This window comes from Lepisosteus oculatus, chromosome 5 (genome assembly GCF_040954835.1).
Source record: "Lepisosteus oculatus isolate fLepOcu1 chromosome 5, fLepOcu1.hap2, whole genome shotgun sequence".
NCBI classification, from domain to species: domain Eukaryota; kingdom Metazoa; phylum Chordata; class Actinopteri; order Semionotiformes; family Lepisosteidae; genus Lepisosteus; species Lepisosteus oculatus.
This window is the reverse complement of record NC_090700.1, coordinates 49,035,299-49,087,077: the sequence shown is the minus strand read 5'-3', so window position 1 is coordinate 49,087,077 and position 51,779 is coordinate 49,035,299. Positions and strand designations below refer to the sequence as shown.

Below are 51,779 nucleotides of genomic sequence, written 5' to 3'. Positions count from 1 at the left end.
AGAAAGATAGGTGAGTTAATTGAGTCCCTTCTGACACCAGTTTCTGTTTATGCACTCCAGCTTTATAAACCATGATGTGGACCAAATGGAAAAGGTACAATTATATGAGCTTCAGGCGCTTAATTTAATGCAGTTAAATGCAGCGGCTATTTATTATTGGATATAGCGCTGCCAGTTTTAGAGGTGTAGACAGAAGCACCACAGTTGAGCACTGTATTAACATGACATTTTTGTAATTGCAGGATCACACATTGCAAGAAGCAAAACTTTGATTTCTATCTGGCTCTTTGAAAAAAAATATTTACTGTGACAAAAAATGATTTCAGATGATTCGATCAATCACACAAACAGTGCATTGTAGTTTTATTTACACATGCAGGTAGTATTCCCAACCATATCATAATATACAAGTACATTACATTATACACTCCACGAATCTTTAGCTGGATACATATTATCAGGCATTGTTCCGCAACAACTGGCATCTAGAACTGTATCTGCATGGCAGAGCTTTTTAATACTCTTTTTAATTTAGAAAATAAATGCTTTCTACCATTGCACATTTAAGAAACAATCATTTAACCCCTTTCCCAGGCTGCAATTCATAGCTTATAGCTTATATTAAGGATATAGATTTGGAAACCTTTTTAATCTTTAGGTTAGTCCTTGCTACTTGTAGGAGCCGCATGTTCCCTAGTTTATTTTTGATGGCCATGTAGAAACTTTCATGCAATTTTATTTATTCAGTACTGGTCTTCTTGACCTTCTTCTGGTTGGAAAAAAAAAAGTTCAGTTTGTATGCATTTGGTCTCCTGTAGTCCCTTCCACAGGGATCCGGGGATACTAGTTAAATGTGTTGAAAAAGATCACATGTCATGCAAGTAACAGACATCCTACTTGAAGAGCTGCCATCCACACCTGACTGCCTGCACAGGTACACATGTGGCTTTGACAGGGAGCAGGCAGCTGAAGCTCAGGATAAGGAGAAGAGCTCCAAGCGAGCTTCCCCCCGCTCTCTGGTGCTGATGTCAAAGCGTGCTTGCCCCCCGGTAGGAACAGGGAGGCCTGTCAGTCTCTATTCCCCCAAGCGTGTCGCTCACAGAGCTCCGATTCTGCGCCGCACAAGAGCTACCTTCTTTTTCTCATGCTGTTCTCCAGCCGGCCCAGCTCCTCATAGGACTGGTAGAAGATTTCAAACTCCCTGCCTCTCCAGCCCCTCCAGACAGCCAGGCACCACTCCATGTTTTCATTTCGAAAGCCGCACACAACAGTGTCCTTTGCAACCACAGCCGCTTCCATCAGCACCCTGGGGAAAGACAGGGGGCATTTTACTCACTTTCACTTTTTTTCTAAACAAGAAATTAACATGTAGCGCCTCTTCCTAGAAACACGGAGGCAGCATGGAGAAGCATTTCCTTCAGAGGGCACTGGCTTTACAATCACACTGTTTATTAGTTCGACTGTACAAACCAGTAGGAAAACATACCGGTTCAGCCTGCTTAGCATTTTAATGTTTTGAGCCTGTTATTTTGTAAATGGATCACACAGTACACAGCAGCAGAGCTGCTGCCCTAATAGCATTTATGTGTAACAAATGTTATTAACAGTATTTGCTTTTTGTTTTCAATTAAAGACAAGGTAGTTGCACACATTCTGTCTTTTACTAAACACCTTCTGAGGTCAGATTGTTGAAATTACAACTGGAACATACTCAAGTTTCCTTTTGGACTGTACTATGCTAGGACATGATGCAATTCCAGAACACATGTCTCAAGAGGCACTTTACCAGGTTACTCAATAAGATCACATAAAAGAATGGAACTCCTCAGTTTTAAGCTGAAATGTAAATCTGGATTTTCATTAACTTTCTGTGGCTGTCCCATTATTAGTGTTTTGCATGTCAAGTGAAAGATAAGGGTGTTTGAAGACCTCTGATTAATGACCATAACATAAGTACTGGTGTCAAATTGCTCTTACAAATTCAGAAGACACAGACTCCTGTAGACTTTAGGGATGTATGTTCTTTTTAGAAATGATTTATGCAATAACCACCAAATTCAATTTTAATACATCAAAAACTTTCTTGACCTGCGACACAGGTGGATAATACCATGTGGGCTTATTAATGGAAATGTACTGTTTACTGCATAATGGTGTGAAACGCCTGCTCTTAAACCTGAACTTTGAACAAAAGTCCTTTTTATAGTGAAACAGCTGGTAGAACTTTTAAAGAAATAATTACAGAGTCACCCAAACCATTAACTACATGATGAATGATCTCTGTGTGCCTTACTGAAGCTGAATCAGCAGCTTAATGTCTATTTTTTCCATATTTGAGAGCTTAACTGCAAGTAAGGAGGAGCTGAATTGATCCAAACATCACGCCATTGTAAATGATGATTTGTGATGGACAGTATACAGGACACATCGAAGGCAGAATGACTATGAATTTTAACAGGAGCATGAAGTCTTCGAAACTTCAAAACCTTTCAAAACCTAATTTAAACCAAAAACCAACAAAATGGAGTATGAACACCAAGTAACAATTTCCTGAGTAAAAATAAATTGTGACTGTTTCTTGTGAAGTTGTGTTGGCAATTGGGATGTCATAATGCGTAACAATTGGAGCAGCTCCAAACTCACCCGTGCTCAGGCAGAGTTGGGGCCCTCAGTACTGCGATCACCCTGCCTCTCTGGACCTCTGCCTGCTTCTCCAGCTTGATGACCATCACTTCCCCACCACGCCTGCAAGACAGCAGTCTCTCAGTCCCACATAGGCCATAAGCTGTGCCCTCCCGACTACGTCTGCACAGGCATGTTTCAGCATAGCTACTTACTTTGAAAATGTAATAGCTATTTCAAATAATGAAATCAAAAAGCTTAAAATGATTTTAAACTGTTTTAAAAGTCTGATAAGACCCAGACCTATGGTCCAAGATCCACAAGATAAAATTGTTTACCATTTTAATTTTCCTTTGACATAATTATTAATAATACACATATGAGAATGTCATTTACCATGTAGTATGCTTTTCACACAGATCTGAAAACTGATTGTCTTACGATTAAGTTTAGTTAGTCCTAAACTAACTCTGCTACACTATGTAATTCCAGATACATAAAAATAACCATGAATCTGCCAGCAGCTATATCAACCTGCAGCTCACAACTGGCCACACACTGAAGCTAAGCAGGTGTAACCTGGTCAGTACCTGGATTGGTCTTTACCAATCATGGCCTCCTAATAATCCCCCTCTCTGAACTGGCTTCATCACTCTGTTCTCCTCCCCACTGATAGCTGGTGTGTGCTGAGCTTACTGGAGCACTATGAGTGCTGTCACATCCCCCATTACCTGTAAAGTGCTTTGAGTAAAGTGACTTGAAAAGTGCTATATACTGTAAGTGTAAGCAATCAAATCTGAAAATAGGTTTGGAAATCCCTCCCAGCCTTCGCTTTTGTGGGCACTGAGAGTGGTGGCTAACCCCTCCCCGCAAACCGAGGGATTGCAATGACCAGAATGGAGCATGTTGATGAGCGCGCATAAATATCTCACCTGGGGATCCACAAGGTGTTTCTCACTGCAAGGACTCTCACAGCCTGCAGATGCTCCGGGGTTTCGCTCTCCAAGAGAGCCTCAAAGGTCTCGGGGGAGGTGGGGTCAACGGGCAGCTCCTGCGCTCTGTCGGAGTCCTCGCAGTCCGTGGAGAAAGGCATGCTGCAGGAGCTGGCCAGAGAGCTCAGCACCCCCGAGCTGGACCGGTCCATCTGACACAGCTGCTCGGAGGACGCGGAGGACATGGAGCAGTAGTCCGTCAGGGAGTCCTGGTGCATGATGATCTGAGTCCCCGTCTCCTCGCTGTACATTATTGTCACCTCTCCGGGGCTGCTGTGCTCAGAGCTCTTCTCCGGGGTGGGGGGCGATGGAGAGACCGCCCCAGCAGGCTGCTGGACTACGAACATGTCCCGGAGGGGGTTGCGGTCTCCACAGAAGTACCGCGCGCAGAGCTGGTAGCTCGCGGCGTGGTACATGAGCAAAGTGTTCGTATGGTCATCCAAACACCAGGCGGCCTCTTCTCCCCAGCAGCCTGAATTAGATGCCATTGACACTATTGTAGAGGGGTAGGTATAGGGATCCAGGCGGTTAACTGCCTGGAGGGTCAAACAGTCGATGATGAGGATGCCAGGGCCATTGGTATACCAGACCTCAGTGCCACTATTAGCCAGTAACATGGCCTTCACAGGGTAGGGCCTCTGCCTCGGATCTTCGTCTGCAATGCTGAAGACGGATCTGTTGAGAGTGTGGGAACACAGGTAGGACTCGCCATCATGGGGTACGTCGTTAATCAGCGTGTACACAGCAATAAGCCCATCCGCCATGCCCACAAAGACCAACGGGAGAGACTAGAGCAAGAAAGACAGAAACAAGATCATGCTTTATAGGTGCTTCAGCTCTCAGGCAAGGATTGGACATGAAACAGGGGCGGCAAGAATGTGGGACATGTCTTGTCAAGGACTATGAAACGCATATCTTCAAGGATCACAACCCAGCTGATCTTCCAGGTTTCTTATTAATTCTTTCAAAATCACTTGAAAATGATCAATTGATGAACTTTCAAAATAATAAATTTAAAAACAATAAATTCAATTTGACAAAGAGACGAAGTTGTAGGGTTGGGTCCCGCGTCTGGAAAACGTACCTCAATATACAGCGGTATACATGCATGTACTGTGATATGTACCGTGGTATACTGCAAACTATTTTGCATGTTTATATATGGAGACTCTCTCATAGTTTCATGATTAGTAAAGCATATTGAAATGTATACAAAATAATTAAAATGATGTTGTTTTATTGGTACCAAAGAACTAGAAATAACACTGAACAGTGTAACAGAACAATTTAACAAGATGCAGATTTTTGTCAATAATTAAATGATTAAATGTTTTTTCACAAGCTATTGGAGGTTAATTTTTGGTTTGGCTTGGTTAGATGATGTAAAATTCAAAATATAACAGGTGCCTGTAAGCTGTAACATTTTTTCTTTACAATGAGTAAGGTCGATATTCACAACCTTATGAAACCTGTTTAGCATGTTCGATTGCCCTTGGCTATTTCATCTAAAACTTCAAAGAATCCTCAATGCTTGTTTAAAACATTGTTGAGACGAGACAATCTATATTGACTTAAACAGCTTAAGAAAATCTTACTTGCAAAAAAGATAAAAATCAAAGCATGTCTAATGGTAGTAATGGAATTAAAACATGATCAAGACTAGATTTCCTTCTCGACTAGAGTTACAGTAGAATCAGAAAAAGTAGAAAAAACAGCACATGTTCACTGGGTGATTGGGAATGCCCTTATCAATGAAAGTCAAGGTTGTTCTGAACCAATCAGCCCAATTTCCACATGATTTCCGAAAAACGTACTAGCCTTTTAAAGTTAACGATATTTTAATCGCAGTCATTTTGTTCTATGAATCAAATTAGATTTTATGAATGTAAACAGTAGAAAAGCTTTGTACAAAAGCATCTAAACAACCACACAAATACAAACAAATCAGATAAAATACTGTACATCAGTAACATGCCCTGGCTATGCGTTAACTTGTATTACAAATTCGTCACCATTTGACATCAGGGGACTTTGGTTTGTTAGATGGTTTGTTTTCCTCTTTAAATAGGGCTTTAGGAGCAGCAGTTTTCCTGCTTCACGGGGATAAAAACCAGCCTCACCAGTTAGGTGAGAACGGTGCTCGGTGGACCGGCAAGACAGAAAAAGGAGAACATTGTCTCAACTTCTGATTTTGATGACAATAGTTCTATCTAGGAGAAGTGAACAAAATGTTGTGTTTAAAATCACTTCTTACCAATGATGCATACAAAGCAGATCTTGTCAACAAGCTTAACGGTAGGTTATTTCACAAATTATGCAATTAACACAAATTATTGCATTAATTACAAACCAATAAATGTCTCTTGTATTTCATACAACTGTGGTGGGTAGTAAATGATCTATGCTAGAAAACCCTATGAACTGAGCTTCTTTCAGCAACAGGCATATAGAGCTCAGACTGGAACTGCTAAGACAGCCGATATCACATATATAACTATAGGAGTTCAGTTTCGTTTTTAAAAAAAGCTTTTGAGTTTTAAGTTAAGACTTGAAATTAGACCTAAAAAAGTCCTAATTTTATAAAAAGTTTTGAGTTTTCACAGTCAGGGTGCATAATAGATTGGAGTCCTATTGCCCATAGTTCAAATTCTTACTGAGAGGATCAACAAAATACTGGTATCAGAAGGCTATGGTGAACAGCGATAAGTGTAACATACTGTATAAGGAGATAAGAAATACAATGAGAATTGATCCAAAGAAACACATCTTGATGGCACTTCTTTTAACAGCCATACTCACACAACTGGACTTTTACAGGTGATGTGGAAAACCTAAGAACGCAGCCTCTGTCTTACAACTGCTTACTTGGATAAGAAATTAACTAGCTCAGCTATACACTACAAGGAGACATCCAGTTTCCTGTCAGATTTGATTTTCAAGTAAAATTGAAATTCCATCACTGTAAAGATGGAAATTCACACTATGATGTCCAATCTGGCCACGTGGAAGAACTGTTTACTGAACAGAAGTGGTCCCATTATGGAGGAGCTCAAGCCTAATTAAGGTATAAGTTAACACAAACTAAAGCCAATACAGGTAATGCCAAGTAGGCCCCCCAGCTGAGCAAGACAACTATAATGGTTCACATTACTGAAAGCAGTAGAGACATCCAGTAGAAAAAACAATAAAAAAGAGCCCCTGAGTCTGAAGCTATTAAGACATCAATAAAAATCTTGACAAGGGCTGTTTTGGTGCCATAAAGCAATTTAAAATGAGAGCGTAGAGATTCGTAAAGTTTGCTTAAGAGGAGATGGTTCTTTAATTGCCACAGGCAAGTTTGGCATAGGCCATTAATTAATGATCGAGTTATTAGTAGCCTGGTTCATATTTCTTAAGACAGGTCTGACACCAGTAATTTTAAGTTCTAAGGGCCCAACTCTGTAGCTCAGAGATGCATTGATGATTTTTGTTGCCAACGGACAGGGAGTCAGGAAACAGTCTCCATCTCGACCTTATCTCTTTATTCCTAACAGACAAGCGGGGAATCAAATTTTATAACCCAGCTCTGGGAGGGCTGTGAGAAACCTAGGCAAAGTTAAACAAGTAACAATATGCATCCATAGAACAGAGCTGATCTGTATAGCAAGGGGAACAGTGTGTATTGGATACAGATAATGTTTTTCTGGGACTATAGAGCTGACATTGGTTGCCAGTATGTTATTATAGAGTTCAACCATATAATCTGGATTCTCTACTGTTCCTGGAAAGGACAGGAAATGTGCAATACTGCTCCTGCAACTCACTGACACATTTTAACTCTTCTTTAACTCAGTTCTGCAAGAGGCAAGGCCATTAGGCTTATTACTTTACTTTTGTCTTGTCCAGGCAAACATAAGCGTTATGCACAGTACTCACAATTGTCTTAGCCCTCTTAAGTCAGAGTTGTCCAGTCCTGGTCCTGGATGGCTGGTGCACCTGGATTTTTCTAGGTGTCTTTAAAGAACCAGTACTTATAGAGCTAAAAGAAGCTGTCAACGTGGTCCAATTAGCCACTAGAGAACTGATTTAGGATCTTAATGGCCAAGTTGGAATGAAAACAGATAAGACACACTGACATTCCAGGTCCTGGGCTCGAAAGCCTTGATATAATCATGTTAAGGTTTTAAATAGCACTCTTAATAAAATATGTATCTAGTTTGTACACTTTATTCCATGGCCAGAACACAGTATTGTTTTATGGAAAACAGATCTTTAGATTTTTTTTCATTCTAAAATTCACAAATTTAAGAACAACACAAGAGGATTACAAAAGATGAATTATTTATTTTTATCTGAACTATACCTTTGTGTTCAGTTTTCACTCAATAGTGAGGTATTGTGGTTAATTGGGCCGTGTCCAGAAGAGTTAAGAAGCACCAGGTTTACCACAAAACAGCTAAAGACGGCCATGGTTAAGAAGTCCTAAAACATCAAAGTTTTGTCCTAAAACATAATTAGTAGCAAATTAAAAACCTGATTGTAGAGTATTTTGTGTCAACACCAAGAGGCAGCCTGTTTCTATCGTGAACTGTAGCCAACACCTGGAAAAGCCAGTCTGCTTTATAATTAACAAAACCTGAGGCAAAGGGAAAGGGAGGAGTCACCCCTCAGGGTTATTAAAGGGACTGTATGGGACAAAAACATTACATTCCCACTGTGGTTAAAATACCTTCACATGTTAAATGAAATGTGCTCAACTGTAAAGGTGTAGCATGTAACACAGTGACATAAGCCAAGGAATGACATAAGTACAAAATACAAATTAGATTCTTAATGCTGGGTTGCACAATTTTCTTTTTGTTTTGGAGATAAACAGTTGGAGATATTGGAGAATTGGAGATAAACAGTTGTTTGACTCCTGTACTTCCCAGTCAGAATGAGGACCCATCAACGAGCTCCTGTCTCACACCCTCCACAGCCCCCTACAGAACAGCTACTGCAGACTGGAGGAACGGAGCCTCGCGCACTGACGGCTCTGCAAGTTCTCAGGTCACCAACGAGTCACAGCAGTTAGGAGCACTCTGCCAGGACTGCCGCCACTGCTTGGGAAACTTTCCAGATCATTGCAAACCCCGTTGCTATGGCTTACCTCTTTCCGCGCTGGCACTATAAACAAACAGGTGACCACGGCAGGACAGAAGAAATGTTGCTGGGGGTTATTCAGTGGACACATATCCTTCAAACTGTAAATATAAATATTCTGGTCCTTGGGGGGAAGAAAAAGGACAGATTAAAATCAGAACCTGAGAAAACACAACTGTGCGCAGGAGACAATGACATTCTCTCAAAGCAATAAAGACAACTTTCACGTGTCACAAAGATAGACCGAATTCAGCAGATTGGTTCCAATCAGTCACTTTTTGGTCTACAACGATTTGTTTTAAGCCGTGGAGAATTTTGAAGTGTTAAATTCAGGCAAGCATATTGATGGCATGCTTCGTTAAGATGACCTTTTCCATTCCCATTTAAAAACAGGTTAAAAAAATTGCAATGTGCCCCTCAGTACACACTTTTCTCAAGGACAACAACGAGACTTCCAGTGTACCTCGGTTGCAGTCCAGAGAGTGTTTTCTACTTTCATTTGACAGCTGATCTTCATTCCAGGGCAGGCCATTCTCCTTACTTCGACCTGACCTTTGTCGACATTCACCACAGTGTAATTCCTGCAAGACAAATCCCGACGAATGAGCTACGTTTCAAACCTGCAGAGTGCCCCCTTCACACCGTTTACTCGGGCCTACCGCTCTGTATAAAGTACTTAGACAGCTTTCTGAGACCATTTACCCAAGCGGGGAGTTTACGCTGAAGATATTTTCACATCAGCTCAGCCTGGCTCATTTCGATTTCTCACCTGTCCACAGGGACAGTCTCGATGAGCCAGCTTTGCAGTGCAGAACCGCAATGCGTGCAGGTGGGTTACCGAGAGATGTGGGTGCCGCTCACCACTGAAAGCGCACATCTGTTACTCATATCAATGAGGAGGCCTGAGAGTGTCTCCGTGAGTGGCCTTGTTTGTGTTGGGGAAGGCTTATGGGCAAGCAAAAATCAGCAACAACTGATTCAGGAGATAAAGCTCAGATTGTGCAGTGCTGGCATTACCCTGGAACCCCATATTTCCGTGGTATTCAATCACAAACAGCAATTAACACCAGCAAAGCAGCTCCTCCTCCTCCAGAAACTGTGTTAGAAGGCTTATCCTGTATTTCCATAGCCCTTTTTAAGCATCATTAATTTATCACAATTTTTAAAATCCCTTCACTTCTACCTTTTTGGAAAAAGGTACTGTCCATGCTACATAGATGTACAGAGGTTTTATACAGCTTTTTTAATAAAAGAGAGATATCAACCAGGTAATAAGTGGCTCTCACAAAAGCATGCGGGATCAAACACCCTTTCTTGTACTTTACCATTATATTATTTACAATTATAGCAGCTGTTATTTTATTGCGGCAAATTTGCATTGATGTTTTCCTTTCTGAGGGAAGTAAAGGAATTATGTACACACAAAGACTTTTATGCTCCCTCGTGTATAAACAAAAGTTATCTATTAGAAATTAAAGACAAGTGAACAACCTCGAAACATAAGCATGGACAAAAACATCTAGGTATTTCCTTGTTGGTTGGTGTGGGGGAAACGTAGTAATTAGAAAGAATAACAATCTCTAGTAGCCCATATGGGCAGCCACATTATCTCTCAGACACTGCTACTGTTTCTTAAGCACTCCCCATGTCAAAGTATGAAGAGCTTAAGAAACCGCAAGAGCTTCTGATAGATCTTGTTGATTTTTTTCAACAGTCCAAACCTTTCGTCTTGGTCGATGTCCCAGAACACAGCGGGGTGCCCCTGCTCGCTGGAGAGGAAGAGCTGGCTGTGCTTCCCACAGGGCAGAAGGTACTTAAAGCAGGGGAAGCTGGGCTCCTGCATCAGCCTGAGCAGAGCCATTGCCGTGGGACGCTGCACACAAGACAGGAACAGAGCACACATTCAAACACCAGTGGACCAGGACGGTATGTTTGCAGTTCTGTCACAATGAGGCCTTCCAGAGTTGCACAACACTGCTGAAGTATGAATTTATTCATGGGAGCTCAGCTCCTGGATACAGCGCAACCTGATTACCGAAAGCATTCTGGTCTGCATCACTAATTTTAGTTATTCCTTCAGTTATTTCAGGCTGTACAATAGTTTGAATTATGCTTTGTCCTCAGACTGGTTTTAGAGAAAATCCAAATGCTATGTAATGTAAAGATTTACCGATACCCGGCCGATGACTGCTGAACTACTTTACAAACAGGACAAACAGGTTCGTTTCCATGGAGAGTGTTGTATTTCTGACACCCAACTACCAATGACAAGATAAACCCATGCAGAGACCCACCTTCTCCGGCTTGGTGTCCCAGCATTCTAACATGAGTGTCTGCAGACAGTGGAACTGCACCTCCTCTGGGGTCCCCAGCACAGGCCGGACACCCTTGGACAGCTTCTTGGCAATCTGAAGCTGGTGCTGTCCCAGCACAGGCCTGAGCCCAGACAGCAGCTCATACAGCACCATGCCATAAGAGAACATGTCCACCTGGTCAGAACAAGCATTAATCTGTCAGGATCTAGATTTTCATAGCCATTACCCACAACAGGAATACAGTTACATCAAATGTAGTGTTAAGGTATAAAGATTATCTGGTCAAGCATGGAATATAGAAATGCACTGTGGCTATGAAAGGCTTATGGAAGACTATAACTATAGTAACGGGCAGGCTGTTTATGTTATTAAAGCCGTCTGCAAAGTCTTCCAAAGCCCTAATGTTCTTCCAAATAATGGCTGATAACCCACACTGCAATTAAACCACCACAGCTACTGGGAGTTTGTGATAACACTTTATTTCCAAATCAACTACAGTACAGTACAACTACCATCATGATGACACCACTGTACAGAACCAGCCATTCCCAATTCTAAACTTAAAAATTCAAATTAAAGAACCTGTTTAATTTATGATGATTTGGTATTTTGTTGTGTTTTTGGTATTGGTATAGCATTTCAGCTTGCTATTTTACGGCAAAACACACAAATAAAAGACACACCACAAATAAACCAAATGTAGGTGGACATAATTGGCAGAAAGGTAGGTTTAAATGAGTCAATTATATAGTTTAAATGTTCTAAATACACAGGGTATCCATAATTTTAACAAACCTGCCTTGTGTGAGACATTCCTACATACTCCTGAAGGGATTTCATTTCTGATCTCTTACAAAGGAAAAAGATCCAATCATGGAACTGAAACTGAGAATGTCAATAGGCATACCACTGCTTTTTATCAACATCTTGACACAAGGGCTTCATTGGTCCATTAATTCTCCTTTGAGCATTTCTCTGCAGAGCCACTAGGATTAGGGAGATATAAATCTTGACGAAAATTAGATGCTGAGCATCACACTCTCTGGAGAAGAGAGATCCACTTTAACACCAGATAATTTCACTAAAGTTATATATTCTGGAGATAAAAACCACAGATACAACACGCCACACACTTTCCTTTTTGCAGATTAAATATAAGAAAATCCAGATTGTCTCTTACAAGGCTGTTTAATAATTAAAATTATCTGAAGGCTTTTAATTTTGTTTACCGATAAGTAAAGTCACAAATACCAAGCTGAACGTTGCTTCCTGAGAATGGGCCACAATCCTTTAACAATGGGTTACAATCCTTTAAGAGATCAGGCTCACCTATGTTAAAAGCACATTTCTGCTGCAGAAGAATTAATAGAACTGTTTCGTGTGATTGTTCAGTCTAATATTTCGACACCTGTCTGCCATTTACACAACACCCTAAGGAAGTGAAACAAGTACCTTCTCATCATAGACGATGCCAGGCCTGATTTCTGGGGCCTGGTAGCCTGGCGTCCCTTCTACCCCCAGTGCCCCCTCGTGAAATGACTGCCGGGAGATGCCATAGTCCGAGAGCTTGATGTTCACTGGGTCTGAGACTTCCAAGGACCAGACTAGGATGTTGTCGGATTTCAAGTCACAAAAGATGATGTTCTTCCTGTGCAGATAGGCCAGCCCTGCAGCAATCTGATAGGCTACTCTATAAGTCAGCATGTGACCCAATGGCAAAAACTGAACTCCTGCTAAAAAGAACAGAAAAGATTTTGTAAATGAGGCAATCCAGATTATCATTGTACAGCATCATGATTAGTTTCTGACTGGCATTTTTTGTGCCTAATTCATCTTAGATTAGGTGTAAAGTGCATAGTAAATTTAAATGAGACATTTAATTTAGCTTTCAAAAAAAGCCATAAACATATACTGTACAGTATGTAAGCTAGGAGTTACCAAGTTTTTTTAAGTAAAGGGCTGAAGTTCCATCTCTACCATGAACTCACTGTGTGCCACCCTCTGGACGTTCCTCATTTTCTCCCGACGTGCTTTGCAGATAAGACACAAAACAGAGGTCCTACCTGACAGCTGAAGCTGCCGAGTCATAATTCACCCCTTAGTCTAGCTTCGTTAAGCTTCGAAATGACTGACCACCTAACGCCACAGAGCCGTCTAGATTTAATTAATATATGTTTAGACCTTGTAATTACTGTTTAAAACTTGTATGGCTAAAAAATGAAGTGTCACTCTGGCTGCACGGTCTCCTTGGGAACAGGGAAGAAGCAGACAGCAGCGCGTCCGGGTGGGAACTGGGCACTCACCCTTCGAGTGCTCCTCCAGCACTGTGTTGAGGCTGCCCATGGGGGCCAGCTGTAGTGCGAAGCAGAGGGGGTGGATGCTGATGCCAATCAGAGAGACGATGCAGGGGTGCTGCAGGGAGTGGAGCATGCTGGCTTCCTGCCGGAACTCGGAAAAGTTCCGCAGGGCATCCATGGACTGCAGGTGTTTAACCATGGTGTCTGGAATCGGAAAAGGATTCGCGCTTATGGAGGGCGTGAAGATCCATATCCTTTTTTAACTTCTGGAACTGCAACTGCGGGCAAATCTAAAACACTAAAACACAGGAGGGCCGTCCAATAGCAAAATACTGGATCCTCAACCTCAACCAATTCCAGTGTATGCTTTTTAAGTCACCCATTGTTTTATTCAAACAACAAATACAAGTTTTAGCTAGAAAAATCAGCATTGGCATTAACCTTGATACAAAATCCTCATGCAACATTGTCTGCTTGAGTCCAGGAAAACGTAAAAGGAGGCCTGAATGAATATTCCGTGATCCAGCTCTAACAGTTAAGAAGTTATAATATTTCTTACTAAAAACATACACTTAAAAACTGTAAAATAAAACCGTAAATAACACTTATGTGGCTCAGATTTATAATTCAAGCAAACTTAATGAAAAAAAAACTCATTAAAAATATGGTGCTTTCCCCATACTGTGCAGAGGTCATACAGAGCTGCAATAAACGCAGTTAAAGCAGCATTAAGTTACTGTTGAGCTGTATCAAAAGAATGCCATTGTTTTCCAGTAAATCATAAGGCTTTTTACATCTTGCAGTTCTAACCCAAATCAGGCCAAAAAATAAGCGTTGACAAAAAATACAAAATAATAAAAATAAGACACTGGTTTCTTTCAGGTGCAAAAGGCTCATTTTGTGTGTGCTGTCACTTTGATCCCTACCCCCAGAAGACACAGTGCGAGATGGCTCCAGCTTTTGCCAAATAACTGCAATCCTTCTAGATGTCACTAGTTACAGATGGCCAAGAGACCGAAACACTGCAGGACCAACAGCTGCTTTTCTTCCAATTGAGCTTGTTTTTCATTTCATGCCAAATTGCAAGACTAATGCAAAAGTTATTAACTAACCCCCAGCAAATAAGTAAGACCTTACGTCTCATGCAATCGGCATCCTCTAATCTAAAGTGTTAAGCATTTTTATAGAATTCAGCCTGTAAGCACGCGGCACAATACGAGTGCTTGTGCTGTTCATTTTCCCAAAAGTGAATCTAATACAGGGTTAATTTTGATTGTCTTCATGTTCCGCAGGACTGCCAGATGATTTTTGGAACATGCTACTGGTGCACATAAAAATGCAATAAGGAAAGCAGAAATGTATCTGAGAAATGTAACCATATTTTGTTCCGGAACAAACAGACTTACTTACATCACTTTCACGACAAATTTGCAATAAGATAACAATTATTGAGTGTGGTCAGAAAAGACAAACTCACCAGCTGGCGAGAAAATATTAAAGCAACCCAAAGATTAACATCATACTGTATACTACTTATACTACTTCTGTGACTTTTCAAGGAAAGCACCATGCTCTTCAACTGAAGAGAGACAAAGACCATCTTCCAATAGAAGCTGCACGACAACACACAGTGTGGATAGTGTGCAAATGTCAGGTACAGCAGTACACCTTGGGAATTTCAGGCAGGTGAGATGAGGCCCCACTCCGTATGTGGTCTAAGATGTCAGAGGGGGAGTGAAAAAGCCTCAAGCAGACACTGCTCTCTTTTCTACACCTTCCACTTAAACAAGGTCTGCTGCATCCTACTATTAATCTGCTAGATAAAAGGACAGGTGTCTCTCTGGGGTTATATTAGAGATGGTACTTTAAAACAATCGCTTTTGTCTGCAACTATAAATGTTACTTTGGCCAGTGTTTTTTTTTTTTTGGAGTTTTGTAGATACAAAGATGACTTTATAGTTTGCTTACTGTTTACAGCCACAAGGGAAAGAGTATACAGGCAAAAGAATGTTGCCATGGTTAATGTGTAGGATGTGCTAATCTAAAAAAAATACAGTAACGGTTAAAAACAATACACTAGCAATTATTTACCACACTTTGATATCCTGTTTTCTGTCATTATTTACAACCATGTTCCACAAAGCTTTCCATATTAATATGACTTCAGAACCACCTACTGTACTACAGACTACAGGGAAAAGAACTTGCATCACACTTTCATAACTAAGGTCATTGCAAAAAGATGCTTGGAAAATTTTATGAGCAACATTAAACATGTGGAGAAAACTGCAATAACATATTTATGTCCACAAAACTGCAGACCTCTCCATGCTGAAAATGCTGACTAAAGATTTTGATTGCGGTGCACTTTTTTGTAGCCTTTAGATACAGTTCATATCTGCAGCTCACTGTCATTGACATGCTGCAGATAACACTTAGCAGAAAATAGGAAAATTAATGACTGGATGCCCTAGGGGGGAAAAGGAAATCAAAAGATAAGGTTAACATAAAATGCTATTACCAAAAACCAAAGCAATTTACTTGAAAATTAAATCCAGCTCAAAATGCCGTGAAATCCATTCATCCATATTTTTCCAGCTTTATCTAATTTAGAGCTGCATGGGAGCCGGAGCCGGAGCCTGCAACAGCAAGAAATGGGCACGAGCCAGGGTACACCATGGATGGGACACACGGACACACGGAGCAGGGCCAATTTTTCCAGAAGCCAGTTAACCTATCAGTATGTTTTTGGACCGTGGAAGGAAACTGGAGCACCTGGAGGAAACCCAATCAAACACGGGGAGAACATACAAACTCCACACAGATAACAGAGAACACCTGAGGTCCGCAATTGAACCCAGGGCCCCAGCACTGCAAGGCAGCAATGCTGACCACTGCGTCACTGTGCTGCACATGCGGTGAAATGATATTCGCCACATTTAATGATTAAAGAAGGATGGTTTCATAGAGTATCGTGAAACATCAACATCTACTGTATGAACAACAGAATGGAAGAACTAGAGGGTGGAGAATTGCAATCCATCATGATCCAGGCAGCAGTTCTGGTAAATGTGAGTGAGATGATAAACACCTGATAGTTTAGCTGACCATGACCAATGTTAATGTTTGGTTCCATATGTTCCACCCTGCCTTTGACCTCTACAAAACATTCTGTCCCAGTGATGGCCTGGGTGGACCAGAGAAGCTTCATTGATGTCAAGAGCTTTATACCCAAATTCGTTAGGAGAGAACCACAACAGGAGTCTTGTTCTCTCACCTGTGCTGGAGGTCAGTGACTGCTGCCGGCACTTCTTGAACTGGAAGCGCTTCACCGCGACTGGCAGGCCCTTGTATTTGGCTTTGTAGATGATGGTGCCACTACCGCCCTGGCCCAGGACATTGTGTTCCTCCTCGCTGTACTCCAGGTGGCTGTTCTCCAGAAACAGCCTGCAGCGAAAGACCAGCCCAGGTCACAGTCGGACCAACCAGACAGCGCTCATTCTGAAGACCCTTCGTGACCTCCATTCCCCTGCCATTACCGACTCGGGCGTGAAGCTAAATACTCTGAAGGTCTGTGCAGTGCTTCCTCTCCTCGAACAGCAAACAACAACTCAAATATTATAAAATTACACAAGCTTGGCATACTGTACATGATGCAAAACACAGATGCTAGTACTATGTAAATTGCGAATTTCACCATTGTTAGTCTGAGGCCAATTATATTGTTTGTCCAATTAGGCAATTGGGGAGCTTAGAATTGCAATGATTTCCTTCTTAACATTGAAAACATTACCACACAACCATTTATCGAAGAAAAAATAAAATAAAATCAAAGGAATTAAGTAATAATCAATACAGTACATTTATCATGTGTTCATTTTATTAGTTTAATAATTAATTGGATTTTTGTTTCAGTTTTCAACCACTTGGAATCTTCCCCAGACTGTTTACTGATGTTTATTTTGCCTTGAAACACTATATTTTTTTCCCCCAACAACTGAACAAAGCACAATGTGTTTTTGCTTGATTGCGCAGAAAAAAATATTGCAAACCACACAATTGAAAAATGTTCCTTCTAGGCACCATCTGTTATTAAAATAAAACATGCTTTTCTTCTAGGCAACAAGCTGAAAATACATTAAAACTTGTGCTCATTTATTAAACAAAGCAACAAAATACTATAAAAATATATTAGTGTTCCTTACTGTGCTGTTGATGTAAAACATTGACTTATATGAAGAACTGAGTTAATTATGTTCTCAACTCTTTCTTCATTTCTAAGAATTATAGTTTGTTTGTAAGAATGCATAAATGTCTTTGTTTAATCCGTCACAGTAAATTCCTGACCTTTCCCTTTTGAAAGTTTTGCAGGACGATAGTAATAACACTTGTCAAACTGCCATAATACAGTAGGCTTCACTTAATGTCAGCACAGATGGCCTTTGTTTTGTTCAAGAATTGTATATTAAAGAATCACTTCTCAATCTAAATGCACATTAAAATGTTTATATCAGATGCCATTTTTGAAAAACTGTCGTCAACAATGACCAAACATAATATCTCTGTAATGGTAGGTTTAAAAGGGCTCCTTATTCTCAAAGCTCCTTGTTCATTCCACTTTTCCCTAATAGTCCTCTGTGTTGAGAAACTGGTGAGGCTCTAGAAATGAACTCTATATATTTGGTACATGCAGCATTTTAGTTTTTAGACAAGAAGCCAAGAAAAATGACATACCTGTATACTATGAATCTTTCCCTACATTCCAGTCTTTTAAAACACTTGCATCCACACACAAGTATCTTTACAAAATGAAGACAAAGTAGATATCGGGTAGAAACGATGATCATCTAAAAGGTATGTTCTGCCATGAATCTGTCAGACCACTTCACCACTTCAGGCTTTAGGGGAAGCTAACCCTAAGCCTGTGTATGATGACCAGTAACAGCGCACAAAATAGAGTGATGAACCTAAATCACACAATTTGCAATTTATATACAGTACTTTATAATTCCCAACAATTTATAATGTAATCATTTATTATCCCCATCTATGAATTGGCTTCATTGCTCTATTCTTCTCCCCACTGATAGCTGGTGTGTGATGAGCGTACTGGAGCATCATCCAGGCGGGGCTGCACACCGGTGGTGGTGGAGGGGAGTCCCCATTACCTGTAAAGCGCTTTGAGTGGAGTGTCCAGGAAAGCACTATGTACTGTAAGTGTAAGCAATTATTATTAATTATTGTATACTGTACATGTACAAAATGTGTCACATTAATTCAGTAAATGAGAAACAATGAAAAAATACGTTTTGGTTAAATGCACAAATTCATAGTGTCCTATATGTGTCTCCCCGTCTGTGACTGGTTTTGTTTTTGCCCTGAAGGAACGGCTGTCGTACCGCGCAGGGAAGTCGGTCATGAAGAGCTCGGGGACGAGCTCCTGCAGGGGCACGGGCTGGGCGGGGTGGTTCGGACACGCGATGTGCTCCTGCTCCACTGCCGCGATCACACAGTCCTCCATGTTGAAGTAATGCGTGCTCTTGGCCTTCACAGGAGGCTCTTCCTCTTCCCTGGTCACTGTGGCACAAGAGGGGCAGGGCGCGTACTGCTCTATGAGCATGCTGCCATCATTCTCACTGGCCGTCAAGGCTAGCAAGGAAAAAAAACAACCGTCAGTAAGAACATATACAGAAAACACAATTCAGTTGAATTCCACAATTCACGTACAGTGACGTGACATGGAGAACTACAACCCACAGAAAACTGCTCAAGTCTGTAGTTCAAACAACTATCCCGCTTATAACCATTTACACCCAACTGGTACATTTTGAAGAGATTAAAAGGTAAGGATGCAATAACAGTTTTGTTTATTAATCACAAAGTGGAAGTGGCATTGGTCTCAAAGGGCAGAATCACAGATCCCTCTTAAAGACAAGTTATCAAATCTTCTTAAAGAAGTGAAAGGCCCCTATTGCCTTTATACTATATGCAGAAATACAGTATAAATTCTCACTACTGCTCCATATTTGCTTCATAATAAAGTATTTCCAATTACTTCATTATAAACTAGGTCTGGGATCAGGTGTAGATAAATAAAGTGCGTTAGTTTACTACCAAGACAGGGGAGCTGAACCTAAAAACACCAGTCGAGGGGTTGTATCGAACCAACTCATGCTCACTATTTACCAATGAGGTTGTACACCAAGCTATTGGGGCTCCTTGAAACTTGCATGCTAAATAATTTGAACCCAATTAACCCAATTCAGAGCTGCACTGCCGCAGCATTTCTTATAAAAAGATGCTTTCACTGTCCCAGTGATTACAGTGATTGACAGGAAGCCAGTGAAAGAAGAACTTATGAACAGGCTCACCAGGAAACCACTGATCTATCAGAGAATTGACATGGTCAGTGATGAAAGCCATGGCAGAGAAGTCTCTCATTTCTGACTGGCAGATTATTTTAATTCCTCCACTTTTCTTCTTCTTCCAGTTAAGATCCGATGACTCAACACTGTGAGAACAATTAAATAAAGATGTAAACTGCAATTACACAAGGGGATTAAGTCAGTTTCCATCTTTCTAAATACAGCTTTCCAGCTTCCTCCAGTTCACGTGATACTCAGTCCCGTCGCTCTCAACTTTTAATGTTCCATGCCAGAAGACTGAGGTATATAACGGATCACTCTCACATTATAGGAAGCACCTGTAATTAAGACACTGAATCATTCAGAAAGAACAGTGGAATGAAAAAGCCCCCTTCTGTTTTTCTGTTGACTTCATAGAGCTGCCCCATGGGCTAGTTATACATGTCCACCTCTTTAAATTAATTACAGGTTTTATCTAGACAATGAAACACTAATAAACTGCATAATGGAGTAGTTGATGTATCTTGTTACTATTTATTTTGGTGATTTAGAGTTTAATCAAACTACATAGGATGGGACATTAAATGCAGTGCAGTGGCACAGTGTCTGTGCATGGGGGCACTGCACATATACTGTACCTCGAAGAACCTCACTTTGTGGCTGAAATGTCTGAAATATATATTATTATTATGTCATAATCTGCAACATCCTCACTCTACTATTAATTCTCTTCAAATAAAACTGTGAATGATGGACATACATAGTACTGTATACGCTGAGTATTTATGTCATGTTCATAAGAGACCAGGATCCTAAACTGGCGGTCTTAGAAAAATGACTGTTGTTATTATTTACGTTTACCTGAGCTTAAGAAAAAAACTAGATCATCGATCACAGACTGAAAATTAATGAGCAATACACAACTATTTTGTGTACTCTGTTTTACATGTACTGTAATGATTACAGCATTGTACATTCCTAAAAAATAACACACATTGCCCATTTATAAGTTAAGACTAGTTCCAAGTTGTTAAATACACCTCAGGTAGCCTCCGTCAAATGTAACCAGCAGTCCTTCCTTCCAGTAGATAGTTTGGCTTCTTCTGACTCGAAACGTGCTACATCGGTTCCTCTGCTGATTCCCTGCAAAGCTGTAAATGCTCGTCCTCCTGTTCCGCAGGGTCTTTGTGTTCTTCCGGTTTTCAAACGACTGAAATGAAAGATGAGAATCACCTTCCACATCAAGATGTGAACCCATGTGAATGGATCTCAGACATTCCTGTTGGGAGACCTGCTTCTGAGCAACACCAGAGGAGCTCTTTGCTGCAGGACACCAGCAGAAATGCTGCATTTCGATTTCAATAGCTGCGATTCCCTGAGCGAATGCACTAGAGTACTCTTTATTTTCTAACTCATCAGGAGAATAAAAACTATTTTTCCATTCAGAGTAGGTTACAATTATGCTGATGCTACATTTTTTGTCCTACATCATATTTTTATTGTGGTTCATATTAATAAAAAATGTATCAAGAATGCGTGGATGCAGACTGGTTAAGAAACAGCTGCTGTTCTCATTAGCATTAATATGATTTACTACCCAGGATTCTCATTAAGGGGGAATTTTAGTAACCATGTCTCTTGCAGACCTTCAGAGTATGAACAGTCCATGATTGATTTTTGTCCAACATGGACTTCTCCTGCTTGTTGCATTGTCTAGAGAGCCTGTGTACCTGGACGTCCATCTCATTAAGGCTAATTAACATCCGGGCTATGAAGCGTTCCCAAAATCCAGCCGGGACAAAGCTCATTTTGAAGAGCCTCTGGATGGTGTTGGTCGTCTGCTGGCGAAGACCGTGGATATCCAACCCGGGCTTGGGAGGCAGAAGATGAGGTAGCAGGTAACTACAAGACACCGTGAAACAGTGTAAGCAGAGTCTCTGGCAGCCCAACTTCAGATCAGTTGATGTCCTACCAGTGCACCTCTGTGGGATGCAACTGTACATCTGCCTGGGCAGGTGTTGCTGGTACTGAGGTGTGCCAGAGCTAGTATACTTAAGATTGTCCAATTTCTGTCCTTTAATTTACGCAGAAAAAGAGATTCAGATCTTAGATCATTGTAATTGATTCGGCATATCAAACTCATAATGGAATGGATGACTACAACTACTGAGCAACCGATTCACCCATCATTCATAGACAAATCCCAAGATAATGCATGGCATACTCATTTGGTTTGAACAGACTTTGTGCTTTTTGTAATTAAACTCGTACAGCTGATATTGCAATATCATACCAAATCATAAATCTGAAAGCAAATCATAATAGAAATACAATACTGTACTCAACATATACCGACGTACAAAAAAATACAACATTCAATGGATGTACTGTAATGAAACATTTTAAACACAGATATTAATCAAAGAACCCGTCTATAAATACAAATAACCATGATAATATGAATTCAATATGAAATGTGAATCCCTTTTAAAAATTACATAGAACATTAACTGGCAGGACTGAAGAAGAAATTAGCTCAGCTTCTGGACAGACTGTTGGGAGATGTTCCACCAATCTTCCTGAGCAGCTTCAGCCAGCTGGAGGAAGTTGGCCTGTTGTGGTTGCCGCCTTTTGATATCTTTGGCATGTTTGACCCACAGATGTTTTATTGGACTCGTATCAACAGAAAAAGCCGGCCACAGCAAGACCTCAAAATTGTTTTCTTGAAGTTATGCCACAGTACTACTACCACTGTGTGGTCCTGCACTGTCCCAGTGGAAATTCGACACTACTGGATGGGCTTGCAGGAACAGAAAATCTGTTGGATATACATACAGTAGGACTTCAGCAACATATTGCTGAGCAGTAAGATCGCCCTTGAACTGCACCAAGGGCTTTCTTATGTTAAGATTCTTACTCATATTCATTCTTAATGACATTGTCACACTTCTGCTTCCTCACCAGTACAACAGTCAGGATAATATTCATCATGACATCACACATTTTCTCCCATCAGGTCAGGTCAATGACAGAGCAACCTTCCTCAGTGAATGAACAACTCTCTGACACACCTCATATGACCCACAGAAGGTGGCAATTTTTTTTTTTAATCGCCTGTCAACATGTTTCCTAATGAAAAACCTCCAAGTGCAAAGATCCATCTATCCAGTTGAGGTAGTCATTATGCTGACACATCAGTTATTTCTTCCTTGAGTTTCTTGTGCTACAGCCACTTCAGTCAGAAACTGATTACATCGATCAGATGGTGGAGATGGTTCTAGCCCAGTGCAGTGGGCTTCTGCCTTCCAGATGTGGACTGCCTTACCAAATGAGTTTCGTTGATCTCTTCAGCTGATTGCTGAAGCTGCGCACCTCATTCTCATTGTCTGGGCAACATCTCGCACAGAAACGTAAGTGGATGGACTGCAGTGATGAAACTCATCCCAGTTAAATGGAGTGCAGCGTAACATTCACACTTCACTGAGTTGCAGACTGTAAAAAAGGGTTTTAATCATTCCAATAACGGCCAGGTGATCTTTATTACCCAAGTGGGGCGGGATCATACCCTCTTGGTCATTAGTGTTCTATGCATTAATTAAAATCTTTCTTTTGGAGTGGCTGTTTATATACTGTAGCTGCTGCTGAATTCGTTTTGGCAAGTGCAACTTAACCTTGCATACCCAAAACTTACCTGTTACTGGCAACAGGAAGGGCAATTTCAAATTTGGCCAGAAACTGGAAATACTGCTCCTCGGACTGCTCAGTGAAGCCAGTGCCCACCAGCAGCATGCGGAGGTCTTCAGCCTTGATCACTCCGTTCCTGGCCACAGACTTGGAACTCTTAATGTGGATGATCCTCTCCAGACACTCAGACAGCCACACCGCATCCAGGAAGTAGAGATTGCACAGGCCGTGACTGGTGTCAGGGAAATGGAGCAAGTTGCCCGTCTCAATCAGGTAGCTGATCGCTGTCACAACGACACAGTGTGGAACAGTTTAACTACACCACATTTAACATTCACAGCCTTAAATCTGTGCCAGACAGGTGTTTGCACAACAACCGGGCCTGCATTTTGATCCAGTTTGTTTCTGCTTGGAGACCTGTGGTTTATGACTTTAACACACAGCTTGTATACAGTAGATTCACTGCTCCTGTTTCTCTAACCTCCTGTTGGTGACACAGTAAACTTTGTTTGATAAAACCCATCATATTTAAATGGAGCGTGGTGAAGTGTGCAGTTCTCTTTTTACAGCACATGTTTGACATGTTGAACAGCTTTCTATGAAACTGACTAAGTTAACAATGAGAACTGGATGTTGATATTAAAAGAGCAAATGCAGAGATGTGGGATATTTAACATTCCTCCAAACTGGACATGTGTCTACACTTTCCATGGCTGTCTTTTACTGGTACATTTGTTCATTTGATTTTCATATTTTCCATTTGTATCTAAGTCCCACTGGTGTGGTTTTCATTACAGAAGAAAGATGTATTACATTAAAATTTCAAATGCAATTCCAGGATGACGTTCTGTTCCTTGGTAGCTTTTTATCATAACCCTATGCATGATAATCCTGTAATTTTCACAAACTCATATTCAGAACATTAAGAACTAGAAATGTACTGTTTTTATTGGTATCACTTCATGTTGATTATGAACAACTAATGGTATAATTTCTCCTGCTCTGGATATGAACTGGCCTGACATACAGAAGTGTCTCTAGTCTGTTTCGGGAAGAAACAATGGAGTCACCAGTTTGCAGATCCTCATAGTCTTTGATGTCGCTGTCGGGATTCTGCTCTATGATGTTTTCCAGCTGGAGGTCCGTCAGATACTGCACCTCGTCAGCCAGGTCCCTCCTCTGCCTCTCTGTAATCACAGCATCTTGGAGGAGGAGGTAACTTTTTGGGATCTGCAGAGAAACCAGGTTCATTCACTGGGCATCAGTGAGATGGATTGAACAAGAGCCCTCAGCATTAGATCAGACATTCAATTTTCATAAACAGTGTTTATTTTTTAATAGGAGCTGGTGTAAAAGACAACATTTTTTCCATCAGTTTTCCAATCAGAGAGGACAAGATAAGCTAAGAAGTAATACAAGGGGACAAATTGTCCCTTGCACAGAGAATTTGAGCTCCTTCCATATGGGCATCAATTGAGATTACCCAAAATCATGTGCAATAGAACTTTATCTTTGATTCCCACAGCTATTAACACCTGCTTCATGACAACAAATGTCATCATGCATGCATCTTATTTATCTATCACACACACACTGATAACCTTTTTTTCTTTTCTACATTGTAAAGATTACTTAAGCTGCTAACTTTCTCTTTTTTCTCATCTAACGGATGTATGTTTCTCATTTGTAAATGGGTACAAGCATTAAACGTATTATATTTTGTATTATGTCTGGTACCTGCCATCTGGGACAATAAAGAAAAGAAGGAAAATCTTCTTAACACCCCCCCCCCCATTAACAGCATTAAAGTGCTGAAGTGCAATAGTAACCCTGCTCAATACGAGAGCAGCCACAGGTTCAGACATTGGGTGTCTGTGCTTGGCTGAGGAGCCAAAGGTATGAAGCCCCAATCCGAGGGGTTATTACTGAATGCCTGAGTGAGGATCCCCCCTAAACAGTATGATATTTGACGTTAACTTTGTTAATAGGGGAAATCTGCACTGCCTGGAAATACCACAGTAACCTGGCATGGGGATTGCCCCACGCAATCCACTCACCAGCCTTCCTACCAGCTTCTGGGAGCTTGCTGAGCTGGTCATGTCTTTCATGGAGCAAGCCACGTGAAATATCAGCCTTCGCAAGCCATCCAGACCCTCCAGATTTTTACAAGACACTTCACTGCAAAAGAATGGAAAGAAGAGGGGCATGTTCAAAACTTCTGCCTAGACTTTATTTCCCACATATTCTGACCCCTACAGGGAAGGGCTCCTAATAATCTATTCTTAGAGAATGCTGACTGATCTCTTTTTTGCAAACTTGCAATTTCAGCAGTTTCAAGCTATGAGATAATGGGAGGTACACTACAGTGAATGACAAGGTGAAAAAAGCATGCCTGTAGCTATAGTGTGACACTATAATCTGAGACAAGGCACTGTGATATAGCTGTAGTTGTCATTAAATGAACTGTCTAGTCAGGCAATCATAAGATAAATGCAGATTACTGACTGGAGGTGTTTCCAGGTGATGTCAGGGTAGCCTGTTGCCCTGGCTCCAGAGGGAGAGCGGCAAAGTGCCAGGATGTAGGCGCGTAGGGTGGCGATCCTTTCCGTGCGGAATTTAGTGTCGATGAGATCCAAGTGGGTGCCCACCACAACCACAGCAGCACTGGGTGCCCTGGCCTGTCCAGTCAGAGCGAGAAACTTGTTCACAAACGACAAAAAGGCTACTGGCGCTCTTTAAGGACACAGTATCAATTTCTAATAGAAATCTCATGGCGAATTGGTTTGTTTTTTTTCAAATTACTTTTTTTTTAGCACTTCTATTCTATGTTTCTATTACTTTCCCTAAAAAAACTAACTTTGTCCGAGAGACAGGACTCCATGTCTCCGAATGCAGAGGAACATTTGGGAACAGCAGTTACCAGGTGTAACACCACATGTCATCAACACTGCGTCACACCCGATATACTGTATGGTAAATGCAAAAAGCACTAAGCGAGAAGAGACACAGTGCAGTATGGGCATGTTGTGGAATGAAGATGACAGACAAATCAAAGAAAGCCCCAGCTAAGCCATGCCAAAGCTGCATCAAGCCTCCCAGCCACAACAGCAGACTATATCCCACTGCAAGAGACTACAGCAGCTGTCACAGCCCTGTCACTGCCTCAGGATCACTGAACACGGCCCGGGATGAAGAACAGAGCACCAATAAAAACAGGCTCCTCCGAGAGATGCAGTGGCCTCTTTTCTTACCTCAATATTTAATAACCAGGACTGCAGGTTAGCCACAGCCTCCTCCCCCAGAGCCAGGTTCCAGATGACTACATACAGAGCCTTGTCCGTAAAGAAACACTGATTGACTGTGGACATGCTGGCAGGGCCTCCGATGTCCCACACATTGAACTCCACTGAATCCGTCTATTCACACAAGATAAGAACAAACCGCTGTGTAACAGGGAAATAATGCACTCACTGTCTCCATCACTCTCACAGATCTACAGTATGAGTTAATTATAAACATGCACATGAATTGGTTTATCTGGAGTCTTTTGCATTATTTCTGTATCTCACCCTGTTAACTCTTCATCTTCAGAAGATGCTTTAGATTCAGAGGTTATTCATGCTGTTGACACGTGTATAACATGACAAAAGTAATATTTTGCAACAGCGTGTATAGTGAAGGTTGCCTTTATATAGCCCTAAAAAGACACTAGCATGGCCCAGTGAACATTTGGCATAACCAGTCCAGTGTAACAGATCAACAGATACTGTGATGCAACCACAGCTTGAGTGTTTCTAGACACAGACATTATTTTCAGCCTCATTAATAGACTGGAATTTTACTAAATGGAGGGATCAAGATTAAGCAGTAATACTCCTGTGAATGTTTTCCTTGGGATCTTACAAGACATACTATTAAATGCCTCAGCCATTCAACTCAAGACAGACAGGAAATTGACTCAGCCACTGCTGAGAAGTCATGTCAGAGCTGCGCTTGGGAACAGTCAGTAGATGTCTATGAGTAAAAATTGTGGATCTGCCTTCATAAAGCTTCCACTTCTATTAAACCTTATATAACCTTTTTAAAATAAGTAGTATTTAAAAAATATATTTTAGTAAATAGAAAAATTATAACATTTTATTTTTTTCTTACATATTGAGGATACACATACTGTCTTGTGTTCAGGGTGTTCAACGTAATGTGTGAAAAGTAATTGTAAAAAACTTGTAAAGCCTATGAAACAGAATCACACTGGACTAGAGCTTCATGGAATTCAGATCAGAGTAGAGATTTTGGAGCACATGAAAACACATTTCAGCCTTAATTCCCATTGAGACACTCTATGGCATGAGACACTGATATGACTCACATGGGATTTGACCCCACTGGGCCTGTCCAGTGTCCAGGTGGAGGTCCTGATGCTGCACTCAGTGGGCAGGAACTGAGTCACTCTGCCTGTCTGCAGGGTCTCCAGCAGGGTGGTCTTTCCCTGTCTTGGAGGCCCCACCACGATCATCTTCAGGAGCCTGCACTTCTCCGCCTTCCTCAGGTGAGCTCTTAGGAAGCCCAACACAGCAGCTGGACCTGGGACAGAAGGAGTGTGAGCTGAACTTACAGGAAGCCCAGGAGTAAGGAGTGGCAGGAAATCATGAGAGTGTGACTGTATAAGAACCAAAAGAGCAGTAAGAATACTTACAGCAGCATTTCTTTTCTGAAGCTTTTCTGAATCAGTTTTCAGATCAACTTTTGGGTTCTGTCAACCACTCAAATGAAATGAATGAACGCTGCATTCACTTTGACAAATTTCACTGATTTCAAGTTTTAAACAATTAACTTTGCAAATTCTCTCCTCAGAGTAGAGCTTTTTTTCCGTTTTATAAAAGCGTTACTAAGCTGACATTATGGAACTCTTTTGTAAGTCATTTGACGATAAGCAGTCCTGCCATGCTGATCATTACAATACTATCAACATATCTGGCAAAAGAAACACATTTTGAGAAACAGAAAAATAAAGTTTGACTGTGAGTCTCAGAAGTGTAAACAAAAAAACAGCTCATGCAGTACATGTTTTTAAGTGAGATAAAGTGAATATTTTGCAGAGAAAGGAAATATTACCCTGGCCAGCACACACACGTGCTCAGTTTTGTATGAGAATATTACCTTCATTCCTGACCTCCACAGGAACATTACTGATGTTCAGGTCTTCAATATCTAGCTGCCAAAGATTAGACAGCTGTCCCAACTCATGAGGTAACTCACGGATTCCAGGATTGCTGAACACAAAATGACGTGAGATCTCCAGTCAATGGCCAGACCAACAAGAACTGATAATGATCTAGGTATAGGCAACTTCTGGATGACGATCAGCACTTTTTCCTATTTTATGCAGCAAAGTACTTAAATACATTTTTATAGACTCACAAATGGAGGATGAAAATAATAAACAGCAATTCTTCTCTACTACATATTAAATGCAGCTTTGCAGTTCCTAAATAATTCTGCTACATTAGCAGCACCCATAATATCTGAGGTAAAAGAAAAGGCCTCAGGATGAATTCTTAAAGAATCCCTCATTTACATTCTTGGCCATTTTACTTCAAGGAAGAAAAAGCAAAGGGGAGTTCGAACCCCAGGTTCTCACAACCGAGAATCATACCCTTAGACCAACGAGCCACAAATACAGAGCTCTCTACAGAACAAGCTAAACGTCAGTGGCAAACAAGTATCGAGAAAAAGGCCTTTTCTGTGAGCAATAACCTTTCTGAATAAGAATCCCATTTGCTTTTCTTCCTTGAAACTCTAAGGCTGTTTTATGTACTGTACATTTATTAAGCCTCTTCTCTGTTGCTTTACAAAAAAAAGCAAGTGTGCACTGTACTTTTACAGAAGTACCACATGGCAAATTAAACTTATACTGTACAAGGAAGTTCACAGATGGGAACAGAATTGAGTTACAGTGTGCTGCACTTTTGTCTTTTGTCTTGGCTGTCAGGGCTACTTACTTAGACAGATAGAGCTCAGTAAGATTCTTCAAACTGCACACTGACTGAGGCACTGACTCCAGCTGGTTATCATTCAAGAACAGAACCTCCAAACAATCCCGCAGAACTCCAGGGAATTCTATGGAACACACTGAAAAGAAAACCACACACAAGGCGCATGAGAATATTGGTGACAAAATCCGTGATATCAAACACTCATTCACTTGCGGGCAGATCCGGAGCTTTTTCCCAGATGCAATATTTTTCTTTTATGTGTCAAACAGACATGTTCCCGGGTGAGATGCAGTCGTCGAAGATCTTGAACACACACACATTAGCTGTTCAGGATTAAGGTTGCACAATTAGCAATAAATGATCAAACTTTGTCATGTCTGGATGGTACTAAGTTTTAAACAATGAGGAGAAGAAGCAGATTCAGGCAGCCTTTAAAAAGGACATTTTTCCTCTAAGTTGTAAAGAGAAACCTCCATAACCAAAGTGTCAAGTGAGCTCAGTGGGATCATGCACAGTGATAACACTGGCAGCACTCACAGCTTCAGTGTCTTGAGTTCGACTCCAGGAGTTAACCCACACCAACACAAGAAGAGCATGTACTTCCCAGGTTTCCTCCCAACTCCCAAAGATATGCTGGTAATCTGGATTGGCTGCTGTAAGAGTTCTGTTTGTCTATGACCCTTGAATGGACTGATGTCCCACCTAGGGGAAGAGGGAAGGTAAGGTTCTCTCCAGCCTTCTCCCGTCTGGGACAGGCCGTGACGCTGCTCACCACTGATAACAGGGGGGCTCAGTTCACAGTACAGGTAAGAATGTTTTTGAATCAATAATCTACTACTAAATAAACAATATGGCCGTCTCACATGTGTATCCTTTCTTTCCCACTCCCTTTCCAGAATCCACATACCTGAATCTGGGTCTCTCCGGTTCCATGTCGTAAAGAAGGCCAGCTTTCTAGTCCTCACTCCTTCATCTGTCCTACAGGGAATAAAAAAAGCGCATTGTAAGTTTTCTTTAGAAAATACTGAAATGTATATGTGAAAACCTTATGCATGGAAATAGGGGACCGCTCAGTATTATTGTTAACATTTTATCAGTGGACTATTTTATTGGCCTTCGCTCACCTTGAGAAGATTAGGCCAACTCTAAACACCAGTGCTTAATGTAAGACATATGTCAATGACGTACTGTATACGGAAAGATTCTCTGGTTTTTAAAAGACAACTGAAGAAACCAGAGAAAGTGCAACAGAATCAATGATAGCAGAACTCCTGAAACAGAAGGTAATATTTGAGCACATACTTCCCTAGCTGGTTCTTGGAAAGATCGAGTGTTTTTAGCTGAGAGCATGTCCACTTGTTTGGTGATGGCAGGGTACAAAGCTGATTACCACTCACTTTTAATGAGACCAGCCCCTGTTGAAGAAATATAACAGTTACAACACAGTACAGCAGTCTGCAAAGGAGATAATCTAGTGAACAATCCAAAGATCTGCTGTTGCGGTTAACATTAAATAAGAAGTCCTTTCAATTTTACTTACAAACATTTTTCAAGATGCGCTAAACAGTTTCAAGCACTTTGTACTACACATTTTCATAATGCTGCCAACAGTTTTAAGAAGTGTAAATATGTTTTAATTAGATCCCCTGTCATCAACTTTATGATTTGCCATTCAGCCTCGTTAAATGAGATCCACTGACAAAGTACCATTCAGGCACATTGTTTTACTTTGTTATTTGTACAAACACAATGAGCACGTAAAGAGAAATGCTATGTTAACAAAACAGAAATTTAAACCCACAGTTGGACTGCATGCATGGCCTGCTCAGCTGTTTGTTTCATTAACAGCTCCACCTTGTGGATGATGGCTTAGAAGCTTAAGTACAACCTCTAGATTTATGGACTGGAAAATCTTCAGTTTTAAGTCTGAAATCTTTTAGTTTTGTGGTTACACTGTTCCGTGTTAAAAAAAACAGCCATCTTGTGTCCTGTCAGAATTACCTCCAGCTGAAAAATATATGATGGCAACTGCTTCAGGTTGTTTTCAGAGAAATCAACTTCTTTCAGATGATTCTTCCAGAAGATGGAAATAGTGTCCGGAAGGTTCTCTATGCAATTGGAGGAAGCCTTGCAGTATCTCTGCAGATTTCAAGCAAAAATGAAAATCACTGTAGAGCTTCAGTACTCTTATTTTCCCAATTTCCACCACTAGGATACAACAACAACCTTTTTAGACAGAACCTGAACCCCTATGTTACAAAACATTTCTATGGATCCAATTAAACCCCTCCATGCTTTTTTAAAAACATATCGTACAGTATGTCTGAGCAATGTCTGCCCTGTGGTATTTCACAGAGATACAACTTGGCTTTCTTACTGCTCCTGGAGTAGAGGCAGAGACCACCTCAACTCTGCTCACTCTGTACCTACCAAAGGACATGCCCAGGGGTCTGGAAACTCTTTAAGTTTGTTTCTGGAAACATTCAGGCTGATGAGAGATTTGAAGCAGTGAAGAGTTGGACAAGGAAGTGTGGCGAGTTGGTTGTCTGAGACGTCAAGTTCCTGTAACTTCCGAAGTCCAATCCAGTTGGTTTCTGAAATGAGGCAGTGAACTCTTACAGATACCCAGTCAAAGGATAGAAAGGCTTTTCTATACAGACAGGGATCTGCTCTTTTCAAGATCTGTCAGACTATAGACAGCTGATCCAGGGCACTGTGCCTAATCACAAAAAACACATTTCTCCCTACTTGGGGTTCTAACACCAACAAGATTTACAAGACTTTCAAGATCTAGGTTTATCTAAGGTCTCAACTTGCAGTAACCTTCTCAGTGCATAATATACAGATCAAGTCAATTATTTTACCATTCCCTAACATCGGTTTAATCCCTGATCACAGCTACCATCTGGGAAAAGATATTTTTCCCACAGGCTGTCAGGCTCCTCAACACCCTGGAATCCACTTGCACCCACTCTGATTCCAGAAACAGGGTTTATATCCCCCCAGTGTGTTGTTTATATTGTATTATGTATTTACCGTGTCATTTGCACTTGGCACTATGTGTATCCTGTCTACAATGTCTATGTCAGTGTCCTGTCTGTATTTGCACCGCGGACCAGGAAGAATGATATTTCGTTCCACTGTTTACTAATTATTTGTCAGACAGACACCTAAGATCACAAATGCTGTCATATTAATATTGTACCGAACATGAAACTGTTTGAAAACATAAACAGCAAAAGAATTTAAAACTTGCAGTTTTTCAGTTTACGGCCATTTCCAATGAATGATTTATAAATATGTCTTGTTTTGCACTAAGGAATCTTTCATTTTCCTTTCAAAAGTGGCTCCCAACACACAGAGGCAGAACAGATTAAAATTTCATGCCGAAGTCTGCATCACACTGGAAAAAGATGCTTTTAGGATGCTAATGGAGACTGTAAGAGGGATTAATTTATTTAAAGATCCCATAATAATAAATTAATCATCCATGTTCACATTTTATTCCATCCTTGAGTTTTCGTATTGATGTTGACAACTCTGGTGTTCGAAATGTGAAGAGATGTGTTGATTAAATAACCAGGTTCAGTCGACTATTCTGTAGAAAAAATTGCCTTTTTAGGGTAACAGGAAGCTGAAATTTCCAATTTCAGCCCACGCATTTCATCACATTTGTACTTATGTGTTTTTCACCTGTAAAACCTTCTGTATGACCAAGCAGCCCTGCCCCTTCATGTGAGCCCACTCTTTGTGACTGACATTGTTGCTACATCGTACACTACCGTACCATTTGGAACATCGAATAACATCACCAGCTTGTTCTTAGCTGCTATGAGCTTCTGTAGGCTTTTGAGGTGTAACAGCCCGGAGGGAAGACTGACCATCTCATTTTGCGAAAGGTTGATCTCGCGTAACCTTTAAGAAAAAGAAAATACCCAGACTGAGCACAAAAGATCCATGTGATTGCTTCATAATTAAACCAAAAACACACCAACAGCGAAAAGCAATGTATCTTAAGATATTGTCAAGCAGTGTTTTCACTGAAGACATAATAATCCTCACTTTTGTAGATACTGGTGGATACTTTACTCCCACATACTGTACAATGTTACTGTACCATCTGTGGGATTATGACTAATGCTTCTGAAACAGAATCCCTCCTAAAAATTGGGATTCAACCGTAATCTACTTTTTTAACTGCTGGTTGTAAACGTATTTTTGCTCAGTTGGATTCTGTAAAAAAACAGGCCTCCCTCCTGATGGGAAGCGGACACACACCACGTGCAGATGATTTCTTTGGAGGAGCGGCCAGCGGGCAGGTCTTTCAGCTGATTGTCGGAGAGGTCAAGGCGCTGCAGGTGGATGAGCCCCCAGGGGACGACAGAGGGCAGGTCGGAGAGGCTGTTGGAGGAAAGGTCTAGCTGGGTGATGCGGCACGAGATGTCCATGAGCCAGTCCAGGTCCAGCCAGGGCAGCTTCAGCTGGGCCCAGCGCACCGACAGAGCCTGGAGGAGACACAGACGCAGAAAATCAGTCCCTGACTTTCATTCGTAGACTGTGTGTGGGTTAGTTAGAAAAAGCTCTCAGTATGGCAAAGGTATCAACGTCTCAGAATTTAACATTCACAAATTCGCTAGTTCGCGATGCGGTCTGGCCAACAGGATCTTGTATGGAAGAAGAGCCAAGCAGGATGAAACTGAGCCAAAGGTGGTTAAGCACATCTTGCAAATGAGCTGCTCAGTTAACTAGAATCATGGGACCAATCTAGCTAGTGAGTGAGCTTCTCCCTGCCTCCTGCCCAAGCACCCACTACCCAGCATTCCCATGTCAGCGTGCTCTTGTATCTGTATTGTAACGTCAGTGTAGAAGGCGTGAAGAATGATAGGCTGGAGATGACTTTACAGGTTTAATCGCCCTTTTCATCATGGAGGCAAAGACACAAAGTGCAGTTTTATTTTAACTAATTTCTAGAAGCTGGTGATGACTACTGTTTGTTTGAATCAATCAATGTTATTTTAAGTAACTTAAATTTAAACTTTAATTAACTTCAAGCCAATACATTAGTACTGGAGATAACATACTGTACAAGAGATAGCATAAGGTTATTTATGACCTTTATGACCTATACATACTACTGCATATACTGTAGAACATTACACAACAGTACATGGGGTGAATTAGGTTATATGCCAAACTGGCCATTAGCAACAGTTCTCTGCCCCAGACCTTCATGAATGTCGAAACCCTACTGTATTCCCTTACACAACTTCTCTTCATGTTTATGGAAGTAAAACAAAATCTCAGCTATGTACGGAGATCTGTATAGAGAAAAAGCTACAAACTCCATGACTGTGAAAATCTAAGATGAGAAAAATCCACAGCTGTAAAGAGAGAAGCATGAATAAAAAAGAGGAGACAGAGAAGGGGTTGTTTTAAGGTGAACAATAACTTCTTCCTGCTATTGACTTGCCAGCCATGTTCACTGAATTACACCCGGATTATGTGCATTTAAATGTTGAAAAGAGACGCATATACTGTAGTACAGCAGCCCTGCTCTCTGATACAGCAGCTCATGAATGCCTTCCTGGTGAACTGTAAGGTCAATAAGCAAAACTGCACTGTTACTCACATCACTCAGCTCTCCACTGCACTCTGGATCACTAGGTTCTATGTAGTGTTTCCTTAGAAGTTGCTTGAAGAAGGCAGGGTGGTCCATCAGGGTATAGGATGTGAACACAGCCCCATTTTGCAGCAGAAAGGTGGAAATCTCTTCATTTCCTAACGAACATAAGAAAACGGGTCGATTTTCAAAGTTAAGGACATCCCCAGCCAAACCTACAGTACATTATGTAAGGAAGTACAGTTCTATGCACAAATAAAAAAAGAGGAAATGGCCTGTTTGAAATCCAAAATGTTTTCTATACTCTGTGCCATATCCTGTTTTGCTCAAGATTTCATTGTTTTAAACAAGATTTGATTTTTTTAAACATATTTTGTCTTTTCAAAACTATGCTTTGAAAAAGCTTTGATCACCTCTACTAGAATATGATCACAATGCATTAAATGTATGGAGTTGTGTGTGAAATACCTTCATCTTCCAAGTATTGAAGTTTCAAGCAATGATTGTGCATTTCCTGTGCAAGTGCATACAAACCTTTCCCTGCCCACAGCAAAAACAAATTACTGAAACCTTCCTCTTTGTTGTATAATTAGGAAATAAACGAGCAGGGTACAATGCTCTCAGCCCAGTCAATGGACAGTGGACAACTGAGTGAGAACTCAGTACTTTTCACGAGCAAACTCAGTTTGACAGAATGGCAAAATACTATGTGGAGGGCAGGAGTACAGTACATTTAAGCCTTCCCCTCATGTAAAAAAGGCTCTTGACTGGACTGATAAGGACAGTTTTATACACATTGTATTCTAGAAACTGGTTTCCAGTTCATAATGGAATGTTTTATCAGCCTCTTTCAGGAACTAGCAAGGATCCAGATTTCCGACTGCTGTCCCAGCTGTCCAATTTTAAATACAGAACACCTGCAATGTGGCTCAGCAACAAAGAAGTCTGAGTTTAACCTGACTGGGACTAGGAGAGATATGTGACAACTGGACATTGCAATATTCTTTCTGCGCTGGTGTTTAAATATACATTCTTTCTATACATGTGCCTTTTCCTAACACACCTTTCATGCTGTATCTATGTACAAAAAGCACCTGGGAATGCCCGTCCTTGACAGTACTGTACATCCAAGGGCAGGAGAGAAAGCTAGTGCCTTCCTGCTCAGCTCTCCAGAGGGCTGTTCATAATAAACATATTTCAAAAGCACACTGCATAGCGCAATGACTTCTTGCATCCCTACAGCTGCGCAAAACTACAACTGTCAAACTCTACTCCGAGGCACAGAATGAAAAAAAAAATGCAACGTCCATCTGAGGTCTGTCGCCATTGCGGGGTTAACAGTGCGCGGCCTTTGATTTTTGCAGAAGTCCCTGAGCCGGAAGGAGCGTGGTGCCCAGCGAAGTGAAAATGAGCATGCTGCAGGCAATAGAAAAAAGGGAAGTGTAGGAAAGCCGCGAGAAAGCCGCGAGAAAGACATAAACTGTCTTTAATGTTGACTGGCTCCTCTGAACTGTCCCTTCCCCAAAAGGGGGAACAGGGGGTTTCATACTTGGGTGTTGCCAGAACATGTGGCTCAATCAGTTGAATGAATGGCCTCCTTCCACCAGAGACATTCTGATGTAACGAGGAGCCCTGTGTTTTCACAAAGCCTGAGAAAGAACTCCACCCCCGGACACTCTAGAAGCATCTGCTCAGCATTTCCCTTCTGGGATATGGCCTATCCCACCTGCTCTCGCTGCCGCGTAGAGTGGTAATCCTGTAATGACAGCGAAGTCGTGAGTTCTTATTGCACAGTTTTCAGCATCAGCCTGGTAGGTGAGCACCAGCAGCTTCACTACCTCCAAATGGCCCTGCTGGCAGGCTGTTGCCAGCATCCAGTTCAGTAAGTCTTTCTGGACACAAGGCCCTGGAAAAACAGAACAATTACAATCAACTCACTACATCACTTCACAGGGACCCTAACAAACACACTCCTGCATATCCCCAAAATGTGTCTGAGCAAAAACTTGTTATGTCAACAGACAAAACATGAAAAACATCTGAAACAATACAATGATGCTTCTGTAGAGCAGGGAAGCCAGACTGAAACGGCTGTTCGGTATTTGATCAAGTGTAGCAAAATAAATAGGGGCTATAAAAGAGATTCTCTTTTCTGACTCTAGCTTATAGCATTGCCCCACATTTTTATGGTATTCTGCATTAAACTGCAGAAAATGAAGAAAAAAATCCTGTAACTCTCATTTTCTTTTAAAATTAATCCGAAAATATACTATAAAAACAACAGCCTACAACAGACGCCCTCCAAAGTGTCACTCCCCTGAGACTCACCTGGTATGGAGTCCAGTAGCTCCTTGACCACATGCTCATGACCAAAATATGCAGCAAGTACAGCCGGATTGTCCTCACTGGGCTGTTTGGGCACCTGCACTCTGACCTCCTTCAGCAGATACTGAACACTCTCCAGGTCTCCACTCCCAGCAGCAAGGGAAAGAAGCTGATGCTTTATCAAAGTCACGGAACAAAACACAGTATGTCAGAGGATTTCTCTCTGTTCCTCAGGGTCTGAAACCTATAAACAAAAAGCCTCATTGTTCAAACAAGACATCTCATGTGTCAGATTCTGTTCTCTAGAATGTCACTTCCTTCTTTTCAGGTACTTTAAACAGATAAAAATCTGTCAGAATTATCAGTAGCCTTGTTCCTTAGCAAAATGTTCAGTAACTGTATCTCTGCATGTAGTACAACTGTGGTTGTAGATGGATGAGGAAGATTTTGCAGTGTGGGAGAAATGGTTTGGCTCCTGTGCTATAAAAAATCCCCTAAAAGAAATATTTTAGAATATAGTAACAGAGCAGTAAACCTGGCCAAAAAATGACATTACACATTTGAAAGCATTACTACCAAAACCACACATTAAGCTCCTTACCATAAGATTAGTTTTAAAAAATGATAATCCAGGGTTTATATACAGTGTATGGCTTTTGCAGATAATGAAATTCATGCACAATTTGCTATTGAAAAGCACTAATAAGAAATAAATCATTTCTCTAGTGCGAGTCTTTCATTTTAAATAAATTAAAATATAATTTATGCTTTATTTCATTGTTTACAAGTTTGAAATCCTATTAGAGTGTCTATGATGTCTATGCTGTAGCATATAAAATTATTAAAACAGTTACCTTCCCCCATAATTCAATTTGTTACAAAAATAAATCTGGAAAACTGTGAAAATAGCCACTTGTCCATTGTTCTGAAATTAATGCTGACATTAATTGCTCATATTAATGCTTCAGAGAACGAAAAATTTAAATGAAGTGCACAGCAACACTAGATAAAATCTCCACAGTCTCCTGGGTCTCAAGAAGCTTCTTTTTAGAGTTAGAGTAACTTGACACAAATCAACAAATATTGAGACAATGTCAGCCAGTCACAGAACACTGAAATTAGCAAACCATTTCTGTCAGGTTTTTTCAAGAATGGTAACATTTTGTTTGCCAATACGTCTGACTTGAGCGTTTGGCAATAATAATATTTCCTAGCATTGTTATAGCTCCATAACAAAGAAAATAGATACTCGGTGCACTACAATTACCGGGTTATACAAATGAAAAAAAAAATCCATGTAAATTTGCACAGGGGCACAAACAACCCTGTTGAAAATGTCAAAGATCAGCTCCTGGTGTTTCATTCTAAGACGCAGAAGATAAAACTCTCCCAGCATCGCTGGTCTGCAGATGGGTAATGCAGAGTGTAGGGGGATTATGTGTCTATAATACCGAGACACTGAATAATCCTTTCCACTGAAATAAGCACTTTGTATATACTGTACATGTTTTTACTGTATATATACAGATATAGATATCCTGTATGGAGCGGTGTGGGAGGTATGCACTGTATACTATATATACTGTATGTACATGTACTGTACCTCCCACACCAGAGCAGTTTAATCAAATAAATGTAATCATTATGTCAGAAATATGTCAGGGGCCACCTGCTGTTAGGTCTCTTTTCCAGAATGCCTCTAACGCTTGGCAGTTCATTAACATCTAAACAGGGTCAGCAAAGGCTCTTACAAAGGTAGGGGAATTTCCCAGATCACACTTCCATTCATCAACCCCAGAACTTGCTACCACCACCAGCTCTTAATGCTGCAACTTTCACACTCTGCTTTCATGTGAAAAGATGCCAAAAAGCCACTTTCCGCTGCTGCCGTTTCCCCGTTATCCCTAATGGGCGGGAGCAAGGCCATTATCTGTCAGAGCCGCAGCATCACTGATCACATTACTTGGCTTGCTAATGTAATTGCAGGCAGCATCACATTTGCTGTTCCCCTTTGCCCTGCTTTCGAAACCACTTTCAGTGGAGCCGGAGATGCATGCACCTTTTCTATAACCGTCTCTTTCTTGGCTGTAGGACTTCAGGACCTTTAATGCACGCGTTTGTGGCTGTTGTCTGAACCTTCGGAACTGAGCTGGTGTCTTCAAAGTGCACGCACGAAATAATTATTTTATAAACGGGCGAAGGGAATGACTTCATTGCCTCATTGGTTGTTTAGCATTAGCATCATCAGCACTGCAACTATTTACTGACAGCTACAGACATGACAGCCCTTCTCACAGGTGCTCAGTGCCCTATACTCATTTCATGCTCTCACTGTGGACCACAATTATACAAGACTACCCCTACCCCAGAGCTAAGAGCATGTACAGCACTGCAAATACAAGAATGCCATAAGCATTACTGGTCCCTGGCTTTCACGTCTCTTTTGTTGAAAACCTGTCACCCTCAACCACACCAAGTAGCGATGGATGCTTTTGTAAAATCTTTCGGGCCTCATGAGGGATACTCGGGTCAAACACGGCACATCCGTGCTAAACACTCTGTACTGTACGCTCTCCGACAACATCCGCATTATTCAAAGTAGCATGAAAAATTAAAAACATGCCAAAACTCATAATCATTATTCCCTTTGCTTGGCAGTGAGCGCTACAAAACAAGAAAATTGCACTGGATCTAAGCATAGAGTCTGTAAACAGTTTCCTGCAATGTCAATAATAGTATCCAGTACTTCCTTTTTTTCCAGGAGCTACTGACAAACTGCCAGGCATCTCAGTGCTTTCATTTTCCCTTTACTGAAGAAGACAATGGGGATGAAAAGCCAGGTGACCTTCCTTTCAACGTCTCAAGGCGCAACATCAAGTTGTGCTCCGATAAGTAACCCGACACAGCCCCTCTGGTATGTTTTATTTCCTGCACGGCTAAATTATTTCCATATATGCAATGATTCTTCAACAGAATCAGAAAAAAGTGTTCAGGGATTTAACTGACTTTTAAAGAACATGCTATTGGAAAAAAACAAAAAGGAGACAGCAGAGAGAAGGCATAATATTTCATAATGGCATTTTCTTCTATTTTGGAGCCGACCATGCGCACACTGATGATGCTACCTGCACAGATACCCTCCCATCCCCACCCCCAGCTGTAAGAATCAATGCTGTGCTCTTACCTTCTCCAGCTGCGCCCTGCTGGTCTCCCCACACGAGAGCCTAATCAGCTCCCGGGCCTGTCGGCTCTCTCCGGCTCGGTAGGCGGCCTGGATGTTGTCGATGGTCGGGGACTGACTCAGAGCGGTACTGCCCAGGATGGACTGCTTGCTTCCCATGTCCACAGTGCCTGCCACAGAAGCAGAGAGAGCAGCCCCCCACATGTCAGTCGGGCTACAGCATCCATGCCGTGCTGCGCTCCAACAGCCTCGTTCAGCAGGAGCGCAAAATATAGGTCACAGATATAAAGAATGCATACACAGTAACTCCCTAACGGATCAACTTATTGCACATGGAGCACAGGTTGGGAAAGTGTAAAAGCTGCCCCCTTCTCTCCATGGTCTGCCTGTAACTCCAATTCAAGAGAGAAGGACAGTAGGCAGACTTTTAAGAAGAAGGAGACAAGTATTTATTGGGATATGTAATTGACAAGACCTCAGTGTAATGACTTAATCAAAATCAGATGGGACTGTACTACAAACCGAAGCTTCTGTGTGCTCAATGAACCCTAAAGCAAAAATGAAATGTGTCCTTGTTAACAAAACGAGTGAATGCAGTTCAAAGGGAGAAATAACATTCTGCCCAAATCCCCCAAAACTGCCTGGTTCGAGCAGGGTTTTGTTGCGCAACATATATTGTTACGACAGGGTATTTCCAGTAGGTGAAAGATTATAGTGCTCGTTTACATCCCATTTAAAAGAAAAGAACCCTAGGCTAATCAAATTAAGGATCAGCAATCCCAGCTTTTCTTTATCTTGTCTCACAAATAAGTGCCTGTGTTTCAGACGTCTCCCAGCCATTGGTGAACTCACAAAATAAATATTCCACATTTCATTTGGACAGTTGAATCACCCGAAACACTGTTTGTCAATAACTACAGTAGGTCAGAACATACTGTAAGGAATCCTTCCATTATACTTCCCTGGATACTGAGGCTATAAGTGAGGCTACCTGCACTGGAGAAAGCATTGAAGAACAAAAATATTTTTAGGTTTAAATTGTTTTTGATTAGTAGTGTGTGATTGGTGTATTGTGATTGGTAAATCACAAATTATTAAGGTATTTCGCACCGCTTTGGGGAAAAGAAGGGCTTACATCATGAGGTCATCATCATAACATTTTCCTTGGTAATATAATGTTACTTATTTTGAACAAAAGGAACCTGTATGTGAATAGACATACAGTAATACATAATATGCAAAGGAACAAGTAATAGGTTTATTCCATGCTGAAAAAAAGAAGAAAGAAAACAACGTTTCGGCCGTGGAGCCTTGGCCGTCAAACCTGAAGAAGGCTCCATGGCTGAAATGTTGTGTTTTCTTTCTTCTTTTTTTCAGCATGGAATAAACCTATTACTTGTTCCTTTGTAGCCTACGCATGCTGACGCTGCTATCCACCTGAACTAATACATACTGTAATACTGTTCACTACAATGAAAACTTGGATCCATTACAGGTTCTAAGTGCAAACTGCACAAATAATATACTTAAAGCAAAAAGATGATTAAGGTACTGTACATACAGTATCTACAGAGAATTAAGAAACCGGAAAAGTCAGCTAAAAATACACCCCTGTATATGTACTGTAGCTACTATTGCAGCAGGCCACACAATTTTATCTTAAGAAACATAATAGGGCTCTAAGATTTTTATGCTACAGAGCTGTAACTAGCACTGTTTTGAGGAAGCTAAAAGTCTTATGACAGCCTCTTTAATTTCCAGTACACTGCATCTTGATAACAAAGCTATATGAATAATTAAGCATCTGAGTCAGACAGCCATCTGAGAAAGCCTCAGGGACTGTAACCATTAGAACATAAACCAGATATCAATACAGCCTATACAGGACTAAGGCCAGGAACCCTGAAGGGCAAAGAGTAGAGGACAAGCATCAGAGTTAATATTAAGGAAACTACAACAAAGGCATATTTGGAAATTGCCAGTGTCCACTTGTAGAACACACACATTCCAGGTCAGGACAGGACACCAGCCTTTGTTATTTGGGAGACTGATAGCCTGTGGACAGACGTAGTATAATTCTGTAGAGATGGCTTTTTAAAATCTAAATACCATGATCTTCTGTAGTATATTAATACATCATGATCAATACACAAAATGTATAACTTTAAATTAATCCTTACACGGAAAATGCGCTTATTTCAGACTCCAATTAGCAGTGTCTTTATATTTATATTTGCTTGGTACTGGTAAATACATTGACTGCTATCAAAACGAAGGACAAAACTACATGCATTAAACCCCTCTTTCCTGTATTCTACTGGATCAGCATGATCTAAGGGGCTTGTTTTGCATTTCAGCAAAAATAGACACTGCTGGGCCTTTCAGCATCGATACCTTGTTTTCCTCTCAGTACAAATATGAAAGGAAGCAGAACACCACCACTTTAAAGAAACTGATCGATACTTAAAAAGAGACATCTGCTCAGTGCAGGAAGACTCTTTCAGCTTTTTTAAAAAGCAACCGTTTTTCATGTGAGGAAAATAAAATGGCTGAAAAAGTTTAAAAAATAAGGTTCAGTCCCTCTCCTATAAACTCAATTAGCTTTGAAAACCAAAGGTCTTAACTGCCTGTTGGAGAATATATGTTTTATGGCGTATATTGTTATCTCTTGGTACTTCATCACCAAAATACAGGTATTCCATAAAATATTAGCAGTGTGACAGATGATCTAGGTTTAAAAAAAAAAACAAAGACTGCCTTCTCATTGAGAGTGTAATGAATGCATTGGCTTTGCTGTGATCCCTTAAATCTTCAGATGATTGGGCATTGGACAGTATTGGAGTTATTTCCTGGCATGTTTACGGACTTATGAGAGAAAAAAATGAAATAAAGCTGATGATAGGCATTTCATGACAATGCTTAAGATGAAAAAAGAGAATAAATCCCACATTTAGACCTTACTGTCCCACATAATGGAACTGAAAACTAAAAATAGGTTTATAAAAATAACAACACAATCTCTGTTTTAAAAAAATGCAATAAGGATAAGACAGCAAAAACAACAATAAGAATAAAGCCTGAAAAAAAGTGGGTTGCAAGGATTGTAGGACATTTCTTACACAAAAGGTAATACACAAGCATAAAGCAAAGACAACCAGCAGGAACTGGTGTTTGTTTGAACAGTGGACACTAAAACACTGACCCAGGTTCATCTTTAGTTACAGTACATCTGTGCAAGGGACCACCAGTGCACAGCATTTTACCAACTCACAATATAAACCATAGAAATATGCTGGACCATGACTATACATACACTGTACTCTCATATACACATCAATTTATATACAGAATAAGCATACAAACAGCACATTTTAAAGCAGAAGCTCAGAACATTGTTACATCCGCCCAGCTGTGTCAAGTCAGGTGGCCAGCAAACCAAGGCAAACCCAGTGCAAAACAATGGAGTAAACACATCCCATCCTTTGGCAAAAACATTGGTAACACTTCATAAGACTATCTTTTTCATATGCTGCAAAGTAAATAATTATTTCTATACAGATTACGCCCCTAGAAGTTTATATTGTGGTACCAATACATAGATGCGCATCACATTGTATCACATAGGTTTTTCTTTAACACTGAAACAATGCAGTAACCAAACAATTTATTTTGTGCGTGCCTGAGCTTGTATAAGGGGAGATTTATTGCTGCTTAATCACTCCCTTAAGTGTAATAATTAAAATATTAAGATCAGAAGCAAATTCCCTCTCCAAAATAAGTAAAAAATAACACAAAAGGACCTCTCGGTCCTTATCAGACAGTATCGTACGTATTCTGCTCCTACCTTGTCATGTTGTGTGAGCAAATCTCTCTGGCACACCCAGCATCTTCAGTCTTACAAGGCTAGTTTGTTTTCACTTTAAAAGGAACGACAACACGGCTTGTGTCCTAACCCCGTTTCGTTTGGGGACGTTGGCCACAGTCCGGGGTGCGATCTCTCCCTCTCTGGTCAGGGGAGAGTCAGGGGATGCCTCTTCGTTTGGGAGGCAGGCTTTCCTGCTCAGCGCAAGGACAAGACTGGCCTGTGCTGCCCCACTACCCATTACAGTGAAATCCAGCCCTCCCAATCCTGACTGGAGATGCACAGGGGAACAAATCTCTCTGTCGCCTTGGGGTGACCTCCAAGCCTGAATTCACTAGTGGAGCAGCAGATGGCTTAAGCACCATGCTACGGGATTAATACAGTCTCCTTTCTCCCTGCTTTGGAGCATTTGGACAGAACAACACTGTACTATATTCCATGAGTAAACACAGCACTATTGTATTCCATCTGCAAAATGACAGGATGAGATTGCCTCCTTGAAGAACTGATTTGTAATTCTATACACTGGGTATAGTTTTTTTTTTAACTGTGAAATATTACTGCAATATTTGTTTTTATTTTTAAGATAATTAAAAATAATGTATTTTGAATATTTTTTTTTTCAGGTTCCACACATAGATTTCCCCCTTCTGTTTTCCAGGGCCAAAATGTCAGTTTTGCACCCCTTTGAATCCGGACTCATTAAACACAGCTGTCAATTTCAATAGCAACCTGGCTCCTTGCAGCTGAACAGTAAAAAGATGTGCATGAGAGTAAGCATGGTTTAAAACAGCGTTGTGATTATAGACCGTATTTGTTGTAAAGCTGATTATGAACATGGAGAAATACTGTATACTGGTCCTGCCGTAATTTTGTGTTGTGCGCAGCACTTTACAGGAGAGAAAGCAGTAATTTCCCATTAGCCCTCTATGGGTGAGAGGAAAAAAAACTCCCAAGAGGAAGAGTGCTCAACAAAAGCCTTCTGCACCTCCACTTCAGACAGCACTACAGATTTAAAACAGCTAAAAACAAAACTCATGTCATGCTACAAAGCTTTGCTGATGTTATTTGTCTCTTTCAGTTCTTGCTTCTATTTTTAAAGCTCAGATACTCCGATTTCCTGAAATGCTTTTTTTTATTTTACAGAAAACAGTTATATTTAATGCAGTTTAACTTGAAATTCTCTTGCTTCTTTTTTACTTCTGCAGATACAGTAGATGCATTAACCTTAATAATGTGGTGCTGAACGCAAAGTTAATTACTTTAAAGAAGTACTTTCAGGATGACTCCAGGTGAAAATACCAGAGTGCTCTGGTCTCCCACAAGAGAGGTTTTAACAAGGTATACTTTTAAAGAGATCTATAGTACAAGTCTTGCATGACTGTGACCACCATTCCTCTACGGTCAAGTTGTCTTTATTCCCCTATTTGTTACTTCACTATGAAACAGAAACCCATCTTCCCACACTGGGGAAGAAGATGCACAGTTAGGGACACCACTTCTGTATTTTATTTTTTACTTTTTGTTGTTTTTCAGAGGAATACCAACAGGGATAGCAAAAATCACATATGTATAAAAAATAAATATAAAGCACAGAACTAGAACATAAGTACAATATTTTAAGCTGCACAGCAAATATTAAGTTGTTAAAGGGTATATTGCTTGGAATATATAAGACTTTTAAAATATCATAAAATTCTGTGTACTGCAATTATAAGGTTAATTTCGTATTAAATAAAACAGGCGTACATTGCTGTACACAGAACTGAAAATCTCTGCAGGATCCAAAAACCATCAGAAATGGATTCAAACTATGTAAACAGCACACAAACTAATTACATCTTGATGAAGTGTAAACACACCGAAAACACTGAAAGATTGAGAAACTGATTTAAGAAACATGAAGAGCATTTCAAAGGAGATCTCAATCAGACTAAAAGTGGAAGCCATAAAAAGGCTAGTCTGTCCAGGAAAAACCTATGCACTCACTTCTCCTGTCTGGGGTCAGTTATGACAAACCACATTTTTCTCCTTAGCTGCAGAAACTACTTCTGAAACAAAAAAACAACTAAATCAGCAGACGTATTGATCACTGGATGAAGTGTCAAAACCTGTCCTGCGGCAGCACAAAAAATGAAGATTTTTTTTCTATAATACCTTGAACGAAACGAACACTTTGTGCTTACCATCATGCTCGTCCATGCTGCCCTCCTCTCTGCCACTGGTCTCACTAGTGCCCACGGACCAGTACATCCTCTGCCAGGGTCACCCAGAGGGTAGGACAAATTCCGGTGGCCGTTTCTCAGGGCAAGAAAGCCTTCATGGCACAGCAGACGTGGTGCTGTTGGGATGATGCAGATGATCAGAGTGATGAAAACAGAAGCTCATTGGCTCCAAAATAAACTAAAAGGGGAAAAAAAACCTAACTTGATAAGCAAATAAAACTTTAGAACAGACCTTCAGAAACTGGGCCAACTAATCGCAGCTGTTTAATTGCTTTCTTTATTGTTTTATAGCTGTCATTGGTAACCAAAACACAACAAAATACTTTACGTTTATAACCTTGATTGAAGATTCACCCATCATCATAGGGAGGAAGGAATATAACTGTAAAAATCTAAAAGGTGCAATACTAACAAAGAGACAATGCGGGTATAGGAAACAACTTCTATGTCCTCATGGATATGAAGATTACATTTATTTTTAACTAAGAAAAAGTTATGCCAATTTTGAACGAAATATATAAATTGTCCTGAATTGAACTGTCTGGGTAGTATCCTTTGTTTAAAAGAAAAAAATATACATTCTCCTTCGATTTTCTAATCATCCTATGACATTTGTTCAAGTTAGACACCCCCACACTACGGTGATAATCTGGGAAAAACCTTCTGCAGTAAATCAAAGATAGGCAACACTCTTGAAGATGGCTCCAAGAAAGGACATCGAAGCACTGATTGCTCCTTTGTACAATCATACTATGGTGATATACTGGAAGCTATAAGATATAAGGTGCATCCGATTCGCACACAAAACAAGGATGGTTCTTTCTACAAAGCCGACATCATTCCTTTTTCCAGAAACAAAAACCAGTACTCTTAAATCATTCCTGTGGCACCTCAGAAGTCTGCCATTATCAGCAAGCTGGGCCACTGTGCAAAGATGTCCAAAAATTGACCGAAATGACCAATGCCACAATACAATAAACATTGAGGTGCCTTCCTTGGGCAAATTTCCAAAAGAGGTGTATTTTTAGCCTCTCAATGAAAAAAAAAAGAGTTAATACAGTTGATCAAAAGGAGTGACTCAAAAACATCATTAAACTCTGCGGATATGCAAAAGGATGTGAGGGTGTGTCAATCAAGTTCTGTCTCACACTAAGAGGAAAGACGAGTCAGGTATACATTGGGCCACCCATGACTCTTTCAAGAATCCAATACTTAGATGTTCATCCATAACAGTTACAGTAAAGGGAGCCACGGGGACAGTTTCTCCTGACAGCTTGTCTCCATTGTGAGCCTCTGTCAGGTGCCTGGAGTTTCAGAGTGGGCTTACAGAGGCCCTTTGCAGCTGGCTCGCAGTTACAATGCTCGGCTTCAGTGAGCAACAAGCTTTAACAGAAAAACAAGTCATTTCTACCGGCCTTGTAACGCAAGTAACAGACAGACATTACTCACTCCTCCCTGGACTGGATAACGCCTTTGGTTGCAAGCTGACAAATAAGAAATACTTTACTTTGTCAGGCAGACAGTAGCTGGGGGTTGTTCTTCATTATTATCAATAATAATATATTCACTACTAGCAGTGGTTGTATTCTATTCATTGGTAACCGAAATACTACAAAGCCTTCATCATTATGACCATCATTGAAAACTGCTCGGCACAAAGTTACAATTTTTGAAACCAGCGAATAAGCCTTTGGCAATCTAAGGAACTTTCTTTTTTAAATGGTGTAATCTGTATAACCTTCAGATAACCTGACAGGCTGCAGTCTCCTCTTGCAAAACAAGACAGGGTGAAAGTACTCACTCTTTTGCTTTCCAGAAATGACATAATTTCGTGATTTTAGATCAGCCAAGCTAAACAGAACATTTAATCAAATGTGACACTGGCGAATTGGATAGGATTAGAATACACGACTCGTATTACATTGTTTCTTTTTCTGTTTCAGTGGTATATAAAGTATATGCAGTACAATGAACTGACAATATCAGTACCTCAGTACTCAAAGGCCTGGATTTCAATCTAGCTACTAAATCTCCAGAAGTAGAATGCACGTGTTTCTCTTTCCATTTCCTTCCAGCACATCGAAAACACACGATAAGACAGTTCTAGCAAAGGTCCCTCACACCTGAAGAAGGCTCCACGGCCGAAACGTTGTGTTCTCTTTCTTCTTTTTTTCAGCATGCAATAAACCTATTACTTGTTCCTTTGCAGTTCTAGCAAAGCCGTGCTGTCTCAGGTCTGGATAGCCAAGAGATATACCCAGTCAATGAAACAAACCACTTCAATTACCAGTATTTACGGAAAGGTATTGAAAACAGCGTAAATATTGTAAACTGAAACAGATCAGATCTTATATGAATACACTTCAGAATATGTCAAAATATGTTTTGTCGGAGCAAATAGATATTTTTAATAACGGGAACCACTTCATATGGCGACATTCCTTTTAAATAATGATTTTAAAAAAACGTAACAAGAATCAAGAAAGAAATAAACATGTACTGCAACGACAAGCACGCACAACTTGCTCGTCGGACTGAGAATTACACTGTATCACTAAAAGTCACAACCTGCTAGAAGTGCTCGCTGTAACACGTCGGATAATTCAAGGGTCTTTCTGAACCGGCCGTTTCAGCAACAACTTCAAAGCTCAAAACAATCCAGGATCTCTTTTCTGAGGGGAAAAAAATCAGGCACTCCTTGTTTTCTCTGTCTTCTGCCTGTCGCAGTGACAACAGAAACCATTACAGCTTCCACAACTGACTTACCTCATAGTTTTCAAAGCAAACGTGACGTGGGATGGCCTTAATTAGGTAAGACAGACAAGTCAGAAGCTTACATCTTTCATTCGATTCTATAATAATCCGACATTTGTCTAGGCGTGCCTCTAAATGAGTTTGCAAAAAAAAAAGTGTGGACTGTCGGCGAGCAGTATTTAGCTACAGCTAATACTTCCTCAATCCTCAAAACCACTCTCTTCATTAGTTTAGAGCCAGCTGTGTAACGTCACCGCCTTCTGGGTCTGCAACTGTTTCACCTGGACGTGAGACAAGAACTTCACTTTCATCATGAAAATAATCATGTTAGCTACTTGAATTTAGCCATAAACGTAACGTGCATTCAAAAGAAATCGCACAAACTGTAACTCAGCTTTAAGACGGGGCTTTATACAGTACCTTAAACAGCATTCTCTGTGAAAAGAGCAGGCACAACTAATGACGCGCTCTCTGTTCGTATGGAGTTGTGCAGAGGTACAAGGCTACGTCCTACCTTCAATACTGGATACTTAGTGTACAGTATATCGACTAACTGCAGAAAAAGGCTAGACCCTGCTGCAGGACGGGGCTGGGCGTGATTAACAGGATAAAGAGAAAAGCAGAGCTGCAGCTGAGATCGCGGGAGGATATACTGTAGTCAGCTGTGGAGCTGCACCTCCCTCGTAGGACTTCAGCGCTTTTAGTTAAAAATACTTTTCTTTTGGCACAGCAGTCTTCCTAATTTGACATTACGGAAGAGCAAATGAAGGTTGGTCAGGAGATAAATTTGTTCGAACCTTTTCTTTTATTTTTGACGGACACTGCCTTAAAGCCTAATCCCAGCCTGAACCCTAACATTAAAACGAATCTAACCCCCAAATTGTCTAACCTCTGGAGTAGCTCCGCCCTTTATCATAAAGCAAGCCCTGCTTTAGCTACAGCCTGAACACTAGTTCTAATTCTATATTTAATCACACCCTGAGCCATAGCTCATGAACACAACTTGGCCCCAGTCTTAGTCCCCTTTCCAAAAAACAAAACAAAACCCAAATCCTAAATGCAGCTTCATCCCTAACCCTTCACCGAAACCTTAACCAATATATTAGATTATTTCATTCAGAGAAAAGAAGCATGTCTGACAAACGTCCTTTTGGGAAAATGGGTACAGTTTGGGAAAACTACAGTCCAAACATAGTACAGAAACCGGCTTGCTGTTGTTGTTGCATAAAACAAAATAGCAAATAATTTTTTTAAACTGAGATGTGTAAATGTATTTGGATGTGATGATGATTGTACCAACAATATGCACTCTTACAGAACCTGTGAGTTTATTCATTATTCAACCTGAAGCCTAGCATATACAATTGGTATACTGTATTAACTGGACCAGTCCGACTGAAGTACTTTGCTCAAAGGCACAACTGCAGAGCCCTTCCCACTACCCCAGAGCTTGGGGACAAACAGGAGACCAGAATCAGACAAACAAAGGATGTGAGGTGGGGAATAAAGAGTAGACTAAGACAGGTAAGTACTGAGGTGCCAAGCCATGTAGAGATTTATAGGTGAGCATGAGGATTTTGAAGTCGATACAAAACCCAATTGTAAGTCAGTTCAAGGACTCCAAGATGGGAGTAATGTGATCACTTGCACTTGATCTGACCAGGATCCTGGTTGCCGAATTCTAGACATACTGTAGTTTATTTAGTATAGTTTTGTTTAGTGGATTTAGATACCGTATCTCAACAAGTAGGGGATTGCAGTAATCAATTCTAGAAAAGACAAATGTGTTGACCAGTTTTTCTGCTACAGTCAGAGACTACAAAGGACATGGTCTGGCAAATATTCTGAGATAAAGTATGATGTTTTTACAATATTTTGCACATGTGGGTCAAACATCAAGCCTGAAAAATATGACCCCCAAATTCTTCAATTTGGTTTGAAATTCAAGAACAGTGCCATCCACAGAAATGGTTGCTGCATTGGCTTTAGGTAGTAATGGGAGGTAAAGAAGCATGACTTCAGTCTTGTCGCAGTTAAGATGAAGGACATTTTGAGTCATCCAGGATTTTATGCAATTAGAGATACAATTAAGAAGTGCAGAAACAGCTTCTTCAGTGTCAGGTTTAGTATAGATGTAGATTTGAGAATAATTTGGATAAAAGCCATGTGATCTTAATAGCTGACCAAGTCGGAACGTACTGTATAATGCTGAATACAAGGTGCCCAATATTGAGCCATGAGGAACACCAGACACACCAGATGTAATGAGCCCAACATTAGAACTGAAACCCCCTGAACTGAAAGAGAGACAAAGTGTTCGAGATCAGTAAGACACGAGTTGAACTATTTAAAAGCAATATCAGAAACCCCAAACACAGTCTCAATATGAGTGACAAAGATATAATGATCAAGAGTGTCAA

The 51,779-nt window shown here is 40.7% G+C and overlaps 1 protein-coding gene across 5 annotated transcripts; it reads right to left on the bottom strand.

The window, feature by feature from the left end:
- Positions 1-282: 282 nt before the first annotated feature.
- lrrk1 (leucine-rich repeat kinase 1) lies at positions 283-49,907 on the bottom strand. 5 transcript variants are annotated; one of them, XM_015343331.2, is made up of 34 exons: positions 49,780-49,907; positions 46,567-46,721; positions 40,522-40,688; positions 37,341-37,512; positions 36,739-36,918; positions 35,022-35,170; positions 33,671-33,897; positions 33,180-33,307; positions 31,823-31,986; positions 31,394-31,531; positions 30,695-30,807; positions 30,300-30,370; positions 29,399-29,528; positions 28,557-28,669; positions 27,766-27,980; positions 26,648-26,812; positions 25,902-26,074; positions 25,454-25,574; positions 24,467-24,626; positions 23,404-23,680; positions 21,443-21,614; positions 20,753-20,922; positions 19,719-19,858; positions 18,747-18,996; positions 16,625-16,794; positions 13,354-13,551; positions 12,503-12,783; positions 11,030-11,224; positions 10,457-10,608; positions 9,199-9,316; positions 8,743-8,859; positions 3,555-4,402; positions 2,644-2,745; positions 283-1,306 (listed from the first exon to the last, which is right to left on the bottom strand). In XM_015343331.2, the coding sequence occupies exons 2-34, from the start codon at positions 46,631-46,633 to the stop codon at positions 1,129-1,131; spliced, it is 6,021 nt and encodes a 2,006-aa protein (XP_015198817.2). In that variant the 5' UTR covers positions 46,634-46,721; positions 49,780-49,907; the 3' UTR covers positions 283-1,128. The 5 variants fall into 5 exon arrangements, with proteins under 5 accessions (XP_015198817.2, XP_015198814.2, XP_015198818.2 ...); XM_015343328.2 differs by lacking the exon at positions 49,780-49,907 and adding an exon at positions 49,372-49,555; XM_015343332.2 differs by lacking the exon at positions 49,780-49,907 and adding an exon at positions 49,372-49,555 and having other exon boundaries at positions 12,503-12,780.
- Positions 49,908-51,779: the final 1,872 nt, after the last annotated feature.

Coding starts and splice junctions, on each gene's coding strand:
- lrrk1 (XM_015343331.2), bottom strand. CDS start 46,633: ATGTACTGGTCCGTGGGCACTAGTGAGACCAGTGGCAGAGAGGAGGGC. Junction 30,808..31,393: donor CATATATTTTTCAGCTGGAG/GTAATTCTGACA, acceptor TTTCTTCAACAG/GGGCTGGTCTCATTAAAAGT. Junction 29,529..30,299: donor CCGGAGAGACCCAGATTCAG/GTATGTGGATTC, acceptor TTTTCTTTTCAG/TGTGTTCCATAGAATTCCCT.